Raw genomic sequence first — 72,089 nt, forward strand, 5'->3', positions numbered from 1 at the left:
TGAATCTTATGAGATCTATTAACATCTGACTTGCAACAAAAGGCCCTCCTGCACTGAGGAGATGCAGAACTTTTCATTCCAGGGTGAAATCTAGTATAACAAGGAAAAGAAGAGTGATAGGATGGTTGCTTCCCATTCATTACATTCATCAGGCTCCTCTCTAATGGGAATTTGCTGATGAGTAATGCGTGCAGAGTTCTGACTCAAGGATTTCCCACCTTTATTACTTACACAAAGCATTTCTTCAGCATCACCTTTCTGATATCTCATGACGTCTGAACTCCAGTTCCAGGACATTTCCCATTGATTACCTGGATACATTTCAAGATCCTCTTCATGGGACTGAGAAAGTTCTATGTGTTCAATAAAGCATGGCCTACACTATCCTGACCAGAGTTATTCCCAGAGGTCATTTTCTTACAGTGATTTAGGTTACAAGGCTTCCTGTATCTCTTTCCAATTTCATTAAATTCATAATCACTCTTATTTTTTTTTCTAACTTAATATTAGAGTCATAGATTTCTCTCTACCTGAAGGCCCAGGGACCATAACACATAAATTGGTGCAGGTCATGTTTTTCCAGAAAAATTCCCAGGTTTCTAGTCACCTCATTTTCCTCAACTTTACTATCTAAATTTGAAGAAAACAAACACTCAAACATAGGTACATCAAAAGATATACACACATAAGTATATTTAGCATCAATGGTTATTAGAGATTTAGGGGGCTCATGACCTTCTCATGAGCAACCTAAATGCAATAAAACATTGTGTACTCTGAGACCAAACACTAGCATTGTATCAGTGCTTTAATCAACTTTTTGATTGAGTTTTTGCCACTTTCCAAGTACATCATATCACCTACCAAAAAAGTTGAGTTTTATTGACACTTCATTCCCCATTCTTGTTCCTTCTGTTTCTTTATTGTGAGTATTTCCAATACAATACAATATTGAATATTATATAGATGACAGTGGGCATCCTTGTTCCACACCTGATCTTACTGAGAAGGCTTCTATCTTATCCCCAATACAAATAATGTTGGCTGCTGTATTTAGGTAAATATATTGTGTTGTTTTGTTTTGTTTTTTTATCAATTTCAGGGAAAATCTATAAATATCTATACGTTCAAGGATTTTTAATAAAAATGAGTGTTGTATTTGATCAAAAGCTTTTTCTTCAGCTATTGATATAACCATACGATATTTTGGTACTTATTTTTGATACAATCCATTATGTGAGTAACTTCCTGTAACTTTAAGCATCCCTCCATTCCCTGTATAACTATAACTTGGGCTCAATTTGCAATCTTTGTAATATATTGTGGTAGTTCCATGGCTTGTATTTTATTTAGGGTTTTAGCATCCATATTCATTCATGAAATTGGTCTAATATTTTTCTTCTACTTTTTATTCTTCCTGGTTTGAGCATGAATACCATATTTATTTTATAAAAGGAGTTTGTAGTAGCCTTCTTTGCCTATTTTTTGACATTTTTGATTTAATATTGGAATTAGTTGATTTTTAATGTTTGGTCAAAGTCCCTTTGAAATTGATCTGCTCTTGATGGCTTTTTGTCAGAAGTTCATTTATGGCCTGTTTGATTTGTTTTTTCTAAAATAGATTTACTGAGATATTCTGTGTCCTCTTCTGTTCATACCAGGAGGATAAGGTTCCAGCACTAAATGCCCTCACTATCAACTAATTCCAAGGAGATTAATTTGTATGTGATACTTGCTCCATTTTACCTCTTCCTACCTAATTTTATGTTTTTCTAACTGCAAATCTACCATGGACAACTTCTTTTGAAATTTAGAACAGAATTATTCTTTTTACAAAATATTAAGTTTGCATACTTCTCAACTACAAGGTTTATTTCCTGCTGTATCTATACATTACTCCATTGAAATTGACAGACATTCTATCTTTCAATTTCTTACCCAGTACCAGAGAGTTTTGATACTTATTGCCATGCAATAGAACATAAGATCTGGAACTGCCAAACCTAATTCCATGATATTTTTTTCATTATGTCCTTTGATACTCCTAACGTTTTGCTTTCCAAAATGAATTTTCCTATTAATTTTTCCAAATGACAAAGAATAATTTTGGGAGTTTCATTGGAATATTGAATATATAAATCAGTTTGGATAAAATTATCATTTTTTATGATATTGGCCTGCCTACCACTGAACAATAAATACTTCTCCAATTCTTTAAATCTGATTTTTTTTTGTATATAAAGGCTTTATAATTTGGTTTATGTAGTACCTGTTTTAGTAAGAAAGATAGATAAGTTTAGAGAATAAGAGATACCCCATTTAAAATAACTCTAGACAGTTAAAGTTCCTGTGGGCACACTTGCCAGAAAAAAATCCCGAAACTACATAGTTTTGGTTTTGGCACTTGTACTCTAAGGTATTCCAAGAGTTAAAGGCAATTCTGTGTCTTTGTTTAAGGAGATTCTGGGAGAGAAAAATATTTCCTGTCCTATTTTGCCACCTTGCAGAATCCCCTTCCATTCTTTTAACATGCCATTTTGAGTGAAGGTGTCAGACACATTGACAGAGGAGGAATATAACACCAAGGTCAGACACCTGATGGATGTTAAATTATTTAACTTGGAAAGGTGACAAGCAAAGACCAAAGTGAATGAAGAGTTGGTGCAAGAAGATGACTGCGCACCCAGTGAAGCTTCTGAGGCTGAGATGCACCAGCATATGAATCCATTATCTGCCACTTGTGGAAATTTAGGCCTGACCAATGAACATTAAGAAAAGAGGGAACGTTCATTGCCCAGGGATAGCAGGTTTTGGAAATTCACATAATTTACAGCTAAAGGAGAGACTCTAGAATTTACGTAGTCCAACACTCATCAGCTTAGAAGAGGAAAGTGAAGCCCAGCACAGGAATCTGCCTAACACTCATGTAACCTTTATAACTGACCCCAACCCCTTTTGATAAAAATCAGTACTCATTTGTGGGAAAAATGGATTTTATATAAACTGGAAAGAAAGCCTTTACCTAAAACCATCATCAAGCAATACTTATAATGGTGTTAACCTAGAAGTCTTACTATTAAGGTCCAAGGTTCAAGGATGACCACTGTCATGAATAATATTCAATACTGTACCTGAAATCCTAGAATAGCAATAAAAGAAGAAAACAAAATAGAAGGAATTAGCCTAGGGAAGGAGGTAATAAAAATATCTCTTCTGTGAATAATGTGATGATATGCATGGAAAATCCCAAAGATGGAACTAAGAAGTTAGTTGAAATAATAGTTTTACCAAAGTAGCAGGATGTAATGTAATCTCATATAAATTATCAACATTCCTATACATTTCCAACAAAACTTTGTTAAAAGAGATAGTAAGCGATACCCCATTTAAAACAACTGTGGACAGTATAAAATTCCTGTGGGTACACCTGCCAGGACAAGTCCTAGAAATACATTAATAAATATATATAATAATTTATACAACTAAAATTAGATATAAATAATTAGAGTGATATTAAGTCTTCATGGGTTGACATAGCAAATACAATAATAATCCCAATTTCACATCAGCTAATTTATATCTTCAAGGGTATCCCAGTTAAATTATCAAAACCTTATTTTATTGAGAAAGAAAAAAAATCATTACAAAATTGATTTGGAAGAACAGAAGGTCCAGAATATGAATGGAATAAATAAAAAAGGAATGTAAAGGGAAAAGTTTCAGAAAAACTTGATGTGAAAAGCTGTATTATAAGGCAATAATTATCAAAATTTTCCAGTACAGGTTAAGAACTAGAAAGGTAGATCAATGGAATATAGTAGCCATACAATTTACAGTAGCAAAGAAACACAGGAACTTTGCATTTGACAAGTGTAAAGACTTAAGATTTTGGGACAGGAATTTATTATGTGGTAAAAATTGTTGAGAAAACCAGAAGGAAATATGGCAGAAATTATGCACAGATTAATATTTTACATTATTTATCAAGTAAGGTCAAAATGGATACATGACACATATTTGAAGGGAGATACCAGAAAACTTGAAGATCAAGAAACATGTTAATTACTAGACATGGCCAGGACAACAATGTATGGATAAACAAGTGATAAGGAAGAGAGTGAGGTGTGAAAAACGTAATTTTGATTAGGTTAAAAAGGTTTTGTACAAGGAAAAGCAATGTAATGAAGATCAGAAGGAAAGCAGAGAATTGGTGGGGGGATATCACAGGAGGCTGGAGTTGAATTCATGCAGCAGCACCTGTTTGTTGCTGTTTTGGGGTCCCAAACCTCAACATTTCGTTCCCTGACCTGATCATATATATTGTTGGGAAATATATCTATTGATTAGTCCCCATTCAGCAGACACATAAGTCTCCTTGCTTTAGTCTCTCAGGCCTCCTGTTCAGGTCTACTTTGTTTTTCTCATCTTTATGAGACACTTAATCCAGAGGTGACAGGACTGGTAAAGTGTTGTCCTTCTATGGTTCAGGGTCCAAGGGAAAGGCCAAGGCTGGGGAGCCTGGCATGTCCGTGTGGCTCTTGCTTGGCTCTCTGTGGATGCTGCAGAATCTTCTTTTCCTAGCTTATCCCTTCCCGTGTTTGTCAGGATGGTTTTTGCTGAGTCTGACAGCAAGAGTGGGATCCTGCTGGTCTGGTTTCCCCCAAGAAGTGGAACACGTTTTATCAGACGTTTATTTCTATTCGTTGTCTTTTTAAAAGCTTTTAAACGTGTTTCCTGTAAACAAGAGACTCAGGGTTTTGTTTTCTGACCCCTCCCCCGCTGGCTGTTGGGTTATTTTTAAATTTCCCTCAAAGTCCTGAGTCTGGTTTCTCTTTCTCGCCTCCTCTCACGTTAAAGTGAGTCCTAGACTCAGATTTTGGCTCCTTCATCCCTTTTTATTTTTCACTCTAAGCATTTAACCTTCCTCTTCCTCTTCCCCGAGTTCCCTGTCACGTGCAATACTTGTTTTAAATTCTCATTTCCGGGGCCTTTCCCTCCAAGTCTTTTCCCGACTTCTCTTCTTTCTTTGGTCTTTCTGACCACCCCGTCCTTGCCTCTCGCATTCCTGACGCAAGCCCCCAGTCAATCCTTCTGGATTCTCGGGCTTTCAGGAGGCAGGAATTTTTCCACGTGACTCCTTCCGCTTCCGGCTCGTTGAGAGCGTCTGCCGTTGCCTAGGAGACCACGTCCCCCAGAGGATTCTGGGAAGATGGCGGTGTAGGTCGGCGGGCTTGAAGCTCTCCAGATTTTCCTCCGCCCCAGAGATCAAAGAGCAGGTTCGGGCGGACCCGGAGCCGGGACCAGGTGAGAGTCGCGGCCCAGCGTGGGGAGCCCCGAAGGGAAATCCCGCGAGATTTCCTCCCCCGGGCCGGGCACCACCGAAAACTTCTACGATGATACTGAGGGGAGGGGGAAGGCCTGGGGAGTCCCGCCCCCCCCAGCCTGGGACAAGGAACGAGAGACCCGGATGTGGGGGAGGGGAGCTTGTCCGGAGGAGCGTAAGACCCGGGAATTCCGCGAGGACGGGCCGGAGTCTGCCCGCGGCCTCGGACGTGCCCGCCTCCTTCACGCCCCGAGAAAGCCTCGAGGACGTCGGATCCCGACCTGGATCCGCGGCCGAAGCCCCCGCGCGTGGGGGTCTCTCGGTCCGTGGGGTCACTAGGGGAGTCCACGGTCCGTGCGTGGGACGGGAGTCCGGTCCTGTGGGGTCCGTGGGATCCCGCTTTGTGGAAGGAGAATTCGGGGAGAAATGGCCGGAGCCGCCGGGTCAGGGTCGGTCCGAGCGCACGGACCGGACCGGGCTCCGCAGGGACGGGGCCTGCGGGGAGACCCCGGAGGAGAGGAGGGGGGATGGCCGCGGGTTCTGACGGTCCGGCGCCGGTTGGGACGCGGTGGTTCCGGGGTGTTGGGCATCCTGGAGGTGTCAGGGCTGTCTGCCTCTTGGGGGCTCGGTCTGGGTTTTCTTGGGAAAAACAAAGGGGATTGGCCATCTGCTCGTGTTGTAAAAGAGGAAAAGTGAGGCCAGGAGGGTCAGGTGACGTGTCCAGGGTCTCACGGCTGGTGTCTGAGGCGGAATTTGAACCTAGGTCTTCCTGACTCCAGACCAGGCGTGTTCGGTGCTTAATGGATGTTGATCGATTGTCCTGATCAGCCTTATGGGCTGAAGGCAGCTTGGAGGTGGGTGAAATCTGTGAGGTTCCTTCTTCATCTGAGAGCCCAGGAGCCTTGGTGCCGTGAGCCCCTTCTGCCCCCGCTCAGCTTTACTTCTCAGTACCCAGTGGGCAGGGATGGGGTCCCTAGAGCCAGGGAATTGTTGGCCACCTCCTAAATGACTGAGGACCTGGAACTTGGTTCTCAATTCCTCTTACCTTTCCCAGTGAATGAATGAATGAAGTGGAAAAGTCATTTATCCAGCTCTTCATTAATACATGCCAGGATCTGCAGAAAGTGCTGTACACTCCAGGAACAGAGGGCAGATCTGTCCCCATTGGCTCATCTAATTACAGACACAGGCCTTTAGAAAGCCTTTCCTAAAATCCAAGTATTTTTGATTACTGATTCCCTTACCCAAGATGGAATGGGAATGTAGGGGTTGGGTTATCAGCCCTCCTCCAATCTCTCACCTTTCTCCATTCTCTTTATTAGCATTGGTTACTCCCTCACCCCTACCTACCACTTCATGCATTCTGGAATTCCATGTTCCCTTTCCTTTTTCTGGGCCTTTCTTCCTCCTCCCTCTCACCATTCCCCTTCTTCTTACATTCCCCCACTTCTACCTCTTGGTGGATGGACCATCATGGCGATGTCATCTCAGTCCCCTTGGAGAAAGAAGGACAACCACCAACCAACCAGGCTGGACCAGAAGGGGTTGGGGATTCTCCTGACCACTGAGACTCTCCCAGGTCCTCGGGCTGCTCCCTGCATTCACACAAGTTCTTTCTAGTCCTGAAAGTTCATATTCCCTCTTTTGTCTTTGTTTTCTTTTTTGAGAAGCAAAGAGCCCCTCTCTTTTGCCTTCTAGTTTTGTTGGGGAATCTGATGGGATGATGAATTTTGGAAATGCTAATGTTTCTCTGAAATATTTACCCAGACCCAGTGTTCCCGCACCCCCAATCTCTGAATTTTTCCCTTTGTGTGGGGGTTAATCGCCCAGTCATTCTATTTCTCCGTCAGTTGTCCCCCTCTCAGACAACTCTTGGATATACAGAAACACTCCTTGCCCTTGGGGAGTTTACACTCTATTGGATTGATATGGGGGGTTGCCACATTACATGTGAATGTTGGGGAGATCTCTGGGGGGTCCAGTGTTTTGTCTTCTGGGAGATGATTCAAGATCTCTGAACGTCAGAGCTAGCCTGGATCTTGGAAATGTTCCAGGCCATTAATCTCTCCTCAGTGAATTTCTGAAGGTGTCCCTTTAAGCCTGTGTCTGAGACCAGACTTGAACTCAGGTCTTCATGATTTTGAGTCTGGCTCTCTATTCATAACCTGTAAATGATTCCTTCATTCAAGCTGAAGGAGAGAGAGAGAGACAGACAGACAGACAAGACAGATGGAAGGTCATCTCTGAGAGGAGGGCAATAGCAGCTGGGGAGAGTGGAAGAAAACCAGGGCAGCCCCACAGAAGGGCAGATTTGAGCACCATTTATGACACTAAGGCCCATGGGAGAAGGGAAGAGCCTTTCAGGCTGAAGGGAGCAGAGCTAGGGGATAGTTTTTTGTTTGTGCTGAGGGTGGGGAAGGGGTAGAAAGGACAGTGAGTGGAGCCTGTGCCTGGAAGGGGCATAATCTGAGAAGGATGCAGAGGTCTGCAGCTCACTTGGGTTCTGTCTTATGGCCTCATTATCTAAGGAGTGGAATTATGGGGTTGGATTAGATTTAATAACATGCCATTTATACAGTCATACTGTAAGAAGGGATATTGTGGTATCTTTGCTCCTAGAAATATTCTTGAAAAAGATTAAACTCCTGGGCTGCTGGGAGCTTGTGACAAGGTAAGCATGGGTAAACTGCTTTGCAAATATGATGGTCCAGCACATCCTGGCTTCAGGGTGGGTGAGAAACAGCCCATACCCTTGAGGTCATGCCCAGGACACAAGTATCCTCACTACCAAGCCTTCCCAGTCTGCATAAGGAGGGAATAAATAGGAAAATAAAGAGGGAGGAATTTAAACTAACCCTTACTCTGAGAGGAAGGACAGAACTGTGTAACCTCACTCCTGCTTCTGTGTCAGCATTCCTAGTGACCCCACACCCTCTGCCTCCTGAGAAGCTAAAAAAAAAAAAACAAGGCTTCGTCTGCACACTGTCTCTTACTTCTTCCAGTGAGAATGGGTCCTATGGATCTTCCAGAGGGCACTCTGGGAAGGAAAGCAGTGGGCAGCACCAGCTCCTACTGGGCTAAATCCCTGACTTTGCCTGGGAGATCCTGTGATCCCTACATCGTGTTTCTAACAATTGTGTTTTTAAAAACACTTTTTCTGGGACAGAGAACATGTTATTGCAGAGGAATGGCTAACTTCTCCAGTACCTTTGCCCAAGAAAAGCCCAAATGGGTCAGGAAGAGTGGGACCTGATTGAAAATAACTGAGCCCCAACTTCCTTTCAGCACTCTATCCACTGAACTGCTCACTCCAAACCTGAAATGCCCATGTCTCCCCGACTTTGAAAAGACCTTCCCTTAACATTCTCATCCTTCAAATAGCCTCTTTCCTCTTTTTCACACATAACTTCTTAGACAAAGCTCCCTCTACTGGATGGTCTCTTCTTTTCCCACCCTTTGCCCCCTTCTCCAACACCTGCAAATCATTGAGGCAGCTAAAAGCAATGGTGTCCTTATTTATAAAGACCCTAGCCCAGCGGTGGTAAACCTGTGGTCTCTGTTACTTTAAAGTTAAAAAACAGTTTTCAGTTTTTGAAGTTATTCATAATAGTTAGATTTTTAGAAAAGAATGTACATTTTCAAGTATATCTAACTGAGGTTTCTTGAATGCAGGCTGATTTGATTAGACCCAGGTGTAGCCCCTTCACTGACTTTTTCCTGACTTCTCTGTAGCATTTATTATTGTGACCCATCCTGACCTGTTGGGTAATCACATCCTTGAAGATTCCTGTCCTGGTTCTCCTGCTGCCTGTGGGACTGATATCCGAGAGATCCATAAGTCCTCAGTAAGTCCTCCCTCTGATCTCACCTGGTCTCCTTTGCTCCCTGCCCACCTTCTTCCCTTCCCAAGTGAGTAACTTTCTCTCAATCCTGGGCATGCTTTTTTGTAGCTGACTGTCAGTCTATTGCATGATGTGAAGTACCTGGGTGGAGCAAGTGTGTTATGCTGGTCCTCAGTCAGGTAGACCTGAGTGCAATTACTGCCTCTGACACCTGTCAGCTGTGTCAGGTCACTCAATCTCTTAGCCTCAGTTTCCTCATCTGTATGTTTGAGACACTGCACTGGGGAGCAGAGGAGAAATAATGCCTTCTCTTAAGCACAATGAAGTTAATGTTGGGTTTTTGCTCAGCCTAGAGGTCCTAAGAACCTCCTAGAGAGAAATAAAAATTATAATAGCTCACCTTTTTTTGGAACCCATGTGACAGGGTATGCCAAGCACTTGACCAATGGAATCTGTAGAGCAGCCTTTGAGGGGAGGTGCCATTATCCTCCCTACTTTATAATTGAGGAAAGTGAGACAAACAGGTCTAGTGACTTGGCAACAATCACACAGTGCCTGAGGTCAAATATGAACCCTTTTTTCTTCCTGACTCCAGGCCCAGTCCTCTCTCTCCTGTTCCAACTAGCTGGAATTCCTCCCAGAAGATAAAGTAGCTTCAGCCCCCTGGTAATTACCCTGTGGTTAGAACCTCAAGGGAAGAAGGCCAAATAGAGGCATAATTAAGTGTTCTATCAGCCTCAGTCCATTTGGGGAGGCTGGGCAGCCACTTTCTTCTTTGGGGTAGTTGGGTAATAGAGACAGGAAGTCAGGTGATTTGGGTTTGGGGAGAAAGTTAACCTTGGTCTGAGAACTTGCAAAGTTTGTTTCAGTGGGGATATTTTCCCTTGCCCAGAATATCTGGTGGGGTCCGGTGAGCTAGGTCTCTATTTAATTCCCTCAGAACTTCTTAGTGGAGTCTGCACACTTATTGGAGGTCTCCTTCAAGATAGAATCAGTGCACTTAGGCTGTGAAAAAAAAGCACAACTGAGGGTCTCTCTCTGTTTCCATAACCCTGAAAGGAAGCTCAGTTTCTTTGACATGTAAGGTAACTTTCTGGAGAGAAACTATGTCCCCCAAATTCAGTTTGTTTCTTTCTCATTAGCAACCTAGAAGCCATCCCTGATTCTTTCCTCTGCCTTGGTTCCCTTTCCCCATAGAGCATTAGTTACTGAATCTTGTTGATTATCCTTTTAATTTGTCTGAGTCTGAATGTGTTATATTGTTATCTCTAAGTTTTACAGTTCTAATGTGTATTTTTGCCTTTCATTTTTTTCTTTCAAGAACTGTCTGTCTCTTTCCCTTCCACTATTTTGCTGAACCACTTTGGAATACTGGCTACAGAAAGAATTCTCTAATTGGGCCAAGTTAACAAAACTGCCCATGTGAGCCACCTCCACTCAAAAGACTTGTCTGTGAACTTAACTGGATTGACTTAAGTAACTCCGTAGGCACTGGGGGTGGGGTGAAACTGGGGGGTGGTGGAAGGGGAGGGAAAATGTATTCTGAAGGTGACAGATCTCTCTATGCCTAAAGTTCTGTCCTCCCCACATCACTTCCTCTCAGTAAATTCTAGTGCCTCCCATAATATCGACATGCAATTAAAGATGCATCTCTTAGCTATTTAAGAGCTCTACAGAACTAGTCCCCAGCCACCTCTCCAAGTTGGTTACACAAAGCTCCTCTTTACACAGCACTGACCTGCCAAGCTGGCCTTTTGGCTTCTCCTCCTTGGTGATGCTCCATCCTAGGCATTGTCTTTATCCTGGTCGTTCCCAATGTTAGAACACATCCTTCTCTTAAAATCCTCGAATTCCCTGGAAAAGCTCTAAAAAATGCTTTTTAATTCTCAACTGAGCAGTCAGTTTTACCACCAATATAAGTAGATTTATAGATATCTGTGTAAATATTTGAATATATAAATCAGTAGGTGGGGAGGTGTACTCCTTCATTTGGCTTTATATTTCATCCCCAAAGTTTCCCTTTCTTCTACAATTGAGAAATGAAACTCTAGGTACTATCCCCCTTTGCTCCAGGCCCCAGTCTGTGCCCTAAGGCCTCACTGCCCAGTCCAGCAAAATTTTCTACCACAGAGCCCCTTCCTGCCCACCACTCCCCATTGCCAGATAAAGTCCCCGAGGGTGGGGACTGCCTTTACTTTTATAAAAAGCAAAAACCAAACAAAAGTACTTGAAAGTTCATTAAGGATTCTGTGATGGGATAATGTTCCCCCCTCATACCCAACAGCAATCCCAGGTCAGTCCTTCTCTGATCTCCTTCCTAATTTCCTGCCATCCTTGTGCCCCAGGAACAACACGTCCTGCTTCCTGTCCCTCTCCCTTTACTATTAGAATTCAGGTTTTGAGCAGGGGAACAGAAAGAGTTGGTCCTCCCAGGGCATGGAATCAAATTACTAAATCAGGTCACAGCCAAACCCCTAGACTTAGAGGGAGGTGGGGAGGTTTATATCAGTAGATAAAGTTTATAAAGTGAGCTGTAACAGGAGTTGGGACCCAGGGGTCCTGATGTCCTGGCCCCAGCTCCCCATTAGGATCCACCTATATTCCCATGAGAGAAGATCTCTTGGCTGATGAAAACATGATAGAAGGAAGGGGCCCCTTGGTGTTAACATTGGAATATGGAAGGTCGGGAATGGAGATGGGTGAAGGTGGCAAATGTCTCCAGTTTGGAGGAAAGCTCAGTGGGGGTGGGCAGGTCTGGGCCCAGGCTGTAGAGAAGAAAGGGGGTGTTGGAGGGGAGGGAATCAGGGGAGGGAAATGACTGGGAGAACCAGGAAGGATTTAAGGTGGGCATATCCTTGTGGGGAGATGAATATAGTCTGCGGGGGAGAGCTGGAAGATCAAGAGGTTCTTCTGATGAGTTCTGGAGTCACAGAGAAGGGGGAGGGAATTAGGTGGTACAGAAATGGGGAAGGGGAGCTCCAACATGACCAGCCAGGTGGAGGAAGGGGAGCAGGTGGAATTCTCTCCCTGGTGTGACATTTGGAACCCTGAGAGGAGGGGAGGGGAGAAGAAGGGTTAATTTAGAAGATGGACAGCAGGGCTGGGCAGGACTCTTGGGCTTGGGAAGACCCAACAAGAGGAGGTTGATTGGGAACAGATGCTTTAGGAAGTGAGATCTCTGCCTTCTTTGGAGCCAGGGGCTCTCTGCCCTCTTCCTTTGGAGCTAAGGTCTCTATGCATTCTTCATTCAGAACAGAGAACCCTTCGTGTTGCCTGTAGTTGAGGTCTCTGTGGAATGGAGATCTCTCTGCCCTATTCCTTTGGTGGTGAATTCCCTTTTACTTTGGAAAAGAACTCCCTGCTGCCCTCCTCTTGAGGTGGAGTTTCTCCCCTGAGGGCAGAGCAGGGCATTTGTAACCATTCTGGGAGCTCCCCCTCCATCATTCTTGGCAAGTCAATATCCACCCTTGGAGGAGAAGGCAAAGTCAAGGTCTCTCCCACCCTGAGGTTCTTCTCCCTCCCCAGGTCACCTTGAAGAGGATCACAACCTATTCCTAGGAGAGAGACCAAGGAGAATGTTTTCTGGGGCCCAGAAACCTTCATCCCAGGTGAGTGCAGTCCATCCACATACCTGAGCAGCAACAGCAAATCTGTAATCCAAGAGAGGCAAGGAAGCTTCCTCCTGTTAGAGGTAGGTTGTCCTGTACACTTCTGTCAGCACAGAAGAATTTCTCCTCCTGGTTTTGCCCATGTCCTCCTGCCTCAGGCCACACCAATCTCCCCAGGTCTCTGTGAATCCCTTTTCTTACATTTTTTTTCTTACATTTCTTACATCATTTCTTACATCCCATTTCTTACTTCCCATTTCTTACATCGAGTAAATAAGCATTTAGAAAGTGGCTCCTCTGTGCCAACACTGTGCTTAAGTATTGGTTCTGCAAAGAAAATGTAAAAAATTAACAATCCCTTCTCTCCATGATCTCAATCTATTTGGGAGAAAACATGGCAGCATCTGTGTGCAAACAAGCTTTGTAGGGTATGGATGGGATGCACTGTGAGAGGGAAGGGACCAGATATAGCTTATTTTCAGGAGGGTAGATGTTAGTTGGGATGTATGTTCGTCCTTCGTTGCTGAAGAAGACCATTCCATCACAGAAATGATGTTGTGACTTGCACTTGACTTTGTTTAGAGTGAGGGAGGGCTGTGCAGGTCACCAGCCTCAGTTCTCCAGAGCCATCTGAATCCAGTGACCAGATATTCATCAGGATGACTGGAGATGACCCAGGATGAGGCATGGGGTTAAGTGACTTGCCCAAGGTCACGCAGCTAATGAGTGTCAAGTGTCTGAGGTGAGATTTGAACTTAGTTCCCCCTGACTCCTACACTGGTGCTCTATCCACTGCACTACCTAGCTGCCCCTAGTTGGAATGTGAAGGATGCCAGGAGGCCCAGGTGAGGGGAGAGGACATTTCAGGCATGAGAGACAGCCATTGGGAAGGCACAGGGTCAGGGGATGGAGGGTCTTGGTCAAGGACCAGCCAGGAGGCCAGCGCCCCTGGGTCAGAGAGACGACCAAGGTGTAAGAATACTGGAAAGGGTTAAGGGAGGGGCTCGTTACATGGTGTGTGCTATGTGCCAGGAGCCATATCAATATTATCCCATTTGATTCTTTAGTGAGAATTGTCAGGGTCCTTGCTAGGGACAGACAGAATATGGGAGTGCAGGTTACACACAGTGTGCTGGGGTTCATTTATCCACTCAAGAGTGTGACACACTACCTGATGGACATGGGTGTCTTCACCAAGGACATAGAGACCAGCTCTCCTCCTGAGGTACATGATCCAACCTGTGGGTAGGATCCCTGAGGCCTTGTAGGCAAGCTTTATCAAGATGTTTTGGGTCAGATCAGGTTGGGAGACACAGAGAGGGAAAGGAACATTTTTAGGAAAAGAAAGAAAGTGTGGATTTAGAGTTAGACTTAGGAAGGTCTGTCACAAGGGTCTTTAGCATAGCTACTTATACCAATCCAAAGAACATGGTAGCTGTTTGATTAGTCAGGTGGTTAATCAACATTTGCTAAGCCCTTTGTGCCTTAGACAGAATAACAGGACAGGAAGAGGGTCCTGAGTTTTCTCAAAGAGATTGGGGGAAGGGAGGGACCTTCAGAGCCATTGACCTGCTTCAGGACATCCAGTATAGCATCCAATGGAGTGAGTTACAGTTTCTCCAAAATTCATTTTTAAAAACCATTACCCATTTTCTATGGGAAAGCCTCAGATTTGGGGGATAGTAATGCAAAAGGTAAGTGTGCTTTCAGGAGGTAAAGAAGGAAAGGGATTGGGGGAGGGGTGGGGTGTCCAGAGAACAGCAGTCATTGGATACAGGTTGGGCTGACTGAGGTGAACTCAGGAATCATGCCATGAAGGTGGTCTCAAAGACCACTTCTTGGTCTCTGAAGCCTATTAAGTTAGATTACAGGTAGGCCATCTGACCTCTCTGACCTCCTGGCCCAGATCTTCCTGGAAACTACAAGCCTAGCCCTAGATTTTTAGGAAACATCTGTATGTCAAGGAAGAGGGTTACTTCTGCCAGTTAGGGAGTCAGGTAGGCCGCGGAGTGCAAGCCAGAAGTTGCCTAGAAATATGGACCATGTGGAAAGCAAAAGGCGGCCTTTTTGAAGGGGTCCACCACTCTCTTTCTGCCTCAGTCCTGAATCCCTGGAATCCTCTTCTTTTCACACTCATGGCTAGAAATTCAGGTCTCTGCAGTTCAGGTCTCTGCCTTCTTTGCTTCCATTCATGGTTTCCATTAGCTGAAATGCCATGGCCATGGCAATGACCCTTCTTCTTACTTGACCCTGTCCTAGAGCACCCACTTTGTCTCCAAGGCTCACGTTGTGCCTAGGCCAAAATGTAATACACTGGTTCCTCCTGAGAGCTCCTGTTCCCTCATCTGTCCATCAACTCTCATTTTCCCACCTTCATCCTACTTTGGGACTGAGTCCCTTCTGCTTCTGAAGAGAAAGACTGCCACATTAAAACTCTGGCAGTAGACTAATCAAAAGAAGCGAGCCATATACTCTGGGGTCCTGCCTGCAAATGGAACTGAGTGTGTCCTAAACTAAATTATGATGTGGTCTCCTCCGAAGTCACATGGATAGTTGTGATATTTTACCTTCTATCAGTGGGTCAGACCTTCACAGAACATGCTCTTAACATTTGCTGTAAAGGCCATATGTTCAGAAATTATAAAGGTAAGAGTGAAGAACATCATTACATTAAAATGACACTATCCTGGTATCTGAATGCAGTGCTTCTCGAGAAATTGCAGCATTCAAGGCCACATGTATCTTCTGGATCTGGAAGTGCAGATTCTCGACTAAATCCAGTTTTACAGGACAAATTTGTCAGATTTGGTAATTAAAGCCTCAATTGTAAATTTTCAAAGGGCCCTTTCAAGAAAGGAAGGATGAAAACTAAGTTAGGTAAAGGGTTAAGGAGTGAGCAAAGAGCAGCAAGGTGGCTCAGTTCATAGAACCCTGGGCTTGGAATCAGGAATATTCATGTGCATGAGTTCTAATCTGAAATCAAACAGTTACTAGCTGTGTGGTGCTAAGTCACTTAGGTCGCTTAACTGTGTTTGCCTCACTCCGTCATTTTTAACATGAGCAGAAAATGAAAAACCTCTCCTGTGTCTTTGCTCAGGAAACCTCAACTGAGGTCCAGAAAAGTCAGACACAACTGAAACAAGCGAATGATGCCATGCCATGTGTTAAGGTCTGGGGATTCAAACAGAAATGAAGAAAAATTGTCCTCTCTCCATCGAGATTATACTTTGATTGGAAAGACAACACACCAAAGGAGGAGATTTTGGGCACAAGACACTGGGACAGGGTGGCAAACTCAATGAGAAGTTCCAAAATAGAGCACTACGGTGCACATGTGCAAATGTGGACATGTTTGGGCTGACCTTCTTCTTATGTAGGTGTTTGGAGGATGTGAGCTCACCCCATGGTGGGAAAATATTCTTTAGTTGCTCAGAAATTTCATTACAAAAATAAAAGAAGCCATATGTGACATAAAAGAATACAAGATAAAAGAGATGTTTTAAATGAAATCAAAGTGATAAAACATGAAGAGATTTTTATCCACCAAAAAGAGAATTGCTTCACAATAGTACATCTTCATAACCAGTTAATCATACCATTCTGCTAGAAATAAGAAACATCAAATGCCAAGTGCCTTGGCTAAACACATGTTTTGCATGTATCACATTGTGACAATAGATGGGCCCTCCCAAGCATCGAAGGATTTGAAGAAGCAGTCACTTTCTTGTATAATCTTCATCAGTTGACTTTTTGACTCCAAACAACCTAAGCCCAGTGATCAAGAGTTGTAGCAGCATGAAGAAATAATTTATTTTTCATAAATTTGTAGTCTTTCTTATGCATTAGCTTAATGTCTAACCCCACTTGATAAAATTTTACATTTTTAATGAAGGAAGGAATCCCTTATTCCTCATATAGTTATTCTTATTTCTCTATAATTAAATATTAAAATGAAGGAATGTATTTATTCCATGAACACTTGAAAGCAATCATAAAGCAAAGAGAGAAGATGCTTAAGTATGACTCATCATACCCAGGGTCATCTCACCCCCTCAGTATAAGAGTAGAGAATTCTTCATCATTTGGCTGGAAACAGTCTCATACCACTCAGGTGAGGCCATATTGTGAGTAATCTCTCTTTAGAATTCTTTTCATACTTGTCTCTGCTTCACACTTTATTGCAGACTTTTACCAAATTGACTTGATAATTTTTGTTCACTCCTGAGAGATCACTGTACCTTGCTGGTTTTTTCCTCCCAGAATCAACAGTCCTAACCAACTTCTCACAAACTCTTCATAAGAATATTCTTAATATTTCACTTAGGACAGAGGTGCAGTTACACCTGACCCCACTATCTCCCATGATAGTGATACACAGATTCTTGTGCATCACTAACAGAGCACATATCTTGTTCCTAATCCCATCAGAAGCCTTGTCTAGTAAAACATTTTACTAGCTTTGATTATTCCATCATGATTCTCATTTCAAATGTAAAATGCTTTTCACCATATTGTGTTGTGGTCTTAGTTACTGATTTTAAGTGTTGACTCTTGAGGCTTGTAAAAGTTACATGAGTGTTAGGGGAATCCTTTCTCTGGACTTCAGTTTCCTGTTTGAAAGGGATGAGAGTTGGACTAGAGGAATTCTGGAGTCTCTTTGAGCTCTAAATCATGTGACTTTTGATGGTTTAGGAGGTGGTGACATTGAAGGATGTGGTTGTGGACTTCACTAAGGAGGAGTGGGGCCTCTTGGACCGTTCTCAGAAAGAGCTGTTCAAGGAGGTCATGCTGGAGAATGTCCAGAACCTGCTGTCCCTGGGTAAGGACCATTTCCTTTCCTTTCTTGATGTTAATTTTCAGGCCTAAATTTTCACAAGTGGCAGAGAATTCATCCATATTCTGGTGCATCTCAGCTTCAGAACCTTTATTGAGTGCATACTCTTTTGCATGTACTAACTCTCCATTGGTCGTGGCTTGTCACCTTTTCAAGTTAAATAATTTACCACTTCTTAGGTGTCAGACCTAAATGCCAGATTCCACCTCTGTGAATATCTCTACCAACTTCACTGAAAATGTCCTGCCAAAAAGAGTGGGAGGGGATTCTGGCAAGGTGGCAGAGTAGGACAAGAAATCCTTGGCTCTCCAAGAATCTCCTTAAAGAAATAAAACACTCACCCAAACTCTAGACAGTATAAAATACCAGGGAGTCTATCTGCCAAAATAGAAACAGAAACCAAACTGTTCTCCCGTGGAGAATCATTCTGATCTGTTGATATTAAATCTGGTACCCATCTTGAGTCGTGGCTCTTGCTTTTGTTCAATGTGAATGGTTAGCTTAAAGTAAGTAAGTCTTGGAGTCCAGCCCTCTGTGGTGTACAGCTCCTACGTCACCCTCACAGTCTGTCTCTCCACCTTATGCTGATAGTCTCTTAAATGCAGGTCTTTGGTATCAGAATACAGAAAAGTTTGTTGCATTTCAGCTGGTGATGCCCAGGTCATGAGCCTCATAAATCTCCAGTAACCATTGCTATTGAATATGCTTATGTGTGTATCTTTTCCTGTATAGATATTTGATTGTTTGTTTTCTTTAGATTTAGAGAGCAGGTTCGAAGAAAATGAGGTGACTAGAAATCTTGGAATTGTTCTGGAAAAACATGTCCTGCACAGATTGATGAGGGATGGTCCCTGGGACTGCAAGTTGAGAGAAATCCTTGACTCCAATATCAAGTTAGATAAAAGTCCCAAGAGTGACTGTGAATCTGATGTAATTGGAAAGAGATTCAGACAGTCTTGTATTCTAAATCACTGTGAAAATATGACCTTAGGGAATGACTGTGTCAAGAGTGGCACTAGCAGGAGCAAACTTACTTCCTACCAAAGAGTCCACAGTGGAGAGAAAACTTTTGAATGTAATCACTGTGGAAAGGCTTTCAGAACAAGCTCCTGTCTTGTTGCTCATCAAAGAATCCACACTGGAGAAAAACCTTTTGAATGTCATCAATGTGGAAAGACTTTGAAATACAGGAGCAGTCTTGCTGCACATGAGAGAATCCACACTGGAGAGAAACCTTATCAATGTCATCAATGTGGAAAGGCTTACAGTGTCAGCTCCAGTCTTGTTGTACATCAGAGAATCCATACTGGAGAGAAACCTTATGAATGTCATCAATGTGGGAAAGCTTACCATGCCAGAAGTAGTCTTGTTGCACATCAGAGAATCCACACTGGAGAGAAACCTTTTGAATGTAATCAATGTGGAAAGGCTTTCAGAGACAGGTCCCATCTTGCTGACCATCAAAGAATCCACACTGAAGAGAAACCTTATCAATGTCATCAATGTGGGAAAGCTTACCGTGGCAGAAACAGTCTTGTTGCACATGAGAGAATCCATACTGGAGAGAAACGTTTTGAATGTCATCAGTGTGGAAAGGCTTTCAGAGACAGGACCCATCTTGCTGACCATCAGAGGATCCACACTGGAGAGAAGCCTTATGAATGCTATCAATGTGGAAAGGCTTTCACACAGAGGGCAGGTTTTTCTGCACATCAGAGAACCCACACTGGAGAAAAACCTTATGAATGTAATCAATGTGGAAAGGCTTTCCTAAGGAGGCAAAATCTTGTTATGCATCAGAGAATGCATACTGGTGAGAAACGTTATGAATGTAATCAATGTGGAAAGACTTTAACTACCAGGAGTACACTTGAGGCCCATCAGAAAATCCATACTGGAGAGAAACCTTATGTATGTAATCACTGTGGAAAGGCTTTCAGAACAAGCTTCCATCTTGTTGTTCATCAGAGAATCCACAGTGAAGAGAAACCTTTTCAATGTAATCAATGTGGAAAGACTTTTCAAGACAGGAGTCGTCTTACTGTACATCAGAGAATCCATACTGGAGAGAAACCTTATGAATGTAATCAATGTGGAAAGGCTTTCACTACCAGGAGTCACCTTGGATCCCATGAGAGAATCCACACTGGAGAGAAACCTTATGAGTGTAATCAATGTGGAAAGGCTTTCACTACCAGGAGTAAACTTGGGGCCCATCAGAGAATTCACACTGGAGAGAAACCTTATGAATGTAAACACTGTGGAAAGGCTTACAAAGACAGGAGCAGTCTTGCTGGACATCAGAGAATCCATACTGGAGAGAAACCTTATGTATGTCATCAGTGTGGAAAGGCTTACAGTGGCAGCTCCAGTCTTGTTGTACATCAGAGAATCCACACTGGAGAGAAACCTTTTGAATGTCATCAGTGTGGAAAGGGTTACAGTGCCAGCTCCAGTCTTGTTATACATCAGAGAATCCATTCTGGAGAGAAACCTTATGAATGTCATCAATGTGGAAAGGCTTTTACCACCAGGAGTCACCTTGGGGTCCATCAAAGAATGCACACTGGAGAGAAGCCTTATGAATGTAATCAGTGTGGAAAGGCTTTTACACACAAGGAAAGTTTAACTGCACATCATAGAACTCACACTGGAGAAAAACCTTATGAATGTAATCATTGTGGAAAGACTTTTGTAAGGAGGCCGAATCTTGTTATGCATCAGAGAATCCATACTGGAGAGAAACCTTATGAATGTAATCACTGTGGAAAGTCTTACAAAGACAGGAGCAGTCTTGCTGTACATCAGAGAATCCACACTGGAGAGAAGCCTTATGAATGTAATCAATGTGGAAAGGCTTTTAAACACAAGGAAAGTTTTACTGCACATTGGAGAACTCACACTGGAGAAAAACCTTATGAATGTAGTCAGTGTGGAAAGACTTTTGTAAGGAGGCAGAATCATGTTATGCATCAGAGAATCCATACTAGAGAGAAACCTTTTCAATGTATTCACTGTGGAAAGCCTTACAAAGACAGAAGCAGTCTTGCTGTACATCAGAGAGTCCACACTGGAGAGAAATCTTTTGTGTGTCATCAGTATTGAAAGGCTTTCAAAGACAGATTCAGTCTTTCTAGCCATTAGAGAATCCACACTGGAGAAAAGCCTGATGAATGCAATCAGTGTGGAAAGACTTTCACAGACAGGGGAGGTTTTGCTGCACATCAGAGAACCCACACTGGAGAAAAACCTTATGAATGTAATCAATGTGGAAGGGCTTTTTTAAGGATGCTGAATCTTGTTATGCATCAGAGAATCCACAGTGGAGAAAAACCTTTTAAATGTCATCAGTGTGGAAAGACTTTCAGAACAAGAACCAGTCTTACAGAGCATTAAAGAATCCACTGGAGAGAAACCTTATGAATTCAGTCTCTTTGGAATGGATTTCAGAGACAATCTTATTTTCCATCAGGGAATCCACACTGGGCAGTAGCCTTTTGAATATAATAAATGTGGAAAGGCTTTTCCAGTGAGGTAAAGTCTACAATGTAATACAATGTAATCAGGTTGGAAAATCTTTCACACAGAACTTCCATCTTTCTTTCCATCAGAGAATCCACACTGGAGAGAAACCTTATGGATGTAATCATTCTGGAAAGGCTTATAGACAGGAGGAGTCTTGCTGCACATCAGAGAATCCATACCGGACAGAAGTCTTATGAATGGCATCAATGTGGAAACACTTTGCAAGGAGACAGAATCTTGTTATCCATCAGAGAATCCACAGTGGAGAGAAACCCTTTTAATGTCATCAGTGTGGAAGGGCTTTGAGAAGGAGATCCAGACTTACAGTACATCAGATAATCCACTGGAGAGAAACGTTATGAATTCAATCATGTTGGAAAGCATTTCAGAGACAGGGACAATCTTGCCTTCCATCAGGGAATCCACAGTGAGCAGAAGCCTTATGAATATAAGAAGTAGGAAAAGACTTTTCCAATGAGTTAGAGTCTTGCCATCTAGGCATCAGAGAATACATAGTGGGTAGAATGACTTTCAGAAAGAGCTCCCATCTTGCTGGACATGAGATGATCCACACTGCATAGAAGCCTTTTGAATATCATTAGAAGGAAATGATTTTGCACAGAGATGCATTCTTAGTAGACACTCAGGTTTACATCTATGGATGTAATCAATATGGAAAGACTTTTATATACTCCTCCCATCTTGCTACTCACCATGTAATATAATACAGTGTAATCAGTGTGGAAAATCTTTCACACAGAGCTCCCATCTTGCTTTATATCAGAGAATTCACACTGGGGAGAAACTCCAGAATGTAATTATTCTGGAAAGTGTTTCACAAAGTGATCCACTGTTGTTATATATCAAACAAAAAGATACTGCAGAGAGAAGTCTTATGAATGTATTAAATGTGGAATGATTTCCCACTGCTCTCAGATTTACCTAAACATCATAGATAGAATCCCCACTAGAGGTGAATCTCATGACTGTTATGAATGTGTCAAAGGTTTTAGTTACCCACTTTTAGCATATGTAACAAAAGCTTCCACACTTGGGAGAAACCTTATGACTAATCAAGGTGGTGATGCCTTTAGACAGCAATCATGGCCTATTTCCCTTTTCAGAATTCTTATGAGATAGAAATCTGATCGTTGTCATGAAGAAGGAAAGAAATTCAAATGGAGTTCAAAGGTTCTTGAGGTTTAGAGAAAACATTCTGAGGAGCATTTCCCTGTGGTGTCAAGATCACTTCTTACTTTCTATCAGAGGATTCTTTGTGGAGAGAAGCCTCCCCAATGTGTCTAATTAACAAGGGAAGGCCTCTTGCTGCAGCCCAGACTGCATTAGACCTGCCACCAGAAGAGACCTCATTAAACATCCCCAAGTTCCCTCTTACACATAAAACCCTGCACATGTAATGGATTTTCCCTGAAATCCTGCTATTTTCCATCTCTCCTCAATATTTCATGCCATTCATAAACTTCATTTCTTCAGCCATTCCTCCATTAATTGCTACTCACAGTGTTTCCTGTTCTTTGCAGGCAGAAAATTTCGTTAAGTGTCTTGATACATGTTGGACATCAATTTCTGTAATGCTTTCTTTAAGAGGTTATGTGAATTCCAGTTCAGCCTGTGGTACTTCCTGGTTGTATATCACTGAGCAAGTCATGTCACCTAATCCTGCCTGAGTTTCCCCATCTGTGGAATGGGGATGATAAGGGCATTTACCTCCTAGAGTTGAGGTGAAGATTTAATTAAGCAATATTTGTAAACTGTTTTGCAAACATTAAATCAGTATGAAAATACTATTTTTGTGGCTATCATTCCTTGTAACCTTAGTCTAGTCATGGATAGCTCAAGTGCACAAAAGAGAGGGAGACAGAAACAGATAGACACAGAGAGACAGTGAATCCCTGATGTTAGCCAAGGGAAATTTGCTTCCTTTGCTTACTACCACAGAAGAAATCCATTTTCTTCACCCAATTGCATTGGATGTTGTAAAAGATACTCTTTTGTTGGAGACGTATTGATATTTTTTAAGGTACTGGACCATTTTGTTTTATGTTTTTTTATTATTAATTTATTTCTTTTCAGTTTTCTACAATCGGTTCCTTAAGTCTTGGATTCCCCCCTCCTCCTATATGAGTCAATCTTATATAGGTTCTACACCTACATTCTTATTACACACTTTTTCACATTAGTCATGTTGCATAGAAGAATTAAAATGAATGGGAGAAACCATGAGAAAAACCATAACGAAACAGAACACAAAAGAAAATATTGTGCTTAATTTTGCAGTTCAATCCCATAGTTCTTTCTCTGCATCTGGATGGCATTTGCCTTCAAGAATCCATTGGGAATGTTTCAGGTCCTTGCATTGCTGTGAAGGGCTAAGTCTACCAGAAAAATGCCTCACACACTGTGGTTGTTACTTTGTACGATGTTCTCCTGGTTCTGCTCTTTTCACTCGACATCAGTTCATAGAAGTCCTTCCAGGCCTCTCTGAAGTCTTCTTGTTCATCATTTCTTATAGCACAGTAGCATTTTGTGACATTCATATACCATAACTTGTTCAGTCATTGCCCAGTTGATGGGCATCCCCTCAGTTTCCAGTTCTTGACCCCCACAAATCGTGCTGTTATGAATATTTTTGTACATGTGGGGGACCTTTCCCATTTTTATGATCTCTTGGGGCTACATTTCTAGAAGTGATATTGCTGAGTCAAAGGATATGCATATTTTTATAGCCCTTTGGGCATAGTTCCGGATTGCCCTCCAAAATGCTTCGATCACTTTGCAGCTCCACCAGCAATGAATTAGTGTTCCAACTCTCCCACACCTTGTGCAGCCTTTATCATCTTCCTGTTGTATCATGTTAGCCAATCTCCTAGGTGTGATGTCATATCTCAGAGTTATTTTGATTTGCATCTCTCTAATGAACAGTGATTTAGAGCATTTTTTCATATGATTTTAGATAGCTTTTATTTCTTCCTCTGAAAACTGTTTGTTCATAACCTTTACCCATATCTGTCAAGGAATGACCAGTTTTCTTGTAAATTTGACTCACTTCTCTGCATATTTTAGAAATGAAGCCTTTATCACACACACTAGATGCAAAAATTCTTTCCCAATTTTCTTGCATCCCTCCTACTATTGGTTGCCTTGGCTTTAGGAAACCTTTTCTATCCACTTCCTCATGCCAGGAGATGAGCAGTGCCATCCCTAATAGGATGTTCAGACACCCTAGGGGCTGGCCAAATCTCATTGCTGCTTCCAGTGACACAACAGCCCTAGGACCTGGACACCCTGTGTGCAGAATTGTGACTGTAGCTCCCATTGCATCCACACTGCTGCTTCATTTGTCCTTGTCACCACAGGACTTTGAGATTGGTAAAATGGCATGGGTGATGTCTTCTGATCTGTGGGTAAATTAGATTTAAGTGAGGCAGAATTGCACAGTCATTGGCCTCACCCTCTCCTCCAAAGTCATCACAGTCCAGTGACAGGACAGAATCAAGACTGGTTTTGGTTCAAGATGGCAGTGAATGGTCTTGGTGTCTTCGATGGTCAACCCAGCCCTAAGTGGTTCACAGCAGTTGCCTGAGCTGCCTTCATGGCCATTTGAAGGAATTGTTCTCATCCATTCCACCAGGAGATATCTTCACATGTTTGGACTAGACACCTCCCTAATTCTCCAACGGGTTTGAGACCCCTTGGTTACCCTCAGCCTGGCTTAGCCCATCTGCCCAAATAATTTACCAGGGTGTGGCTGCTGCACATGTTATTGACTCTTGGAGGAATGTGTGAAAATTAAAGGTGGAAAACCACTGAGAAGAGCTTAGGAGCCTTCACACCAGAGGTACCAGTCTTCGCAGAATACACTCTACATCAGTGAATCAATTAAGAGCTGGTTTTAGGGAAAAAACAATAAAAGAGATAAACCTTTGGTTAATTTATTAGATAACAGAAAAGAAAGAAAACCAAGTGACCAGTATCAAAAATGAAAAGAGTGAATATGCCACCAATGAGGAAGAAATTAAAGCCATCATTAGTAACTATTTTACTCAATTGTATATGAATCTAGTGAAATGTAGGAATATTTGCAAAAATGTAAATTGCCCAGATGAACAGAGGAAGAAACAAAATAAATAATCCCATTTTAGAAAAACATCTAGCAAGTCAACAATGCACTCCCTTAGAAAAATATCTCCAAGAGCAGATTACTTTGTAAGTCATTTCTCCCAAAGAACATTGAATTCCAATACCCTGTAGAATCTTGGGGAAAATATTCATAGTCTTAACCAGATTCCTTTTATGACTCAAATAAGATGCTGATACCTAAACTGGGAGGAGCCAAAATAGAGAAAGAAAGTTAGATGATCATTTCCCTAATGAATATTGGTGGAAAAATTCTAAATCAAATATTAACAACGAGATTACAGCAATTTATCACCAGGATATGCACCATGCTCAGGTGGGATTTATACCAGGAATTCAGGGTTGTTTCAACCTTAGGAAAACTATCAGCATAATTGACCACATGAATAACCAAACTAATCAAAATCGTATGATTACCACAATAGATTCAGGAAAGGCTTTTGTCAAAATTAGGCATCCATTCCTTTTAAAAATACTAGAGAGCATAGGAATGAATGAAGTTTTTCATAAAATTAAAAGAAGTGTATCTAAAACTATCAGCCAGCATTATACGTCAGGGGGATAAGTTAGAAGCATTCCCAGTAAGATCAAGGGTAAAAAAAGGATGCCCACTATCACCACTGTTGTCCAGTATTGTGCTCGAAATGTTAGCTTTAGCAATAAGAGAAGGAAAAGGAATTGAAGGAATTAGAATAGGCAGTGAGGAAACAAAGCTATCACTTTTTGCAGGTGATAGGATGTACTGAGAGAATCAACTGAAAACTGACTTGAAACAATTAACAAGTAGACTTGCAGGATATTAAATAAATCCACATAAGTCATCAGCATTTCTATATGTCACTAATAAAGCTTAGCAGCAAGAGATAGAGAAATTCCATTTGAAATGACTAGACAGTACAAAATATTTGGGAGTCTACCTCCCAAGACAAACCAGGAACTGTATGAACAGAGTTACAAAACACTTTTTACACAAAGTAAGATCTAAATAATTGAAAAATGTCTGTTGCTCATGGGTAGGCTAACCTAATAATAGGATAAAATTGACAATTTACTTAATTTGCTGATAATTCAATTGGAAAAGGCAGGCACTTAAGTTGCGGTTAGACTAGGTACTTCCTGAAGCAAGTTGAATGTACTCCATTTGGAATGTGAGTGTATTGGGGGTATACACCGTGTTTCAGCGCTTAACAACTATTAAAACTAGGATTCTAACAGACTAGGACCTATGTCTGTGTAACAGCAGGCAAAGTAGAATCTGCTGTTTTTCTGGCTTTTGTTTTAACCAATCAGGTATGTGCATGTTTTGTGGAGCGCATCAGACATGGACATGTGGGTTCTAGCCACTCAGATACTGAACAGGACTGTATATGGAGAGCTAGTGTTGTGAAAGCATACCCGAGGAAAGCCAGCCCTGAAGGGCTGAGCCAGTGTAGAGAAGAAGGGAGTGGAGAGGAGACCTCTGAGCAGGGAGGAGACCTTTGGGCTGACCAATAAGACCTCTGATGGCAGAGACTTGGTGAAAGAGCTTCCAGACTTTGAAAGGGAATAGAGCTGTAGAGCAGAAGCATGCCCATAAGGATAAGCCTCTTTTGAGAGCTGTTAAAGCCAACTGAGTTGTTAACACAGAGCCAGTGGCCTTTGGAGGCGAAATGAGATGATAGTGCTGGTGGTGTGTGTCAGTGTTATTGTCCTGTTCAGCCTTGTTTTCCCAGAGACAGATGCTGCCTGAGGCATGATGGTCTACCTGTACTCTAGCTGACTAGGCTTCAGAGACCAAGAAGTGGTCTTTGAGGCCACCTTCATGCCATGATTCCTTCTTCACTCAGTCCTCTAGAGCTCCCCTCCTCCTTCCCCTTCAGAGACCCTGTCTCCTGTTTCGAGAGAGTTCAACTCTCTCCTGCACAGCTTGTATCCTGTGACTGCTGCTCTCTTGTCACCCACTCACCCCTAAAATCCCTTTCCTCCTTTATCTCTGGGAAGGACACACACCTTTGGCACTCCTATTTCCCAAATCAGACCACTGAGGCTTTCACATGAAAAGCGGCCAATGGTTTTTAGAAGAGAATTTTTCAGAAACCTAAACTGACTCCATTGGATGCTATACTGGATGTTCTGAGGTCCATGTCCTCATTGTCCCCTGCAGTATCTCCCTTGCCCCAATGTCTTTGAGAAAACTGAGGAGCCACTTCCTGTCCTGTTACTCTGTCTAAGAAGTCGCAAAGGACTTAGCAGGGTATAATTTTATGTTTGTTCATTTAAGGATGAGATGAGAGAATGACTGGAAGGCCAGGGACTGTCCCTGAGAGAAGTACAGAGACTGAGGAGTGGAGAATAGAAAGACCTCACAGCAGTGTGTGGGAAGTTGTTTCCACAGGATTAAAACTCCTCCCAGTTCTGGGTGATCTCAGCTAATCAGAGTTGTGATGTAGCAGAAACAGACTCCTGATCAGTAAAAGGTGAGAAACTTGTTCCCAAACTTGATGAGCTGTTTGAGGGGAAGCCTGTCAGAGAGAACATGAAGTGAGGTGTTCAGGCTTCTTCTAGCCAGTGCATGCTGGGGCAGGCGATTCGAATTTAGAACAGTGTAAAAGGATTTGCATTCGTCTGCATAATTGTACTAGCCATCCCTTGCGAGCTGGTGAATGTATAAATTAATAAAAATCTTTCCTTATTTCACACATATTTTTCTTTGTTTAAAGTGAGCATGTTTCTCACAAATGTAGTTATCCTGGGAAAATTGGAGCAGGGGAGAGAGGTCATGGTTGGATTACAATTCATTCATGTCCTCAAATTATTTTTGAAGGATTCTCTCAATTGAACCTGGGCTGCAGCAGGGCTGGGGTGCTGTCCAAAGTAGTTAAGGATCTGGGAATCAGGAAAGTGAGCAAGGACCGAGATGATTTCACAGGCTGGAGTCCACTTTTCAAGTGGCCAGCTCTCAAAGTACCCTGAGCTAGAGCCAAGAGAGGCCTTAGAGATCCAGGCCCTCATTTTGCCTGGAGGACCAGGGCTCAGAATGATCAGTGACTGACCCAGTGTCACAGGGACATGAAGGAACAGCCAGGATTCCAACCTCAGCCATAGGTTTACGAACAGTAGGCAATTCCAAGATCACTTTGTGACATGTTTCCAACTCTAAACATTGCTGAGTTATTATTGTTTGTTGTTTTCTGAGCTGATCTCCAAATCACAGAAATGCAAGTATATGTGAAACCTGGAAGGGGCTTAGTTTGAGGTCACCAAGTCCAGCCCCCTCATTTTACAGGGGAGAACACTGAGGCTCAGTGAGTTACCTGCAAGGCTTAGTGGAGAGAGCCTGGAGTCAGAGAAGAGAGAATGCTCCTTCTGATATTTCCTGGCTAAGGCTCTAGGAAAGTCACTGCACCTATTAGCCTCAACTTACTCATCTGTTCAATGGGGATAACAACCCCTCCCTGCCAGGAGTGTTGTAAGGATATCATGAGATCACACCTGAAAAGCACTGCATGAGTGCTAGAGTGTGTTCATGGGACTTGGCTCTGTTGTATTCAAACCCAGGTCCTCATTCCAAATACAGAGCTCTTCCCCACCTCTACCAGGCAGCCTTCCAGCATGGGGAAGGGGTCAAGGTTGATGGAGAGTTCTTTCTTGGGAGGAAAGGAGAAGGTTTCTTGGGGAGGAGGGACAGGAGACAAAAAGGATTCTGAAAAATGCTTCATTTCCTCTCCCAAGGTGGTCTCCCTTCCACAAGGAGAAGAGAGGGAGGACAGACAGCTCTGGGGTTGTATGGACTAGGGTTTCAGATTATGGGGGGACACCTGAGACCCAGACTTACTCTCTCTGGCCAATCACTCCTGGTCCTTTGATGTCTTCTACATCTGGCTACAGTGTTCAATGAAGACCCAGTGGGACTGCCCCCTGGATTCTGTCCTCCAACCTTCCATAACTCGCAGTATTGATATTTATTCTTCCTCTGCCCCTTTGCCTTCCTAACCAGGGAAGGTGAATCTTGGTTTCACCCTGCCCTTCCTCCTCCCAGCCCAGATGTGTGGGGTTGAGATGAGGGGAGGGTAGACTGTCCAAACCAACTTTTCCCTGGGCTGGATTCGTTGTGACCTGGGGTCAGTGCTGCCACCCCCTTCCCCAATAATACAGAGGTGTCTCCAAGCCAAGATCCCTTCTTCCTTTGAGCTGGGGGCTCTGATCCCAGACCTGTCCCTGCCTCCCAGACTGAGTCAGATTTAGGACTCCCCAGAGATCTTAGTTATTCTTTATGCCTGAGGGGAGGAGACAAAGACTTTTAGCCTGCCTCAAGTCTCTCCCCATTCCAGTCCAGCCCTAAAGGGCAAGTCTCTTCATGTCACCCCCTTCTCTTGTTCAATAACTCCAGTGGCTCCCTATTGCTTCCAGGAACAAATACAAAATTCTGAGTTTGGCATCCAAAGCCCTGCATAGCTTGGTCCTCTCCCACCTTAACAGTCTTCTTATACCTTTCTCCCTGCAGGGAGGTGGTGCAGTGGATAAAGCAGGAGTGCCAGAGTCAGGAGATATGAGATGTTTATCTGAGAAACTGTCTATAAAATTCCCACCCCCAATTTTCTGTTTCCTTCTGATCTTGCTTACTTTGGCTTTACTTGTGCAAAACTTTTGTCATGTAAAACAATGGGAAATTATTCATTTTGGACCTCACATGGCATCTCTTGTTTGTGCACAAACTGCTGCTGTATGTTGCACATCTATTCTCTTCATATTCTCTCTTTTATTATTTCTTGGGCAGTACCACAGAGTTTTGATAATCTCTGCTTTATACTCCAGTTTAAGATCAGGTTACTGAGTGGAAGTGAAATGGAGTTATGTGGAAGGCTGCAGTTCAGACTTGGACAGGTCCATCACTTTTAGCTTAGTTTCTTTTACTTTTTTTTTTTTTTTTGCAACAAATCAGGACTTTGTTTATTGTATTGTGGATTGTGGATTCTTTTTTTTTGAAATAGTATTTTAGCTTTTCAAATTACAGGTAATGACAGTTTTCAGCATTCACTTTTTATAAAATTTTTTGTTCCAATTTTTTTCTCCCTGTCTTCTTTCCAACCTCCCTCAGATACAAAGCAATCTGATATAAGTCACACGTGTACAAACATGTAAACGTTTCCATGCTGGTCATGTTGTGATAGAAGAAACAGAACCTCAGGGGAAATCATTTTTAAAAGTGAAAGTGGTGTGCTTTGATCTGCAGTCAGACTCCAGAGTTCTCTCTCTGGATGTAGATAGCTTTCCCATCCTGAGTCTTTTGGGAATTCACTGAATGGGCATTCCCTCATTCAAAGTGGGAATCTGAAAAGGCCTTAGACTGAAAGGGCCAGGGCTCCCATTGCATCCTGGGTCATCTTTAGTCATCCTGATGAATATCTGGTCACTGGATTCAGATGGCTCTGGAGGAGAAGTGAGACCGATGACCTGCACAGCCCTCCCTCAGTCAAATCAAAGTCAACTGCAGATCATGTGATCATTTCCCTGATGTCATGGTTCCACATTGATTTCATTCATAAGACTTCTCTTCAGTATCAGTTTTTTGATGTCTAACAATACCGTGTGTTCGTCCTTTGTTGCCAAAGACTGTGGCATCAGAGACTGAATCTCTTTCCAATTTCATCAAATTCACAGTCACTCTTTGGATTGATATCGACTTTGAGAATAAAGTCATGAATTTCTCTCAGATTGAATTCCCAGGGACCATCACTCATGAATCCTTGCAGGTCACACTCTTCTAAAAGAATTCTCAGTTTTCTCAGTATTTTTTTTACTTCAAACTTGGTCTCTATATCTGAAGAAAATAAGCATTCAAACATAAATACAGAAAAAGATATACATGCATAAATCGATAGTTACTAAACCCTTATGCAGCTCAAATGCAACAAAACTTCATGTTTTCTTGGAGCAAACAGTGACATTACATGGACTGTCACTGTAAGGAGAACAGACAAGATGTAAGTGACAAAGGAGATATACAGCACAGAGTGCTGCACCTGTCAGAGTCTGAACACTCACATTCAACAAAAGCAGCATCCCCAAGGTAAGGTCACTACCAGAAGACTTAATGTCAACAGCTAAGAGTGACTCTCCATGGGAGAACACTTTGTTTCTCCCTTGAAGAGAAGGCTGAGCCCAAACATGGTTTTCAACATTCCAGGAGGAAAGGAGTGGCCAGATTTCAGAGATTTATTGTACAGTACCATGTTGACTCATGTGGGTCAGAACACGAGTGAAAATCTAAATTGGTTTCCATGACAATGATGGGGATATTCAAAAAGTGCTAAATAAAAATGAGAAGTTGACAGGCTTACCCGTAGATTACTTCATCCATCTCTAAAAGATTGTATTGAACTCAAGTAAAAGTGAAATGCAAGCAAAGCTGAGAGAGATTCAGGATTCTTGACTCAGTATGAAGGCAGATGGAATTCAGTTTTATGGTGATTGTAAAAATCCAAAATATTTTTATGATACCCTAAAGGCTATGTGAATTGTCCTTTATTCCGAAGAAGACCTTGACTTCAAGAAGATGACACCATGCCATGCGTTAGAATAGCATTTAAGTGAAGGAGAATTGTGCAAGGTCAGCAAGCTAACTTTCTCCTCCAGAGCCATCTGGGTCCAGTGGTCAGATGGAGATAAGGACAACTGGAGATGGCCAAGCCCCCTGAAGGCTATTTATAGGCCAAACACCTATCCAACTATGGTACACCTCAACTACTCAGGGCTGATGGAGTCAGGCTGATTAATGATAAGGACATGATGTGGAGAGTTGGACTGAACACCTCCTTAGCATTCTCAAGAGATCATTTTTAAACACTACTGAAGCTACTGACCATTTATCTCAGGATTTACCCCATCCTGCTTAAGCCATGCTCCAATTGATGGACAAGCCCACATTTTATACTTGTTACTAACAGTGATCGTGTAAACTTTCTTCTAAAATGAGATTTTTCTGATTTCCAAAGTTAGCACTTTTTTCGAATGGTAGGAGGAGCCCAAGAAATACCTGGGAAGGGGGTTGTGGGTCTCAGTAGTCAGCAGGAGCCCCATGTATTTTGAAACACATATTTTTTTTCTATTTTCCTTAATCATCTTGCAAAACAGACCCCAGATCTCATTATTGGATCAATGGGTAGTCACAGTTTAATTCTTTGGGCATTCTGCAGAACTGATGGATCACTTCACAATTCCACCAACCATGAATTAGTGTCCCAAATTTTCCATATCCCACCCAACATTTGTCCCTTTCCCCTGACAGGTGTAAGATGATATCTGAACGTTATTTTAGTTAGCATTTCTGTAATAATGATTTTGAATGTATTCTCATATGACTGTATATAGTTTAGATTTATTCAGCACACACTGCCTGTTCCTAGCCTTTGACCATTGAGAGTTGGGGAATGACTCATATTCTTTTAGATTTGACCAAATTCTTTATATATTTGAGATTTGAGACTTCTATCTGAGGAACTGTCTATAAAAGTCCCACCCCCAATTTTCTGTTTCCTTCTGATCTTGGCTACATTTCCTTTATTTGTCCACAACTTTTGCAATGTAAAACAATGGGAAATTATTCATTTTGGACCTCACATGGCATCTCTTGTTTGTGCAGAAACTGCTGCTGTATGTTGCACATCTATTCTCTTCATATTCTCTCTTTTATTATTTCTTGGGCAGTACCACAGAGTTTTGATAATCTCTGCTTTATGCTCCAGTTTAAGATCAGGTTATGGAGTGGAAGTGAAATGGAGTTATGTGGAAGGCTGAAGTTCAGACTTGGATGGGTCCATCACTTTTAGCTTAGTTTTTTTTTTCCAAATCCTTTTAAGTTAGTGAAGTTAAACCAGTCATGTTCATGGATAGGTCCCAGGAGTGGAGGTGGCTCATACTGGTAATTTTGTTTACTTGGCTTCACGAAAGAAAATTCTTTTGCTCAGCCAGTATTCGAAATTGGATCAGTGAAATAGTGAAGGGGAGGGAGAGGTACAGATAGTACTTAAAAGAAGAATAACATAAAAGAAAAAAATAGCAAAACTGCAATCCTTGGAGATAATAATATATCACTAATCAGACTTAAGAAAAATTAAAAGGATAAACACGAAAGAAATTAAGGACTTTCAGTTAATTTCAGCAACATTTGTAGGAACAGACCTGTTGATTACTGAATTGGAATGCAAAGGAGTATACTTGTCAGCTAACATGTCTCCTGGTTATTGAATCCTTTCCCAGGAATCTGACTCTCCATGATCTAATTTGGGTTTTTCTTGGAAAAGATACTAGAATGGTTTATCCCAGTGATCGTGTAAAGTCTCTTCTAAGATGAGATTTTTCTTATTTCCAAATTTTGTGCTTTTTTCAAATGTTGGGAGGAGCCCAAGGAATACCTGGGAAGGGGGTTGTGGGTCTCAACAGCCCCAAGCCCCTCCTAGTCTATCCAAGGTTAAGAGAAGTGGAAGGAGAGAAAAGGGAATGGCTGTGAGTGTAGGGGAATGAAGGCCCAGAAAAATGAGGAAAGGGAAAGTGGAATTCCAGAATATAGGCATGGAGGGGTATGTGTGTGTGGTGGGGGGAATGGAGCAATAACAAATGCCAATCCAAGTGAATAAAGGAAGGGTCAGAGGTGGGAGAAGTGGTGATACCCCAACCCCCACATTCCCATACCATCTGCAGTCTGGGGCTCAGTCGTCAAAAAGACTTGGATTTGCAGGAAAGGGTTTCCAAAGACCTGTGCCTGTAGTTAGGTGGGCTAATAGGGACAGAACTGGGCTCTGGTCCTAGAATCTACAGCACTTACTGCAAACCCTAGCATGGATTGTGTTTGTCCTTTGTTGCCGAAGAAGACCATACCATCAGAGAAATGATGATGTGACTTGCCCTTGACTGTGTTTTGAGTGAGGGAGGGCTGTTGCAGGTCACCAGCCTCACTTCTCCCGAGCCATGTGAATCCAGTGACCCTCAGGATAACCGGAGATGACCCAGGATTAATGAGGAGCTGAATAAGTGACCATTCATTCATTCATTGGGAGAGAGAGGTAAGAGGGACTGAGAACTAAGTTCCAGGCTCCCTGGCTCTGAGGCCCCAGTCCCTGCCCACTGGGCATTTAGAGGTAAAGCTGAGCTGGGGCAGAAATGAGTCACAGCTTCTAGATTCTAGATTCTTAGATAAAGAAGGAACCTGGGAGATGATTCACTTCATGCCACCCTCTACCAATAAGGCTGAGCAGGCCAATCAATAAACATCAATTAAGCACCTCTTAGCTGGTGCACTGGACAGAGTGCCTAGTCTGGAGTCAGACTTAATAAGTTCATATGTGTGGGGAAACTGAGGAACATTCTCCCCAGTCCCTTGCATGACCACCACATGGCCTAACATAAGGAATGTCACTTAAAGTTGGTATGCTTAACTGGGAATGCCAGGGGAAGCAGCAGAATGAATGAAGCAGGTGGCCAGGGGGAAGAGACCCTTATCTTAAGAGTCATCAGACTCCTTAAGGAAGGACCTGGCCAGCCCTTGGGCACACACATCAAAGTCAACAGCTGGAACTTTTGGCCAGAGGTCCTTCTTTGTTCTAACTGTCCTCTTTTTCCTGAAGTTACATGTATAAAGGGACTGAGTGAGAGAAGGATCTTTGGAGGTCTTTTGTTGCAGACTGGTAGAGGTAGGGAAGATCTCTTCATTGGGAATCAGGATCTAGGTTAGAATGCAGCTTCCCAGGTCCCACTTCTACTCCCTAGTAGACTCCTGCTTCTACTCTCCCAGCCAGGACCTTTGCTGCCTGCTCCCCACTTTCAGCCTCTCCTGTTGCCAAAGTGTTGGAGCTCAGACTTGGCTGATGAAGTATACTTTTTCTGTTCCGTCTTAACTATTATCAGATGTTTCTATGTATACACTTGCTAACTTGTACTATTTGTAGTAATAAAACTTAATTGCCTATTAAGCTTGTTTTAATGCATGTCATTGTATCTTAAGATCCTAACCTAAAGTCAAAGTACTGCACAGTCTACATAATCCCTTTCCATTACAATATGCCAACCTCAGATACTAACTGTGTGACCCTGGGTAAGTCACTTAATCCTCCTTGCCTCAGTTTCCTCATCTGTAAAAAGGAGATGCAAACTACTGAATGGGAACAGATTTAGTGAAGACTTCTCAGTGGTATGGAGACTCCTTCCTAGAGTAGAAGAGACCTTAGGCTGAGGTTTTGAGTCCTCCAGAGTCAGGTGATTTCCAAGAAGCCTGCTGACACATCAGCCAGCATACTCCCATTTAGCAGGATCAATGATCAGCTATGGTTCACTAACTCCTCAACACCTTGTTTGCATATGTACATGCAGTCTGCAGTCCTCACTCTGGTCTGCTTAATTTGCATGAGTTGTCAATGCCAGATTTGCATGTGATGACATGTACTTTTGTGGGCTTTGTAACCATCCATGGAAAGGGAAATTTGAACTGGGTTCCAAAAGGGATGGCTAGATTCTGCACCTAGAATATAAGAGTGTGTTTTTCAGCCAGTGAGAATAATGGTCACTCGTGGGAGGGGTACTTCCCTGTCAGGGTCTATATAAGTTGCCATCCTGCTTCTGTAAGGGGCCTCCCAACTCCAGGTTTACTGGTGGAGGGACCATCTGCTTCTCTTGAGAACTGAATAAGGAAGGTGTTTTTGTTTATACTTTGAGATGCCTCTGAGCAGTCAACTTGAGTAGGGGTCCTGCCATCCCACACACTAGTATTTTTCTCAAGAAGTCCCCAAAACAAGTCCCAAAGAGTCAGACAATGCTGAAAACTTCTAAAATTGCAAAAAAATGTCTCTGCTTTGTGTCAGTCACTGTGTTCAGGCCTACAAGGCTTCTTGGACCAGTTTTTGAACACAGACCAGTGCTGGGAGGAGAGTAGGAAGGAGTTTTAAGTTTGTTCCTTTAAATAAGGGAAGAGAGGATGATGAAGAGGCCAGAGACTGTTCTTGCAAAGAAGAGCCGAGTGCAGAGGAGTGGAGAATAAAAAACCCCCACAGGAATCTAGTTGGTTCTCAAAGTGGGTTTGAAGGATTCTCCCAATTGAGCCTGGGCCCCCACAGGGTTGGGATGCTGTCCAACATAGGAATGGATCAGGGAATCAGGAAACTGAGCAAGGACAGGGATGGTTTCACAGGCTGGAGTCCTCTCGTAAAGTGGCCCAGCTCTCAAAGGACCATGGGCTGGAGCCAAAGGGGACCTCAGAGTTCCAGGACCTCATTTTGTCTGGAAGAACAAGGTTCAGAATGATCAATGATTAGCCTAGGGTTATAGGAGCATTAAGGAACATCCAGAATTCCATCCTGGGTCACAGATTTACAACAGCAGGGAATTTCAAGATCATTTTCTCACATCTTTCCAACTCAACTGAGGTTTTTTTTTTTTTTCTGAGCTGATCTCCAGATCACAGAAATGCATGTCTATTTGGAACCTTAAAAGAGCTTAGTCTGAGGTCACCAAGTCCTGCCCCCTCATTTTACATACAAGAACACTGAGGTTCAGTAACTTAGCAACCAAAGACAAAGTGGATAGAACCTGTAGTCAGTGAGACCCAAGAGAATCCTCCCTCCACCATATTCTAGGTAGGACACTGGTAAAGTCACTACACCTCTCAGCCTCAGTTTGCTTCTCTGTCAAATGAGAGAAAAACCCCTGTCTGGCAAGGTTTTGTGAGGATCAAAAGAAATCACGTGTGTAAAGCACTGTACAGAATCTAGTAGTGGGACCTGGGAAGCTGGATTTGAACCTAGGTCCTGATTCCAAATGCAGAGATCTTCCTTACCTCTCCCAGGCAAACTGACATTATGAGGGTAGGAAGGAGGCCCCTGAAGAGTTCTCTCTTGGGAAGACAGGAGAGGGATTTTTGGTGAGGGGGAACATAAGACTGAAAGAATTCTGAAAAAAATGCTTCATTTCCTGTCCTGAGGTTTATCTACTAAACGAGGTGGTAGAGGGCAGATAGTTTTGGGGCTGCCCAGACCAGGGAATCTGATAGGAGGCAACTTACAGAAATAAATTCCAATTCTTATACCCTAACACAAAGAATCCCACCTCCTCACTATCCCACTGATGAGGTTCAGACTCTGGGAGCCTCCTTGAGCTCCCCTTGAATCTTCCCACTGAATGTGGCCTTGCTTACTCAAATCTAATCTTCCCATTTGTTCCGGGAGTCTCAGGAAGCCCATGCCCTTTTCATCATCATTTCTGGTCTCTGTTGCACTCTCCACCCTTGATCCTATCAACCCCATACCCATACTTCCCCTATCAAGATCTCTGGATTGCCCCACCTGCTTCCCACCCAAACCCTCCCTAGTCTGATATCTCCTGATAGCCTCCAGCTGTTTCCAGCCTTTGGCCCTCCTTGGACTTCTCCTCAGGACCCTTCCTAAATCCCTCCTCCCATCACCGTGGACTACCAGACCACCCCCCAGATCCCTCCTATACTCTTTTCTGTATTTAAGTCCCACCTTGCCTCCATGAAGGCGCTTAGATTCAATCCAGCTCAGACTCTGTCTAGCTGGGATTGTGTCTGGCCCGCTTGTGAATACAAGCGTTAGAAAAGCTTAGGCTCCTTAAGAGGCAGCCCAATTAGGCAAATCCTTAATAAACTTTGTTTTCGTTGGCTTTAAGAAGGCTTGAGTCGAATTCATTCGAGCACGACCTGGACCGTAGGCATTTTGGGGTTCCCCTCACCATTAACCTCATCACCACCTCTCCATTGGCTGGGAGGCAGGCTTACAATCTAAGCTAGAAAAACTAGACCAACCCCGGGAAATTTTTACCTATCCCAAACACAATTACCTCATTTAATACCTAACTTAATTGCTGATGGGGCTTTAGAAGGGAGGGGAGGGGAAGAAGGGGGAGCCGATAATGTTGATGTGGTAACCAGTACAAGAAACGAAGGGGAGATTTAAGTAACTTCCAAGTTTCAACTACAATCCATAGCACTTTCAGAAAGAAAGCTTGCGGAGGTGAGGTGGGGGTGGGGGACTGACTGCCCAGGTATCCAAGGAGAAAGGCCTTATGGAAAAGAAATTTTATTTAGAAAATATAATATTTCGATATTTTTATTATGAAAAGTCTTCACAATCTCCTCATCTCACTCAGGGGGCTCCTGAGACCAGATTTATTTTCTCTGACCAAAGACCAGAGTCCTTTGATGCCTTCTCCATCAGAGCTGAAAGAAGGCTGGGAGGGACTGGTCCCTGGAATGTGTCCTCCACCCTTCCACAGCTCCCAATATTTATGTCTCTACTCCCTCCACCTCTTTAGCTATGCAAGGCTAAATTTGGGTCCTCCTTGCCCTGCCTCCTCGCAGCCCAGGTGTGGGTGGGTGAGGTGGTGGGAGGGCCAACCATCCAAATTCCGCTTTACTTATCCTGGTTTAGTTGAGTGCCCCAGGGTCAGTGCTGCCATCCCGCCCCAATAATGCAGAGCTACTTCCAAGCAAAGAAGATTATGGAAAAGGAAAAAGAGTTTATGTTTTAAAATACTTAGAACAGCTTTGTTTTTCATAGTAAAGGACTGAAACTTGCCGGGATGGCCATCAAATGGAAAATGGCTGGAGTGGGGTTGAGTACAACCTGTGGTCCATGGTCGGTGGTTTCAGCTGTGCTGGAGGATGGTCTATTAAGAATGTTATCAGCTTGAAAGTAAATCTCATCTGCCTTCTTACTAAGCCTGTAAGAATCCTGCATTTCTATAAACTTTTCTTTCATTTAATTCTTGGTGAAGGTAAAAGCTGCCTTCTTAGATAGGGATGGAGAAAGAAACCTATTGGTAAGCCCTTTAAAAATTTTTTTTTAATTTAGTGTTTTTTGAATTTCCCCATAATTGTCATCAAACCCGTTTGGATGTTTACATGTATTCTGGCCCCGATGAGGAAATGCGGTGCTGTGCAAGAAATCTCTGAACACATCTTTTCTGCTCAAATATTGCAAACTGTCTCTTGGCTCAGCTTCCCCTCCTTATTAACCTCCAAGTGCTCCCCCATGGAGAATCCTTCTAATCTCTTGATATGACATCTTCTGGTAGGGACCTTGCTTTGGGACTGCTGCTTTTGTTGAATATGAATGTTGAAGCTCCCCTGGGTCCAGCACCCTGTGGTGCCCATCTCCTTTGTCACTCTCACAGCCTTTCTCCTTGCACTGATACAGTCTGTTTAACGCCAATGTTCGCCCCAAGAGCGCATCCACAAAATGTCATTGCATTTAGGTTAGTGATAAGGTCACAAGTTTCAACAATGTTAAGTAACCATTGCTATTGCATATATTTATGTGTGTATATCTTTTTGAGTATATATGTTAGATTGTACTCTTCAGATGTAGAGAAGAGGTCTGAAGTAAATGAGATGAGCAGAAAGCTGGGAATTCTTGTGGAAGAATGTGACCTGCAAAGATTCAGGAGAGATGGTCCCTGGGCTTTCAAGTTGAGAGAAATCCATGACTCCAGTATCAAGGTAGATAAAAATCCAAAGAATGACTGTGGATTGGGTGAAATAAGAAAGAATTTCAGACAGCCTTGGATCTTAAATCCCTGTAAGAAAATAGCCTCAGGACACGACTATTTTTAAGGTAGTGAATATAGCAAATGTTTTACTGAAGAGGCAGAGCATTTTCAGTTCCATGAGAAGCCTCCTGAATGGGAAACGGCCTGGAAATGGAGTTCAGACCTCCTGAGACATCAGAAAAGTGATCCTGGAGGAATGCTTTCTATAAGTAAGAATGTTGAGGTACCCCCTGAAATGATGAGGAATAAACACACAGGTCCTCTTTTCCTGAAAGAATTCACTCAGACCATTTCCAAGTTAAAGAAAGGGATTCATTGGGGTGATGCAACCAAGTGGATCTGTTTCCCATGAGGCAGAGCCCCACAGGGCTCCACTCCACTGGGAGGCAGAGCAAAGGTAGCAGGTCCAGGCTCCTGTAGGAGGCAAAGGCAGTTATTGGGGTTAGGCCCCTGGTTTAAATACAGTCGGGGGAAAGGGGAGAAGAGGATGGGAGGAGCACGCAGGACTCAGAAATGCCTGAGATATTCCCTAGGCCTGAGGTGCCTTTCTCCTACAGCTAAGCACAGAGAATAGGAGAGGGGAGGGGAAGAGCTCTTCTGGAATTGGCTAGGCTTTGGGAAAGCACACAGAAAAGTCCATGTTGAGGGCTTCAGTGCACAGCCTTCTTTGGTCACTTTTCTGGCTGATCACATCCTGCATCTTATCTCCTAGCTCACATTCAGCATCCTGCTTACTCTCTCTTCCTCCAGCACTCCTTTCTGTCTCATCAATGTAACCTAATCTTGCCTGAGTTCCCCCATCTGTGGAAAGGGGAACATGGGCTACCACCTCCCAGGGTTGAGGTGAGGATGGAATCGAACAGTTATTTGTAAAATGCTTTGCAAACATTAAGTCACTTTGGAAATATTGGTATTTTCATGAGGATCATTCTTTGGATCATTCATCTCCTAGTAAAGGCAGTTGGCTAAAACTATGGATAGCTCAATGGAGAGAGACAGAGAGCTAGAGACAGAAAGACAGAGTCCCAGATCTTCCCCCAAAGAAACTTGTTTCTGTTTCTTAATACCATGGAGGAAACCTGTTTTCTTCAAATAATTGCATTGTGTGTTGTGAAACATAGTGTGTTATTTGAGATATATTGGGATTTTTTGGTAAATAATCGAGTATTTTTAAATGGAAATAGGGAAATGATCAAAGACAACTGATTATCATAAATATCATATGAATGTAATTACCGAACCCCTAGTCAGTGGAGGGGGTGGCCCTAGTCAATCAGATGTTTCCATATCCCAGGGGAAGTCAGCAAGGTCATCAAACCATGATGCCAAATGAAGCCTCTGGCAAATGTTCCTTGGAAGTGTCAGACAAGACTGAACGCCAGAGCAGTCACAATGTGCTGGGCACTCTGCTAAGCCCTGGAGATAGAAGGAGTGGCAAACAACAGTCCCTGGCCTCAGGGCGCTTACAGTGGAAGGGGAGACAACCTACAAGTATATATAAAGTGAGGCATAGACAGGATATGGGGCATAATTAGCTGTGAAGACACTGGGATTAAGAGGGCTTGGAGAAGGTTTTCTGCAAAGAGGGATTTTAGTTGGGACTTAAAGGAAGCCAGGAAGATCTTTTGGTCAGAGCAGAGGAGGGAGAGTGTCCCAGGCTTTGGTGGGACTTCCAGAGAAAATGCTGGGAGCTCGAGGGTCTTGTGGCTCAAATCTGGAGGAGGAAAGGTGGAGGAAAAAGGTGTAAGAAGACTGGAAAGGTGGGAGAGGGCTAGACTATGCAAGGCTTTAAATGCCAAAGGAAGCATTTTATATTTACTCCTGGAAACAGTAGGGAGCCGCTGGAGTTTATTGAGTGGAGGAGGGAGGTGACATGGACAGACCTGTACTGTGGGAAAATGACTTTGCAACTGTACTGAAGTGAGGAGAGTTGAGACAGGTGGACACTCCCTACACAATTATTGTCATAGTCCAGGTGTGAGATGATGGTGTTTTGTTGGAAGATGATTGAGAAACCTTAATGTAGAGAATAAAGGTAAATGATTAGAATTCATTATTTAGTTAGGCACAAAGGGGCCTGGGTAAGTGGGGAGGGGAGCAGGCTACAGGTCTTTGTCTCCTCCCCTTCCTATTATTAGAAGAATAACTGAGATCTCTGTGGAGTCCTCAATCTGAGTCAGTTTGGGACCTGGTGCGTCTGGAGTCAGATCCCCAGGTGAAAGAAAAGAGGGGTCTTTGCTTGGAGGCAGCTCTGCATTATTGGGGCAGGGGTGGTAGTACTGATCCCAGGCCACCCAAGTAATCCACTCTGGGTAAAGGGAGTTTAGGATGATTGACCCCTCCCCCATCTCTCCCCTCACCTGTGCTGGGAGGAGGTGGGCCAGGGAGGAGTCGAGTTTGACCTTGCCTAGCTAGGAAGGCAGAGGGGTGGAAGGAGAAGAGACATAAATACTGGGGGCTATGGAAGGTGGGAGAGCAGTCAGTCTCTGTCTTCGTTGAACTCTGTAGCCCGACCCAGGAGACACCAAAGAACCCGGAGTATTTGGCGAGAGGAGGTAAGTCTGGGGCTCAGGTGCCCCTCCCTCACCTTTCCCCCTCAAAGCTGGTCTGGGCAGGCCAGCAGCTTTCTGCCCTTCCCCCACCTTATTTACCTGTTAAGACTTATTGGCTGATATTGACTTTGAATTGGCTGTGATGGGGTTCACACTCTGGGAACTGCCTTGAATCCTCCCACTTAATCTGTCCTTTCCTACTCAGACCTGTTGGCCCTAGGCCTAGCCTGTCCTTCCACGGTCTGTCTGTTACCTCTTGATCGCCCCACCTACATCCCACCCAAGCCCTGCCTGGTCTAACTCTAGCTGAGTGGATTTCCAGTGTTACAAATGCTTCGGCTCCTTAAGGGTCAACCCAAGATGTCGAATCTTTAATAAACTTTGTTTTTCATTGACTTTAAGAAGGCTTGAGTCGAATTCATTCGAGCAAGGCCCAGGGTGTTGTTATTTTGGGGTCCCAGCACCCCTAAACCTCAACAGAGGAGCTCTGAGATTCCTCCTTCATCTTAGAACCTAGGAGCCAGGGCCTGGGATCCCCAGAGCCCCAGAGTCTGTGGCTACCTCTTCAAAGACTGGGGATCTGGAACTCAGCTGTCAATTCTTATATTCCCTGATGAATGAAAAGTCATTTCTTCCGCTCTTCCCTGCTCCATGCCAGGATCTGCAGTAAGGGCTGTGGACTCTAGGACTAGAGCCCAGATCTGCCCGCCTTTAGGCTTCCTGGAAATCAACTCACTTTGATTGCTTATCTCCAGACTGCAAATGGAATGGGAGTGTGGGGGTTGGGCTATCACTCCTACCTCTGACCCTTCCTCCACTCCACTGGATAAGCATGTGTTTTTGCTTCATTTCCCCCCCCCCACTCCTGGATTCTAGGATTCCATGTTCCCTTTCCTTTTTCTGGGCCTACATTCCTCCACCCTCTTACCCATCATCCTTCCCGTCCCCCGCTTCTCTTAATCTTGCATGGATCAGGAGGGGTTGGGGCTCCCCCCACATTCACCCAAATTCATCCCATCCAGGAAGTCCTGATTCCCTCTGTTGCCTTTGTTTTCTTCATTGAGATGCAAAGGAGCCTTTCCCTTTTGCCTTCTAATTTTGTTAGAGGATCTGATGGGATAAGGAATTTCAAAAACTTTAGAAATACTAATGTTTCTCTGAAAAATTTACCCAGACCTCCCTCCCCAGCAGTGAGTTGTTTCTTTTCTGTGAGGTTAATAACCCAGTTGGTGTATTTCTCCATCAGTAGTCCCCCTCTCAGTCAATTCCTGGACTTAATGAAACAAAAGCACTCCTTGCCCTTGGGGAGTTTACACTCTCATGGACTGATGTGGGGGTTGCCATATAATTTATGAATGTTGGGGAGATCTCTGGGGGTCCAGTGTTTTGTTTCTTGGGAGGGGATTCCAGATCTCTGAACGTCAGAGCTAGACTGGATCTTGGAAATATTCCAGGCCATTCATCTCTCCTCAGTGACTTGCTGACGGTGTCCCTTTAAGCCTGGGTCTAGGCCAGGCTTGGACCCAGGTCTTCTGATTTTCAGTCTGGCTCTCTATTCATAACCTGTAAATGATGATTTAGATCAAACTTCTTGAGAGAGGAGACAGATGGAAGGTCATCACTGAGAGGAGGGCACTAGCAGCTGGGGAAGGAGGAAGTAAGACTAGCACAAGCCTGCAGAAGGGCAGATTTGAGCACCATCTATAAGGACGCTAAGGCCCATGGAAGAAGGGAAGATCCCTCCAGGCTGGAGGGAGCAGAGCTAGGGGATAGTTTTCTGTTTGTCTGAGGGTGGGGAAGGGGCAGAAAGGCCAGTGAGTGGAGTCTGTGCCCAGGTGAAGGGGCATAATCTTAGAAGAATGCAGAGGTCTGCAGCTTGCTTGGATTCTGTCATATGGCCTCATTATCTAAGGAATGGAATTATGGGGTTGGATTATATGATATAAGGTGCCATTTACACGGCTCATAGTGTAAGAAAGGATATTGTGGTATCTTATTTTGCTCCCAGCAATGTTCTTGAAAAAGAGCAAAACTTCTGGGCTGCTGGGAGCTTGTGACAAGGTAAGCATGGGTAACCTGCTTTGCAAGTGATGGTCAAGCACATCCTGGCTTGGGGGTGGTGGTGACAAACAGCCCAGACCTAGAGGTCATGCCCAGGTCACAAGTATCCTCACTACCACACCTTTGCAATCTGCATAAGGAGGGAATATAGGGAAATAAAGAGGGAGGAATTTAAACTAACCCTAACTCTAACAGAAAGAGGAGAATTGTCACCTCACTCTTCCTTCTGTATGAGCATTTCAAGACACCCCACACCCACTTCCTCCTGAGAAGCTTAAAAAAAATAGCTTCCTCTGTCCACTGTCTCTGACTTCTTTCAGTGAAAATAGGTCTATCCCATGGGTCTTCCAGAGGGCACTCTGGGAAGGGAAGCAGTGGGCAGCAGCACCTCCTCTTGGCTAAGTCCCTGACCTTGCCTGGGAGGTCCTGTGATCCCTGAACCATGTTTCTTACATTTGGATGTTTCTGGGACAAAGAACATGTTATTACAGAGGAGTGTCTAACTATGCCAGTACCATTGCCCAAGAAAACCCCAAATGGGTCAGGACGAATGGAACCTGACTGAAAAAACATGAACCACAACTTCCTTTCACCACTCAATCCACTGAACTGCTAACTCCAAACATGAAATGCCCAGGTCTCCCCTACTTTGAAAAGACCTTCCCTTAACTTTCTCATCCTTCAGCTAGCCTCTTTTCTCCTTTTCACAGGTAACTTCTGTTGACCTGAAAACTTGGTTAGAGAAGAGGCAACAGGCTAAATGCATACATTTTATGATTTAATTAATTAATTGATCAATTCCCTATTAAAGAAAATGGTAACATAATGCATTATGGAGCCAGAAATGTTCTGGCTACCCAGTGCAGAAATCTTTTGGCTTATATACATTTGGCCGTGAGAAAAGAACTCTCCTAGTTGAACAAATCATAAATTCAGTAAGACAAGACAATTAACAAAGTAATGTTGGTTGGGCCTTGTGATTCCAGGCTGTGTAAACATATGTCTCGGTGACAAGGAAGGAAATCCCACCACTAGTGAGTGGCAAACAGATAACTGACATAGGAAAGGGTAAACAAAGTTCAATAGAAATTACGACCTAAGATGTCTATATTTTCTTTACCATTAATAAGCCATAACATAGTATATGTCTATAGATAATAAGATATAAAGGAAAGTCTCATTATTCAAGATAGTGTCTTAGGTTAAATGTCTCCTAAGGATTGTAGAGTCAGCCTTGGCTGGCTTTGTTGACATAGGAAGAGGAATTCTGTGAGTTTGCTTCAGAGAGAACAAAGAGATTATTCCAAAATTTTATATTAAACGTTATCACTTCTTAGAAAAAGTTCCCTCTACTGGATGGTCTCTCCTTTTCTCACCCTCTGCTCCCTTCTCCAACACCTGCAAACCATTCAAGCAGATAAAAGCAATGATGTTCTTATCTGTAAGGTCTCTAGGCCATGGGTGGGAAACCCGTGGCCTTTGTTACTTTAAAATTAAAAAAGAGTTTTCATTTTTTGAAATTATTCATAATAGGTTTTTACAAAAGAATGTACATTTTCAAGTATATCTAATTGAAGTTTCTTGAATGCAGCCTGATTAGATTAGACCCAGGTGTAGCCCTTTCATTGACTTTTTTCCTGACTTCCCTGTAGCATTTATTATTGTCACCCATCCTGACCTGTTGGATAAACACATCCTTGGAGATTCCTGTCCTGATTCTCCTGCTGCCTGTGGGACTGATACCGAAGGGATCCATAAGGCCTCAGTAAGTCATTCCTCTGATCTGACCTGGTCTCCTTTGCTCCCTGCCCACTTTCTTCCCTTCCCATGTGAGTACCTTTCCTTCAATCCTGGGCATGCTTTTTTGTAGGTGACTATCAGTGTTCTGCATGATGCGAACTGGCTGGGTAGAACAGTGGGTTGTGCTGGACCTCAGGTAGACCTGAGTTCAAACACTGCCTCAGATACCTATCAGCTCTGTCAGGTCGCTCAATCTGTTAGCCTCATTTTCCCCATCTGTTTGTTTGAGACACTGCACTGGGGAGCAGAAGAGAAACAGTGTCTTCTCTTAAACAAATAGAAGTTAGTGTTGGATTATTCCTCAGCCTAGAGGTCCTAAGAACCTCCTAGACAGAAATAAAAATAATAATAGCTCACCTTTTTATCACACTCATGTGACAGGAACTGCCAAGCGCTTCACCAGTGGAATCTGTAGAGCAGCCTTTGAGGGGAGGTGCCATTGTTCTCCCCACTTTATAACTGAGGAAAGTGAGACAAACAGGTCTAGTGACTTGCCCAGAATCATACAGGGGCTGAGGTCAAATGGGAACCCTTGGTTCTTCCTGACTCCAGGCCCAGGCCTCTCTTCCCTGTTCCAACTAGCTGGAATTCCTCCCAGAAGATAAAGTAGCCTCAGCCCCCTGGTAATTGCCCAGTGGTTAGAACCTCAAGGGAAGAAGGGCAAATAGAGACATAAATATGGCTTCCCCCAGCCTCAGTCCATTTGAGGAGGCTGGCGTCATTGGGGTGGTTGGGTAATAGAGACAGAATGCAGGTGATTTGAGTTTGGGGAGAATGTTAACCTTGGTCTCAGAACTTTCAAAATTTGTTTCAGTGGGGATGTTTTCCCTTTCCCAGAATGTCTGGTGGGGTCAGCGGAGGTAGGTCTCTAAGTTAATTCTATCAGAATATCTTGGTGGGGTCTGCCCAGTTATTGGAGGTCTCCTTCAAGATAGAATCAGTGGGCTTAGGCTGTGAAAAGAGCACAACTGAGGGTCTTTCTGTGTTTTCATAACCCTGTAAGGAAGCTCAGTTTCTTTGACATCCAAGGTAACTTTCTGGAGAGAAGCTGTGTACCCCAAATTCAGTTTGTTTCTTCCCCATTAGTAACCTAGAAGCCATTCCTGATTCTTTCCTCTTTCTTGGCTCCCTTTCCCCATAGAGCATATAAATCTTCTTGATTATCCTTTTAATTTGTCTGAATCTGAATGTGGTATATTGTTATCTCCAAGTTTTACAGTTTTACTGTCTATTTTTGCCTTTCCTTTTTTTCTTTCGAGAACTATCTGTCTCTCTCCTTTCCGCTATTTTGCTGAACCATGTTGGAATACTGTTGCAGAAAGAATTCTCTCTAATTGGGCCAAGTAAACAAAACTGCCCTTGTGAGCCACCTCCACTCAAAAGACCTGACTATGAACTTAACCGGATCAACTTAACTAACTTAATAGGCACTGGAGGGGGAAAATCTGCTCTGAAGGTGACAGATCTCTATATGCCTAAAGTTCAGTCCTCCCTACATCATTTCCTCTCAGTAAATTCTAGTGCCTCCCATCATATCAACATGCGATTAAAGATGCATCTGTTTGCTATTGAAGAGCTTTACAGAACTACGTCCCAGCCCCCTCTCCAATTTGGTTACATACAGCTCTTCCTCACACAGCACTGAGCAGCCAAGCTGGCCTTTTGGCTTCTCCTCCTTGGTGATGCTCCATCCCAGGTGTTGTCTTTATCCTGGTGGTTCCCAGGGTTAGAGTGCATCCCTCTCTTAAAATCCCTGAGTTCCCTTGAAAAGTTCTAAAAAAAGCTTTTAATTCTCAACTGAGCTGTCAGTTTTACCACAAAGCCTAGTAAGTTTATACATATATGTGTACGTATGTAAATATATAAATCTGTAGGTAGGTATATGCTTTCTTTTGGCTTTATTTTTCATCCCCAAACTTTCCCTTTCCTCTCCAGTTGAGGAAATGAGACCCTCGGTGCTGTCCCCCTCTGCTCGAGGCCGGGAAGGATGAGTATCAGTCTGCTCCAAGGCGTCACTGCCCAGCCCACAGAGCCCCTCCCTGCCCATCACTCTCCATTGCCAGATAAGGTCCCTGAGGATGGGGACTGGCTTTAATTTTATGAAAAACAAAAACAAAAACAAAAAACTACTTGAAGGATCTGTAAGGATTCAGTGCTGGAATTATGTGCTCCCCTCACCCCCAACAGCAAACCCAAGTCAGTCCTTCTCTGGTCTCCTTCCTCATTTCCTGTCATCCTTGTGCCCCAGGAACAACGTGTCCTGCTTCCTGCACCTCTCCCTTTACCATGAGAATTCAGGTTTTGAGGAAGGAAAGAGAAAGAGTTGGTCCTCCCAGGGCATGGAATCAAATTACTAAATCAGGTCACAGCCAAACCCCTAGACTTAGAGGGAGGTGGGGAGGTTTATATCAGTAGATAAAGTTTATAAAGTGAGCTGTAACAGGAGTTGGGACCCAGGGGTCCTGATGTCCTGGCCCCAGCTCCCCATTAGGATCCACCTATATTCCCATGAGAGAAGATCTCTTGGCTGATGAAAACATGATAGAAGGAAGGAGCCCCTTGGTGTTAACATTGGAATATGGAAGGTCGGGAATGGAGATGGGTGAAGGTGGCAAATGTCTCCAGTTTGGAGGAAAGCTCAGTGGGGGTGGGCAGGTCTGGGCCCAGGCTGTAGAGAAGAAAGGGGGTGTTGGAGGGGAGGGAATCAGGGGAGGGAAATGACTGGGAGAACCAGGAAGGATTTAAGGTGGGCATATCCTTGTGGGGAGATGAATATAGTCTGCGGGGGAGAGCTGGAAGATCAAGAGGTTCTTCTGATGAGTTCTGGAGTCACAGAGAAGGGGGAGGGAATTAGGTGGTACAGAAATGGGGAAGGGGAGCTCCAACATGACCAGCCAGGTGGAGGAAGGGGAGCAGGTGGAATTCTCTCCCTGGTGTGACATTTGGAACCCTGAGAGGAGGGGAGGGGAGAAGAAGGGTTAATTTAGAAGGTGGACAGCAGGGCTGGGCAGGACTCTTGGGCTTGGGAAGACCCAACAAGAGGAGGTTGATTGGGAACAGATGCTTTAGGAAGTGAGATCTCTGCCTTCTTTGGAGCCAGGGGCTCTCTGCCCTCTTCCTTTGGAGCTAAGGTCTCTATGCATTCTTCATTCAGAACAGAGAACCCTTCGTGTTGCCTGTAGTTGAGGTCTCTGTGGAATGGAGATCTCTCTGCCCTATTCCTTTGGTGGTGAATTCCCTTTTACTTTGGAAAAGAACTCCCTGCTGCCCTCCTCTTGAGGTGGAGTTTCTCCCCTGAGGGCAGAGCAGGGCATTTGTAACCATTCTGGGAGCTCCCCCTCCATCATTCTTGGCAAGTCAATATCCACCCTTGGAGGAGAAGGCAAAGTCAAGGTCTCTCCCACCCTGAGGTTCTTCTCCCTCCCCAGGTCACCTTGAAGAGGATCACAACCTATTCCTAGGAGAGAGACCAAGGAGAATGTTTTCTGGGGCCCAGAAACCTTCATCCCAGGTGAGTGCAGTCCATCCACATACCTGAGCAGCAACAGCAAATCTGTAATCCAAGAGAGGCAAGGAAGCTTCCTCCTGTTAGAGGTAGGTTGTCCTGTACACTTCTGTCAGCACAGAAGAATTTCTCCTCCTGGTTTTGCCCATGTCCTCCTGCCTCAGGCCACACCAATCTCCCCAGGTCTCTGTGAATCCCTTTTCTTACATTTTTTTTCTTACATTTCTTACATCATTTCTTACATCCCATTTCTTACTTCCCATTTCTTACATCGAGTAAATAAGCATTTAGAAAGTGGCTCCTCTGTGCCAACACTGTGCTTAAGTATTGGTTCTGCAAAGAAAATGTAAAAAATTAACAATCCCTTCTCTCCATGATCTCAATCTATTTGGGAGAAAACATGGCAGCATCTGTGTGCAAACAAGCTTTGTAGGGTATGGATGGGATGCACTGTGAGAGGGAAGGGACCAGATATAGCTTATTTTCAGGAGGGTAGATGTTAGTTGGGATGTATGTTCGTCCTTCGTTGCTGAAGAAGACCATTCCATCACAGAAATGATGTTGTGACTTGCACTTGACTTTGTTTAGAGTGAGGGAGGGCTGTGCAGGTCACCAGCCTCAGTTCTCCAGAGCCATCTGAATCCAGTGACCAGATATTCATCAGGATGACTGGAGATGACCCAGGATGAGGCATGGGGTTAAGTGACTTGCCCAAGGTCACGCAGCTAATGAGTGTCAAGTGTCTGAGGTGAGATTTGAACTTAGTTCCCCCTGACTCCTACACTGGTGCTCTATCCACTGCACTACCTAGCTGCCCCTAGTTGGAATGTGAAGGATGCCAGGAGGCCCAGGTGAGGGGAGAGGACATTTCAGGCATGAGAGACAGCCATTGGGAAGGCACAGGGTCAGGGGATGGAGGGTCTTGGTCAAGGACCAGCCAGGAGGCCAGCGCCCCTGGGTCAGAGAGACGACCAAGGTGTAAGAATACTGGAAAGGGTTAAGGGAGGGGCTCGTTACATGGTGTGTGCTATGTGCCAGGAGCCATATCAATATTATCCCATTTGATTCTTTAGTGAGAATTGTCAGGGTCCTTGCTAGGGACAGGCAGAATATGGGAGTGCAGGTTACACACAGTGTGCTGGGGTTCATTTATCCACTCAAGAGTGTGACACACTACCTGATGGACATGGGTGTCTTCACCAAGGACATAGAGACCAGCTCTCCTCCTGAGGTACATGATCCAACCTGTGGGTAGGATCCCTGAGGCCTTGTAGGCAAGCTTTATCAAGATGTTTTGGGTCAGATCAGGTTGGGAGACACAGAGAGGGAAAGGAACATTTTTAGGAAAAGAAAGAAAGTGTGGATTTAGAGTTAGACTTAGGAAGGTCTGTCACAAGGGTCTTTAGCATAGCTACTTATACCAATCCAAAGAACATGGTAGCTGTTTGATTAGTCAGGTGGTTAATCAACATTTGCTAAGCCCTTTGTGCCTTAGACAGAATAACAGGACAGGAAGAGGGTCCTGAGTTTTCTCAAAGAGATTGGGGGAAGGGAGGGACCTTCAGAGCCATTGACCTGCTTCAGGACATCCAGTATAGCATCCAATGGAGTGAGTTACAGTTTCTCCAAAATTCATTTTTAAAAACCATTACCCATTTTCTATGGGAAAGCCTCAGATTTGGGGGATAGTAATGCAAAAGGTAAGTGTGCTTTCAGGAGGTAAAGAAGGAAAGGGATTGGGGGAGGGGTGGGGTGTCCAGAGAACAGCAGTCATTGGATACAGGTTGGGCTGACTGAGGTGAACTCAGGAATCATGCCATGAAGGTGGTCTCAAAGACCACTTCTTGGTCTCTGAAGCCTATTAAGTTAGATTACAGGTAGGCCATCTGACCTCTCTGACCTCCTGGCCCAGATCTTCCTGGAAACTACAAGCCTAGCCCTAGATTTTTAGGAAACATCTGTATGTCAAGGAAGAGGGTTACTTCTGCCAGTTAGGGAGTGAGGTAGGCCGCGGAGTGCAAGCCAGAAGTTGCCTAGAAATATGGACCATGTGGAAAGCAAAAGGCGGCCTTTTTGAAGGGGTCCACCACTCTCTTTCTGCCTCAGTCCTGAATCCCTGGAATCCTCTTCTTTTCACACTCATGGCTAGAAATTCAGGTCTCTGCAGTTCAGGTCTCTGCCTTCTTTGCTTCCATTCATGGTTTCCATTAGCTGAAATGCCATGGCCATGGCAATGACCCTTCTTCTTACTTGACCCTGTCCTAGAGCACCCACTTTGTCTCCAAGGCTCACGTTGTGCCTAGGCCAAAATGTAATACACTGGTTCCTCCTGAGAGCTCCTGTTCCCTCATCTGTCCATCAACTCTCATTTTCCCACCTTCATCCTACTTTGGGACTGAGTCCCTTCTGCTTCTGAAGAGAAAGACTGCCACATTAAAACTCTGGCAGTAGACTAATCAAAAGAAGCGAGCCATATACTCTGGGGTCCTGCCTGCAAATGGAACTGAGTGTGTCCTAAACTAAATTATGATGTGGTCTCCTCCGAAGTCACATGGATAGTTGTGATATTTTACCTTCTATCAGTGGGTCAGACCTTCACAGAACATGCTCTTAACATTTGCTGTAAAGGCCATATGTTCAGAAATTATAAAGGTAAGAGTGAAGAACATCATTACATTAAAATGACACTATCCTGGTATCTGAATGCAGTGCTTCTCGAGAAATTGCAGCATTCAAGGCCACATGTATCTTCTGGATCTGGAAGTGCAGATTCTCGACTAAATCCAGTTTTACAGGACAAATTTGTCAGATTTGGTAATTAAAGCCTCAATTGTAAATTTTCAAAGGGCCCTTTCAAGAAAGGAAGGATGAAAACTAAGTTAGGTAAAGGGTTAAGGAGTGAGCAAAGAGCAGCAAGGTGGCTCAGTTCATAGAACCCTGGGCTTGGAATCAGGAATATTCATGTGCATGAGTTCTAATCTGAAATCAAACAGTTACTAGCTGTGTGGTGCTAAGTCACTTAGGTCGCTTAACTGTGTTTGCCTCACTCCGTCATTTTTAACATGAGCAGAAAATGAAAAACCTCTCCTGTGTCTTTGCTCAGGAAACCTCAACTGAGGTCCAGAAAAGTCAGACACAACTGAAACAAGCGAATGATGCCATGCCATGTGTTAAGGTCTGGGGATTCAAACAGAAATGAAGAAAAATTGTCCTCTCTCCATCGAGATTATACTTTGATTGGAAAGACAACACACCAAAGGAGGAGATTTTGGGCACAAGACACTGGGACAGGGTGGCAAACTCAATGAGAAGTTCCAAAATAGAGCACTACGGTGCACATGTGCAAATGTGGACATGTTTGGGCTGACCTTCTTCTTATGTAGGTGTTTGGAGGATGTGAGCTCACCCCATGGTGGGAAAATATTCTTTAGTTGCTCAGAAATTTCATTACAAAAATAAAAGAAGCCATATGTGACATAAAAGAATACAAGATAAAAGAGATGTTTTAAATGAAATCAAAGTGATAAAACATGAAGAGATTTTTATCCACCAAAAAGAGAATTGCTTCACAATAGTACATCTTCATAACCAGTTAATCATACCATTCTGCTAGAAATAAGAAACATCAAATGCCAAGTGCCTTGGCTAAACACATGTTTTGCATGTATCACATTGTGACAATAGATGGGCCCTCCCAAGCATCGAAGGATTTGAAGAAGCAGTCACTTTCTTGTATAATCTTCATCAGTTGACTTTTTGACTCCAAACAACCTAAGCCCAGTGATCAAGAGTTGTAGCAGCATGAAGAAATAATTTATTTTTCATAAATTTGTAGTCTTTCTTATGCATTAGCTTAATGTCTAACCCCACTTGATAAAATTTTACATTTTTAATGAAGGAAGGAATCCCTTATTCCTCATATAGTTATTCTTATTTCTCTATAATTAAATATTAAAATGAAGGAATGTATTTATTCCATGAACACTTGAAAGCAATCATAAAGCAAAGAGAGAAGATGCTTAAGTATGACTCATCATACCCAGGGTCATCTCACCCCCTCAGTATAAGAGTAGAGAATTCTTCATCATTTGGCTGGAAACAGTCTCATACCACTCAGGTGAGGCCATATTGTGAGTAATCTCTCTTTAGAATTCTTTTCATACTTGTCTCTGCTTCACACTTTATTGCAGACTTTTACCAAATTGACTTGATAATTTTTGTTCACTCCTGAGAGATCACTGTACCTTGCTGGTTTTTTCCTCCCAGAATCAACAGTCCTAACCAACTTCTCACAAACTCTTCATAAGAATATTCTTAATATTTCACTTAGGACAGAGGTGCAGTTACACCTGACCCCACTATCTCCCATGATAGTGATACACAGATTCTTGTGCATCACTAACAGAGCACATATCTTGTTCCTAATCCCATCAGAAGCCTTGTCTAGTAAAACATTTTACTAGCTTTGATTATTCCATCATGATTCTCATTTCAAATGTAAAATGCTTTTCACCATATTCTGTTGTGGTCTTAATAACTGATTTTAAGTGTTGACTCTTGAGGCTTGTAAAAGTTACATGAGTGTTAGGGGAATCCTTTCTCTGGACTTCAGTTTCCTGTTTGAAAGGGATGAGAGTTGGACTAGAGGAATTCTGGAGTCTCTTTGAGCTCTAAATCATGTGACTTTTGATGGTTTAGGAGGTGGTGACATTGAAGGATGTGGTTGTGGACTTCACTAAGGAGGAGTGGGGCCTCTTGGACCGTTCTCAGAAAGAGCTGTACAAGGAGGTCATGCTGGAGAATGTCCAGAACCTGCTGTCCCTGGGTAAGGACCATTTCCTTTCCTTTCTTGATGTTAATTTTCAGGCTTAAATTTTCACAAGTGGCAGAGAATTCATCCATATTCTGGTGCATCTCAGCTTCAGAACCTTTATTGAGTGCATACTCTTTTGCATGTACTAACTCTCCATTGGTCGTGGCTTGTCACCTTTTCAAGTTAAATAATTTACCACTTCTTAGGTGTCAGACCTAAATGCCAGATTCCACCTCTGTGAATATCTCTACCAACTTCACTGAAAATGTCCTGCCAAAAAGAGTGGGAGGGGATTCTGGCAAGGTGGCAGAGTAGGACAAGAAATCCTTGGCTCTCCAAGAATCTCCTTAAAGAAATAAAACACTCACCCAAACTCTAGACAGTATAAAATACCAGGGAGTCTATCTGCCAAAATAGAAACAGAAACCAAACTGTTCTCCCGTGGAGAATCATTCTGATCTGTTGATATTAAATCTGGTACCCATCTTGAGTCGTGGCTCTTGCTTTTGTTCAATGTGAATGGTTAGCTTGAAGTAAGTAAGTCTTGGAGTCCAACCCTCTGTGGTGTACAGCTTCTACATCACCCTCACAGTCTGTCTCTCCACCTTATGCTGATAGTCTCTTAAATGCAGGTCTTTGGTATCAGAATACAGAAAAGTTTGTTGCATTTCAGCTGGTGATGCCCAGGTCATGAGCCTCATAAATCTCCAGTAACCATTGCTATTGAATATGCTTATGTGTGTATCTTTTCCTGTATAGATATTTGATTGTTTGTTTTCTTTAGATTTAGAGAGCAGGTTCGAAGAAAATGAGGTGACTAGAAATCTTGGAATTTTTCTGGAAAAACATGTCCTGCACAGATTGATGAGGGATGGTCCCTGGGACTGCAAGTTGAGAGAAATCCTTGACTCCAATATCAAGTTAGATAAAAGTCCCAAGAGTGACTGTGAATCTGATGTAATTGGAAAGAGATTCAGACAGTCTTGTATTCTAAATCACTGTGAAAATATGACCTTAGGGAATGACTGTGTCAAGAGTGGCACTAGCAGGAGCAAACTTACTTCCTACCAAAGAGTCCACAGTGGAGAGAAAACTTTTGAATGTAATCACTGTGGAAAGGCTTTCAGAACAAGCTCCTGTCTTGTTGCTCATCAAAGAATCCACACTGGAGAAAAACCTTTTGAATGTCATCAATGTGGAAAGACTTTGAAATACAGGAGCAGTCTTGCTGCACATGAGAGAATCCACACTGGAGAGAAACCTTATCAATGTCGTCAGTGTGGAAAGGCTTACAGTGTCAGCTCCAGTCTTGTTGTACATCAGAGAATCCATACTGGAGAGAAACCTTATGAATGTCATCAATGTGGGAAAGCTTACCATGCCAGAAGTAGTCTTGTTGCACATCAGAGAATCCACACTGGAGAGAAACCTTTTGAATGTAATCAGTGTGGAAAGGCTTTCACACAGAGGGCAGGTTTTTCTGCACATCGAAGAACCCACACTGGAGAAAAACCTTATGAATGTAATCAATGTGGAAAGGCTTTCCTAAGGAGGCAAAATCTTGTTATGCATCAGAGAATGCATACTGGTGAGAAACGTTATGAATGTAATCAATGTGGAAAGACTTTAACTACCAGGAGTACACTTGAGGCCCATCAGAAAATCCATACTGGAGAGAAACCTTATGTATGTAATCACTGTGGAAAGGCTTTCAGAACAAGCTTCCATCTTGTTGTTCATCAGAGAATCCACAGTGAAGAGAAACCTTTTCAATGTAATCAATGTGGAAAGACTTTTCAAGACAGGAGCCGTCTTACTGTACATCAGAGAATCCATACTGGAGAGAAACCTTATGAATGTAATCAATGTGGAAAGGCTTTCACTACCAGGAGTCACCTTGGATCCCATCAGAGAATCCACACTGGAGAGAAACCTTATGAATGTAATCACTGTGGAAAGTCTTACAAAGACAGGAGCGGTCTTGCTGTACATCAGAGAATCCACACTGGAGAGAAACCTTATGTATGTAATCAATGTGGAAAGGCTTTCACTACCAGGAGTCACCTTGGGTCACATCAGAGAATCCACACTGGAGAGAAACCTTATGAATGTAATCAATGTGGAAAGGCTTTCACTACCAGGAGTCACCTTGGGTCACATCAGAGAATCCACACTGGAGAGAAACCTTATGAATGTAGTCAGTGTGGAAAGACTTTTGTAAGGAGGCAGAATCATGTTATGCATCAGAGAATCCATACTAGAGAGAAACCTTTTCAATGTATTCACTGTGGAAAGCCTTACAAAGACAGAAGCAGTCTTGCTGTACATCAGAGAGTCCACACTGGAGAGAAATCTTTTGTGTGTCATCAGTATTGAAAGGCTTTCAAAGACAGATTCAGTCTTTCTAGCCATTAGAGAATCCACACTGGAGAAAAGCCTGATGAATGCAATCAGTGTGGAAAGACTTTCACAGACAGGGGAGGTTTTGCTGCACATCAGAGAACCCACACTGGAGAAAAACCTTATGAATGTAATCAATGTGGAAGGGCTTTTTTAAGGATGCTGAATCTTGTTATGCATCAGAGAATCCACAGTGGAGAAAAACCTTTTAAATGTCATCAGTGTGGAAAGACTTTCAGAACAAGAACCAGTCTTACAGAACATTAAAGAATCCACTGGAGAGAAACCTTATGAATTCAGTCTCTTTGGAATGGATTTCAGAGACAATCTTACTTTCCATCAGGGAATCCACACTGGGCAGCAGCCTTTTGAATATAATAAATGTGGAAAGGCTTTTCCAGTGAGGTAGAGTCTACAATGTAATACAATGTAATCAGGTTGGAAAATCTTTCACACAGAACTTCCATCTTTCTTTTTTTTTTTTTAATTTTTTAATTTTTTTAATGTTTAACAATCACTGCCATACAATTGCGATTTTATCCCTCCCCACCCACCCCCCACTACCTCCCTCCCTCCCCACGACTGCATACAATTCTGTATAGATTCTACATATACTTTCCTATTGAGTATATTTTCACTATAGTCATGCTATGTAGTCAGACTAAGATAAATGAAAGAATCCGTATAACAAATCAGAACATGATACACAAACAGATACACATACACAAACATGATCTGCTACATTATGTGAGTGACTTCCATATTTCTCTCTCTGAGTGTGGAAGGCATTTTGCCTTGAGGTCCACCATTGGGATTTTTTTTTTTTCACAAGTTCTTGTGTTATTACAAAAATCTAAGTCTACCAGAAAAAGCTCTCACACACTGTGGTTGTTGCTGTGCATAAAGTTCTCCTGGTTCTGCTCCTTTCACTCAGCATCAGGTCATATAAGTCCTTCCAGGCCTCTCTGAAGTCTTCTTGTTCATCATTTCTTATGGCACAATAGTACTCCATTACATTCATATACCATAATTTATTCAGCCATTCCCCAATTGATGGACATCCCCTTGACTTCCAGTTTTTGGCAACTACATAGAGTGCTGCTATAAATATTTTTGTACATGTGGGACCCTTTCCCATTTTTATGATCTCTTGGGGATATAGTCCTAGTAGCGATATTGCTGGGTCAAAGGGTATGCACATTTTTGTAGCCCTTTGGGCATAGTTCCAAATTGCTCTCCAGAATGGTTGGATGAGCTCACAGCTCCACCAACAATGAATTAGTGTTCCAACTCTCCCACATCCTCTCCAGCATTTATCATTTTCTTGTTCTGTCATGTTTGCCAATCTTATAGATGTGGTACCTCAGAGTTGTTTTGATTTGCATCTCTCTAACCAATAGTGATTTAGAGCATTTTTTCATATGATTATAGATAGCTTTAATTTCTTCCTCTGAAAATTGCCTGTTCATATCCTTTGACCATTTATCAATTGGGGAATGACTTGTATGATTATACATTTGGGTCAGTTCTCTATATATTCTAGAAATGAGGCCTTTATCCCCGAGCTTAGCTGTGAAAATTTTTTCCCAATTTACTACATCCCTCCGGATTTTGGTTGCATTGGGTTTGGTTGTGCAAAAACTTCTCAGTTTAATGTACTCAAAGTTATCCATTTTGCATTTCATAATGCATTCTATCTCTCCTTTAGTAAAGAATTCTTCCCTTCTCCATAGATCTGATAAATACACTATTCCTTGCTTCTCCAGTTTATTCATGGTATCAATCTTTATACCTAAATCATGTACCCATTTGGACTTTATTCTTGTGTACGGCATCTTTCTTTCCATCAGAGAATCCACACTGGAGAGAAACCTTATGGATGTAATCATTCTGGAAAGGCTTATAAAGACAGGAGGAGTCTTGCTGCACATCAGAGAATCCATACCGGACAGAAGTCTTATGAATGGCATCAATGTGGAAACACTTTGCAAGGAGACAGAATCTTGTTATCCATCAGAGAATCCACAGTGGAGAGAAACCCTTTTAATGTCATCAGTGTGGAAGGGCTTTGAGAAGGAGATCCAGACTTACAGTACATCAGATAATCCACTGGAGAGAAACGTTATGAATTCAATCATGTTGGAAAGCATTTCAGAGACAGGGACAATCTTGCCTTCCATCAGGGAATCCACAGTGAGCAGAAGCCTTATGAATATAAGAAGTAGGAAAAGACTTTTCCAATGAGTTAGAGTCTTGCCATCTAGGCATCAGAGAATACATAGTGGGTAGAATGACTTTCAGAAAGAGCTCCCATCTTGCTGGACATGAGATGATCTACACTGCATAGAAGCCTTTTGAATATCATTAGAAGGAAATGATTTTGCACAGAGATGCATTCTTAGTAGACACTCAGGTTTACATCTATGGATGTAATCAATATGGAAAGACTTTTATATACTCCTCCCATCTTGCTACTCACCATGTAATATAATACAGTGTAATCAGTGTGGAAAATCTTTCACACAGAGCTCCCATCTTGCTTTATATCAGAGAATTCACACTGGGGAGAAACTCCAGAATGTAATTATTCTGGAAAGTGTTTCACAAAGTGATCCACTGTTGTTATATATCAAACAAAAAGATACTGCAGAGAGAAGTCTTATGAATGTATTAAATGTGGAATGATTTCCCACTGCTCTCAGATTTACCTAAACATCATAGATAGAATCCCCACTAGAGGTGAATCTCATGACTGTTATGAATGTGTCAAAGGTTTTAGTTACCCACTTTTAGCATATGTAACAAAAGCTTCCACACTTGGGAGAAACCTTATGACTAATCAAGGTGGTGATGCCTTTAGACAGCAATCATGGCCTATTTCCCTTTTCAGAATTCTTATGAGATAGAAATCTGATCGTTGTCATGAAGAAGGAAAGAAATTCAAATGGAGTTCAAAGGTTCTTGAGGTTTAGAGAAAACATTCTGAGGAGCACTTCCCTGTGGTGTCAAGATCACTTCTTACTTTCTATCAGAGGATTCTTTGTGGAGAGAAGCCTCCCCAATGTGTCTAATTAACAAGGGAAGGCCTCTTGCTGCAGCCCAGACTGCATTAGACCTGCCACCAGAAGAGACCTCATTAAACATCCCCAAGTTCCCTCTTACACATAAAACCCTGCACATGTAATGGATTTTCCCTGAAATCCTGCTATTTTCCATCTCTCCTCAATATTTCATGCCATTCATAAACTTCATTTCTTCAGCCATTCCTCCATTAATTGCTACTCACAGTGTTTCCTGTCATTTGCAGGCAGAAAATTTCGTTAAGTGTCTTGATACATGTTGGACATCAATTTCTGTAATGCTTTCTTTAAGAGGTTATGTGAATTCCAGTTCAGCCTGTGGTACTTCCTGGTTGTATATCACTGAGCAAGTCATGTCACCTAATCCTGCCTGAGTTTCCCCATCTGTGGAATGGGGATGATAAGGGCATCTACCTCCTAGAGTTGAGGTGAAGATTTAATTAAGCAATATTTGTAAACTGTTTTGCAAACATTAAATCAGTATGAAAATACTATTTTTGTGGCTATCATTCCTTGTAACCTTAGTCTAGTCATGGATAGCTCAAGTGCACAAAAGAGAGGGAGACAGAAACAGATAGACACAGAGAGACAGTGAATCCCTGATGTTAGCCAAGGGAAATTTGCTTCCTTTGCTTACTACCACAGAAGAAATCCATTTTCTTCACCCAATTGCATTGGATGTTGTAAAAGATACTCTTTTGTTGGAGACGTATTGATATTTTTTAAGGTACTGGACCATTTTGTTTTATGTTTTTTTATTATTAATTTATTTCTTTTCAGTTTTCTACAATCGGTTCCTTAAGTCTTGGATTCCCCCCTCCTCCTATATGAGTCAATCTTATATAGGTTCTACACCTACATTCTTATTACACACTTTTTCACATTAGTCATGTTGCATAGAAGAATTAAAATGAATGGGAGAAACCATGAGAAAAACCATAACGAAACAGAACACAAAAGAAAATATTGTGCTTAATTTTGCAGTTCAATCCCATAGTTCTTTCTCTGCATCTGGATGGCATTTGCCTTCAAGAATCCATTGGGAATGTTTCAGGTCCTTGCATTGCTGTGAAGGGCTAAGTCTACCAGAAAAATGCCTCACACACTGTGGTTGTTACTTTGTACGATGTTCTCCTGGTTCTGCTCTTTTCACTCGACATCAGTTCATAGAAGTCCTTCCAGGCCTCTCTGAAGTCTTCTTGTTCATCATTTCTTATAGCACAGTAGCATTTTGTGACATTCATATACCATAACTTGTTCAGTCATTGCCCAGTTGATGGGCATCCCCTCAGTTTCCAGTTCTTGACCCCCACAAATCGTGCTGTTATGAATATTTTTGTACATGTGGGGGACCTTTCCCATTTTTATGATCTCTTGGGGCTACATTTCTAGAAGTGATATTGCTGAGTCAAAGGATATGCATATTTTTATAGCCCTTTGGGCATAGTTCCGGATTGCCCTCCAAAATGCTTCGATCACTTTGCAGCTCCACCAGCAATGAATTAGTGTTCCAACTCTCCCACACCTTGTGCAGCCTTTATCATCTTCCTGTTGTATCATGTTAGCCAATCTCCTAGGTGTGATGTCATATCTCAGAGTTATTTTGATTTGCATCTCTCTAATGAACAGTGATTTAGAGCATTTTTTCATATGATTTTAGATAGCTTTTATTTCTTCCTCTGAAAACTGTTTGTTCATAACCTTTACCCATATCTGTCAAGGAATGACCAGTTTTCTTGTAAATTTGACTCACTTTTCTGCATATTTTAGAAATGAAGCCTTTATCACACACACTAGATGCAAAAATTCTTTCCCAATTTTCTTGCATCCCTCCTACTATTGGTTGCCTTGGCTTTAGGAAACCTTTTCTATCCACTTCCTCATGCCAGGAGATGAGCAGTGCCATCCCTAATAGGATGTTCAGACACCCTAGGGGCTGGCCAAATCTCATTGCTGCTTCCAGTGACACAACAGCCCTAGGACCTGGACACCCTGTGTGCAGAATTGTGACTGTAGCTCCCATTGCATCCACACTGCTGCTTCATTTGTCCTTGTCACCACAGGACTTTGAGATTGGTAAAATGGCATGGGTGATGTCTTCTGATCTGTGGGTAAATTAGATTTAAGTGAGGCAGAATTGCACAGTCATTGGCCTCACCCTCTCCTCCAAAGTCATCACAGTCCAGTGACAGGACAGAATCAAGACTGGTTTTGGTTCAAGATGGCAGTGAATGGTCTTGGTGTCTTCGATGGTCAACCCAGCCCTAAGTGGTTCACAGCAGTTGCCTGAGCTGCCTTCATGGCCATTTGAAGGAATTGTTCTCATCCATTCCACCAGGAGATATCTTCACATGTTTGGACTAGACACCTCCCTAATTCTCCAACGGGTTTGAGACCCCTTGGTTACCCTCAGCCTGGCTTAGCCCATCTGCCCAAATAATTTACCAGGGTGTGGCTGCTGCATATGTTATTGACTCTTGGAGGAATGTGTGAAAATTAAAGGTGGAAAACCACTGAGAAGAGCTTAGGAGCCTTCACACCAGAGGTACCAGTCTTCGCAGAATACACTCTACATCAGTGAACCAATTAAGAGCTGGTTTTAGGGAAAAAACAAGAAAAGAGATAAACCTTTGGTTAATTTATTAGATAACAGAAAAGAAAGAAAACCAAGTGACCAGTATCAAAAATGAAAAGAGTGAATATGCCACCAATGAGGAAGAAATTAAAGCCATCATTAGTAACTATTTTACTCAATTGTATATGAATCTAGTGAAATGTAGGAATATTTGCAAAAATGTAAATTGCCCAGATGAACAGAGGAAGAAACAAAATAAATAATCCCATTTTAGAAAAACATCTAGCAAGTCAACAATGCACTCCCTTAGAAAAATATCTCCAAGAGCAGATTACTTTGTAAGTCATTTCTCCCAAAGAACATTGAATTCCAATACCCTGTAGAATCTTGGGGAAAATATTCATAGTCTTAACCAGATTCCTTTTATGACTCAAATAAGATGCTGATACCTAAACTGGGAGGAGCCAAAATAGAGAAAGAAAGTTAGATGATCATTTCCCTAATGAATATTGGTGGAAAAATTCTAAATCAAATATTAACAACGAGATTACAGCAATTTATCACCAGGATATGCACCATGCTCAGGTGGGATTTATACCAGGAATTCAGGGTTGTTTCAACCTTAGGAAAACTATCAGCATAATTGACCACATGAATAACCAAACTAATCAAAATCGTATGATTACCACAATAGATTCAGGAAAGGCTTTTGTCAAAATTAGGCATCCATTCCTTTTAAAAATACTAGAGAGCATAGGAATGAATGAAGTTTTTCATAAAATTAAAAGAAGTGTATCTAAAACTATCAGCCAGCATTATACGTCAGGGGGATAAGTTAGAAGCATTCCCAGTAAGATCAAGGGTAAAAAAAGGATGCCCACTATCACCACTGTTGTCCAGTATTGTGCTCGAAATGTTAGCTTTAGCAATAAGAGAAGGAAAAGGAATTGAAGGAATTAGAATAGGCAGTGAGGAAACAAAGCTATCACTTTTTGCAGGTGATAGGATGTACTGAGAGAATCAACTGAAAACTGACTTGAAACAATTAACAAGTAGACTTGCAGGATATTAAATAAATCCACATAAGTCATCAGCATTTCTATATGTCACTAATAAAGCTTAGCAGCAAGAGATAGAGAAATTCCATTTGAAATGACTAGACAGTACAAAATATTTGGGAGTCTACCTCCCAAGACAAACCAGGAACTGTATGAACAGAGTTACAAAACACTTTTTACACAAAGTAAGATCTAAATAATTGAAAAATGTCTGTTGCTCATGGGTAGGCTAACCTAATAATAGGATAAAATTGACAATTTACTTAATTTGCTGATAATTCAATTGGAAAAGGCAGGCACTTAAGTTGCGGTTAGACTAGGTACTTCCTGAAGCAAGTTGAATGTACTCCATTTGGAATGTGAGTGTATTGGGGGTATACACCGTGTTTCAGCGCTTAACAACTATTAAAACTAGGATTCTAACAGACTAGGACCTATGTCTATGTAACAGCAGGCAAAGTAGAATCTGCTGTTTTTCTGGCTTTTGTTTTAACCAATCAGGTATGTGCATGTTTTGTGGAGCGCATCAGACATGGACATGTGGGTTCTAGCCACTCAGATACTGAACAGGACTGTATATGGAGAGCTAGTGTTGTGAAAGCATACCCGAGGAAAGCCAACCCTGAAGGGCTGAGCCAGTGTAGAGAAGAAGGGAGTGGAGAGGAGACCTCTGAGCAGGGAGGAGACCTTTGGGCTGACCAATAAGACCTCTGATGGCAGAGACTTGGTGAAAGAGCTTCCAGACTTTGAAAGGGAATAGAGCTGTAGAGCAGAAGCATGCCCATAAGGATAAGCCTCTTTTGAGAGCTGTTAAAGCCAACTGAGTTGTTAACACAGAGCCAGTGGCCTTTGGAGGCGAAATGAGATGATAGTGCTGGTGGTGTGTGTCAGTGTTATTGTCCTGTTCAGCCTTGTTTTCCCAGAGACAGATGCTGCCTGAGGCATGATGGTCTACCTGTACTCTAGCTGACTAGGCTTCGGAGACCAAGAAGTGGTCTTTGAGGCCACCTTCATGCCATGATTCCTTCTTCACTCAGCCCTCTAGAGCTCCCCTCCTCCTTCCCCTTCAGAGACACTGTCTCCTGTTTCGAGAGAGTTCAACTCTCTCCTGCACAGCTTGTATCCTGTGACTGCTGCTCTCTTGTCACCCACTCACCCCTAAAATCCCTTTCCTCCTTTATCTCTGGGAAGGACACACACCTTTGGCACTCCTATTTCCCAAATCAGACCACTGAGGCTTTCACATGAAAAGCGGCCAATGGTTTTTAGAAGAGAATTTTTCAGAAACCTAAACTGACTCCATTGGATGCTATACTGGATGTTCTGAGGTCCATGTCCTCATTGTCCCCTGCAGTATCTCCCTTGCCCCAATGTCTTTGAGAAAACTGAGGAGCCACTTCCTGTCCTGTTACTCTGTCTAAGAAGTCGCAAAGGACTTAGCAGGGTATAATTTTATGTTTGTTCATTTAAGGATGAGATGAGAGAATGACTGGAAGGCCAGGGACTGTCCCTGAGAGAAGTACAGAGACTGAGGAGTGGAGAATAGAAAGACCTCACAGCAGTGTGTGGGAAGTTGTTTCCACAGGATTAAAACTCCTCCCAGTTCTGGGTGATCTCAGCTAATCAGAGTTGTGATGTAGCAGAAACAGACTCCTGATCAGTAAAAGGTGAGAAACTTGTTCCCAAACTTGATGAGCTGTTTGAGGGGAAGCCTGTCAGAGAGAACATGAAGTGAGGTGTTCAGGCTTCTTCTAGCCAGTGCATGCTGGGGCAGGCGATTCGAATTTAGAACAGTGTAAAAGGATTTGCATTCGTCTGCATAATTGTACTAGCCATCCCTTGCTAGCTGGTGAGTGTATAAATTAATAAAAATCTTTCCTTATTTCACACATATTTTTCTTTGTTTAAAGTGAGCATGTTTCTCACAAATGTAGTTATCCTGGGAAAATTGGAGCAGGGGAGAGAGGTCTTGGTTGGATTACAATTCATTCATGTCCTCAAATTATTTTTGAAGGATTCTCTCAATTGAACCTGGGCTGCAGCAGGGCTGGGGTGCTGTCCAAAGTAGTTAAGGATCTGGGAATCAGGAAAGTGAGCAAGGACCGAGATGATTTCACAGGCTGGAGTCCACTTTTCAAGTGGCCAGCTCTCAAAGTACCCTGAGCTAGAGCCAAGAGAGGCCTTAGAGATCCAGGCCCTCATTTTGCCTGGAGGACCAGGGCTCAGAATGATCAGTGACTGACCCAGTGTCACAGGGACATGAAGGAACAGCCAGGATTCCAACCTCAGCCATAGGTTTACGAACAGTAGGCAATTCCAAGATCACTTTGTGACATGTTTCCAACTCTAAACATTGCTGAGTTATTATTGTTTGTTGTTTTCTGAGCTGATCTCCAAATCACAGAAATGCAAGTATATGTGAAACTTGGAAGGGGCTTAGTTTGAGGTCACCAAGTCCAGCCCCCTCATTTTACAGGGGAGAACACTGAGGCTCAGTGAGTTACCTGCAAGGCTTAGTGGAGAGAGCCTGGAGTCAGAGAAGAGAGAATGCTCCTTCTGATATTTCCTGGCTAAGGCTCTAGGAAAGTCACTGCACCTATTAGCCTCAACTTACTCATCTGTTCAATGGGGATAACAACCCCTCCCTGCCAGGAGTGTTGTAAGGATATCATGAGATCACACCTGAAAAGCACTGCATGAGTGCTAGAGTGTGTTCATGGGACTTGGCTCTGTTGTATTCAAACCCAGGTCCTCATTCCAAATACAGAGCTCTTCCCCACCTCTACCAGGCAGCCTTCCAGCGTGGGGAAGGGGTCAAGGTTGATGGAGAGTTCTTTCTTGGGAGGAAAGGAGAAGGTTTCTTGGGGAGGAGGGACAGGAGACAAAAAGGATTCTGAAAAATGCTTCATTTCCTCTCCCAAGGTGGTCTCCCTTCCACAAGGAGAAGAGAGGGAGGACAGACAGCTCTGGGGTTGTATGGACTAGGGTTTCAGATTATGGGGGGACACCTGAGACCCAGACTTACTCTCTCTGGCCAATCACTCCTGGTCCTTTGATGTCTTCTACATCTGGCTACAGTGTTCAATGAAGACCCAGTGGGACTGCCCCCTGGATTCTGTCCTCCAACCTTCCATAACTCGCAGTATTGATATTTATTCTTCCTCTGCCCCTTTGCCTTCCTAACCAGGGAAGGTGAATCTTGGTTTCACCCTGCCCTTCCTCCTCCCAGCCCAGATGTGTGGGGGTGAGATGAGGGGAGGGTAGAATGTCCAAACCAACTTTTCCCTGGGCTGGATTCGTTGTGACCTGGGGTCAGTGCTGCCACCCCCTTCCCCAATAATACAGAGGTGTCTCCAAGCCAAGATCCCTTCTTCCTTTGAGCTGGGGGCTCTGATCCCAGACCTGTCCCTGCCTCCCAGACTGAGTCAGATTTAGGACTCCCCAGAGATCTTAGTTATTCTTTATGCCTGAGGGGAGGAGACAAAGACTTTTAGCCTGCCTCAAGTCTCTCCCCATTCCAGTCCAGCCCTAAAGGGCAAGTCTCTTCATGTCACCCCCTTCTCTTGTTCAATAACTCCAGTGGCTCCCTATTGCTTCCAGGAACAAATACAAAATTCTGAGTTTGGCATCCAAAGCCCTGCATAGCTTGGTCCTCTCCCACCTTAACAGTCTTCTTATACCTTTCTCCCTGCAGGGAGGTGGTGCAGTGGATAAAGCAGGAGTGCCAGAGTCAGGAGATATGAGATGTTTATCTGAGAAACTGTCTATAAAATTCCCACCCCCAATTTTCTGTTTCCTTCTGATCTTGCTTACTTTGGCTTTACTTGTGCAAAACTTTTGTCATGTAAAACAATGGGAAATTATTCATTTTGGACCTCACATGGCATCTCTTGTTTGTGCACAAACTGCTGCTGTATGTTGCACATCTATTCTCTTCATATTCTCTCTTTTATTATTTCTTGGGCAGTACCACAGAGTTTTGATAATCTCTGCTTTATACTCCAGTTTAAGATCAGGTTACTGAGTGGAAGTGAAATGGAGTTATGTGGAAGGCTGCAGTTCAGACTTGGACAGGTCCATCACTTTTAGCTTAGTTTCTTTTACTTTTTTTTTTTTTTTGCAACAAATCAGGACTTTGTTTATTGTATTGTGGATTGTGGATTCTTTTTTTTTGAAATAGTATTTTAGCTTTTCAAATTACAGGTAATGACAGTTTTCAGCATTCACTTTTTATAAAATTTTTTGTTCCAATTTTTTTCTCCCTGTCTTCTTTCCAACCTCCCTCAGATACAAAGCAATCTGATATAAGTCACACGTGTACAAACATGTAAACGTTTCCATGCTGGTCATGTTGTGATAGAAGAAACAGAACCTCAGGGGAAATCATTTTTAAAAGTGAAAGTGGTGTGCTTTGATCTGCGGTCAGACTCCAGAGTTCTCTCTCTGGATGTAGATAGCTTTCCCATCCTGAGTCTTTTGGGAATTCACTGAATGGGCATTCCCTCATTCAAAGTGGGAATCTGAAAAGGCCTTAGACTGAAAGGGCCAGGGCTCCCATTGCATCCTGGGTCATCTTTAGTCATCCTGATGAATATCTGGTCACTGGATTCAGATGGCTCTGGAGGAGAAGTGAGACCGATGACCTGCACAGCCCTCCCTCAGTCAAATCAAAGTCAACTGCAGATCATGTGATCATTTCCCTGATGTCATGGTTCCACATTGATTTCATTCATAAGACTTCTCTTCAGTATCAGTTTTTTGATGTCTAACAATACCGTGTGTTCGTCCTTTGTTGCCAAAGACTGTGGCATCAGAGACTGAATCTCTTTCCAATTTCATCAAATTCACAGTCACTCTTTGGATTGATATCGACTTTGAGAATAAAGTCATGAATTTCTCTCAGATTGAATTCCCAGGGACCATCACTCATGAATCCTTGCAGGTCACACTCTTCTAAAAGAATTCTCAGTTTTCTCAGTATTTTTTTTACTTCAAACTTGGTCTCCATATCTGAAGAAAATAAGCATTCAAACATAAATACAGAAAAAGATATACATGCATAAATCGATAGTTACTAAACCCTTATGCAGCTCAAATGCAACAAAACTTCATGTTTTCTTGGAGCAAACAGTGACATTACATGGACTGTCACTGTAAGGAGAACAGACAAGATGTAAGTGACAAAGGAGATATACAGCACAGAGTGCTGCACCTGTCAGAGTCTGAACACTCACATTCAACAAAAGCAGCATCCCCAAGGTAAGGTCACTACCAGAAGACTTAATGTCAACAGCTAAGAGTGACTCTCCATGGGAGAACACTTTGTTTCTCCCTTGAAGAGAAGGCTGAGCCCAAACATGGTTTTCAACATTCCAGGAGGAAAGGAGTGGCCAGATTTCAGAGATTTATTGTACAGTACCATGTTGACTCATGTGGGTCAGAACACGAGTGAAAATCTAAATTGGTTTCCATGACAATGATGGGGATATTCAAAAAGTGCTAAATAAAAATGAGAAGTTGACAGGCTTACCCGTAGATTACTTCATCCATCTCTAAAAGATTGTATTGAACTCAAGTAAAAGTGAAATGCAAGCAGAGCTGAGAGAGATTCAGGATTCTTGACTCAGTATGAAGGCAGATGGAATTCAGTTTTATGGTGATTGTAAAAATCCAAAATATTTTTATGATACCCTAAAGGCTATGTGAATTGTCCTTTATTCCGAAGAAGACCTTGACTTCAAGAAGATGACACCATGCCATGCGTTAGAATAGCATTTAAGTGAAGGAGAATTGTGCAAGGTCAGCAAGCTAACTTTCTCCTCCAGAGCCATCTGGGTCCAGTGGTCAGATGGAGATAAGGACAACTGGAGATGGCCAAGCCCCCTGAAGGCTATTTATAGGCCAAACACCTATCCAACTATGGTACACCTCAACTACTCAGGGCTGATGGAGTCAGGCTGATTAATGATAAGGACATGATGTGGAGAGTTGGACTGAACACCTCCTTAGCATTCTCAAGAGATCATTTTTAAACACTACTGAAGCTACTGACCATTTATCTCAGGATTTACCCCATCCTGCTTAAGCCATGCTCCAATTGATGGACAAGCCCACATTTTATACTTGTTACTAACAGTGATCGTGTAAACTTTCTCTTAAAATGAGATTTTTCTGATTTCCAAAGTTAGCACTTTTTTCGAATGGTGGGAGGAGCCCAAGAAATACCTGGGAAGGGGGTTGTGGGTCTCAGTAGTCAGCAGGAGCCCCATGTATTTTGAAACACATATTTTTTTTTCTATTTTCCTTAATCATCTTGCAAAACAGACCCCAGATCTCATTATTGGATCAATGGGTAGTCACAGTTTAATTCTTTGGGCATTCTGCAGAACTGATGGATCACTTCACAATTCCACCAACCATGAATTAGTGTCCCAAATTTTCCATATCCCACCCAACATTTGTCCCTTTCCCCTGACAGGTGTAAGATGATATCTGAACGTTATTTTAGTTAGCATTTCTGTAATAATGATTTTGAATGTATTCTCATATGACTGTATATAGTTTAGATTTATTCAGCACACACTGCCTGTTCCTAGCCTTTGACCATTGAGAGTTGGGGAATGACTCATATTCTTTTAGATTTGACCAAATTCTTTATATATTTGAGATTTGAGACTTCTATCTGAGGAACTGTCTATAAAAGTCCCACCCCCAATTTTCTGTTTCCTTCTGATCTTGGCTACATTTCCTTTATTTGTCCACAACTTTTGCAATGTAAAACAATGGGAAATTATTCATTTTGGACCTCACATGGCATCTCTTGTTTGTGCAGAAACTGCTGCTGTATGTTGCACATCTATTCTCTTCATATTCTCTCTTTTATTATTTCTTGGGCAGTACCACAGAGTTTTGATAATCTCTGCTTTATACTCCAGTTTAAGATCAGGTTATGGAGTGGAAGTGAAATGGAGTTATGTGGAAGGCTGAAGTTCAGACTTGGACGGGTCCATCACTTTTAGCTTAGTTTTTTTTTTCCAAATCCTTTTAAGTTAGTGAAGTTAAACCAGTCATGTTCATGGATAGGTCCCAGGAGTGGAGGTGGCTCATACTGGTAATTTTGTTTACTTGGCTTCACGAAAGAAAATTCTTTTCCTCAGCCAGTATTCGAAATTGGATCAGTGAAATAGTGAAGGGGAGGGAGAGGTACAGATAGTACTTAAAAGAAGAATAACATAAAAGAAAAAAATAGCAAAACTGCAATCCTTGGAGATAATAATATATCACTAATCAGACTTAAGAAAAATTAAAAGGATAAACACGAAAGAAATTAAGGACTTTCAGTTAATTTCAGCAACATTTGTAGGAACAGACCTGTTGATTACTGAATTGGAATGCAAAGGAGTATACTTGTCAGCTAACATGTCTCCTGGTTATTGAATCCTTTCCCAGGAATCTGACTCTCCATGATCTAATTTGGGTTTTTCTTGGAAAAGATACTAGAATGGTTTATCCCAGTGATCGTGTAAAGTCTCTTCTAAGATGAGATTTTTCTTATTTCCAAATTTTGTGCTTTTTTCAAATGTTGGGAGGAGCCCAAGGAATACCTGGGAAGGGGGTTGTGGGTCTCAACAGCCCCAAGCCCCTCCTAGTCTATCCAAGGTTAAGAGAAGTGGAAGGAGAGAAAAGGGAATGGCTGTGAGTGTAGGGGAATGAAGGCCCAGAAAAATGAGGAAAGGGAAAGTGGAATTCCAGAATATAGGCATGGAGGGGTATGTGTGTGTGGTGGGGGGAATGGAGCAATAACAAATGCCAATCCAAGTGAATAAAGGAAGGGTCAGAGGTGGGAGAAGTGGTGATACCCCAACCCCCACATTCCCATACCATCTGCAGTCTGGGGCTCAGTCGTCAAAAAGACTTGGATTTGCAGGAAAGGGTTTCCAAAGACCTGTGCCTGTAGTTAGGTGGGCTAATAGGGACAGAACTGGGCTCTGGTCCTAGAATCTACAGCACTTACTGCAAACCCTAGCATGGATTGTGTTTGTCCTTTGTTGCCGAAGAAGACCATACCATCAGAGAAATGATGATGTGACTTGCCCTTGACTGTGTTTTGAGTGAGGGAGGGCTGTTGCAGGTCACCAGCCTCACTTCTCCCGAGCCATGTGAATCCAGTGACCCTCAGGATAACCGGAGATGACCCAGGATTAATGAGGAGCTGAATAAGTGACCATTCATTCATTCATTGGGAGAGAGAGGTAAGAGGGACTGAGAACTAAGTTCCAGGCTCCCTGGCTCTGAGGCCCCAGTCCCTGCCCACTGGGCATTTAGAGGTAAAGCTGAGCTGGGGCAGAAATGAGTCACAGCTTCTAGATTCTAGATTCTTAGATAAAGAAGGAACCTGGGAGATGATTCACTTCATGCCGCCC

At 42.8% G+C, this 72,089-nt stretch overlaps 1 protein-coding gene across 1 annotated transcript; it reads left to right on the forward strand.

The window, feature by feature from the left end:
- Positions 1 to 3,549: 3,549 nt before the first annotated feature.
- On the forward strand, positions 3,550 to 60,524 carry LOC140507384 (uncharacterized). Its single transcript, XM_072615485.1, is given in 9 exon segments — positions 3,550 to 5,304; positions 9,056 to 9,168; positions 12,691 to 16,884; positions 17,466 to 17,592; positions 18,365 to 21,013; positions 46,088 to 46,200; positions 53,696 to 53,857; positions 54,439 to 54,565; positions 55,338 to 60,524. Coding segments are annotated over 7 exon segments (5,214 nt in total). The 5' UTR covers positions 3,550 to 5,304; positions 9,056 to 9,168; positions 12,691 to 16,731; the 3' UTR covers positions 57,221 to 60,524.
- The last annotated feature ends 11,565 nt before the right edge of the window (positions 60,525 to 72,089 follow it).

The sequence above is a fragment of the Notamacropus eugenii genome, chromosome 5 (assembly GCF_028372415.1).
Source record: "Notamacropus eugenii isolate mMacEug1 chromosome 5, mMacEug1.pri_v2, whole genome shotgun sequence".
Classification (NCBI taxonomy): Eukaryota; Metazoa; Chordata; class Mammalia; order Diprotodontia; family Macropodidae; genus Notamacropus; species Notamacropus eugenii.